The 60,948-nt window shown below is 35.6% G+C and overlaps 2 protein-coding genes across 2 annotated transcripts; both read left to right on the forward strand.

Annotated features, from left to right (window-relative positions):
- Nucleotides 1–444: 444 nt before the first annotated feature.
- Nucleotides 445–24,195, forward strand: LOC124356292 (sialin-like). The gene is made up of 9 exons (XM_046807476.1): nt 445–615; nt 1,291–1,484; nt 2,853–3,083; nt 5,364–5,451; nt 11,567–11,775; nt 12,987–13,148; nt 13,829–13,961; nt 14,500–14,735; nt 23,997–24,195. The coding sequence occupies exons 1-9, from the start codon at nt 594–596 to the stop codon at nt 24,171–24,173; spliced, it is 1,452 nt and encodes a 483-aa protein (XP_046663432.1). The 5' UTR covers nt 445–593; the 3' UTR covers nt 24,174–24,195.
- Nucleotides 24,196–29,965: 5,770 nt separating this feature from the next.
- Nucleotides 29,966–60,263, forward strand: LOC124356293 (probable anion transporter 6). Its single transcript, XM_046807477.1, has 9 exons — nt 29,966–30,100; nt 35,058–35,257; nt 36,613–36,843; nt 41,594–41,681; nt 50,103–50,320; nt 50,741–50,902; nt 52,866–53,001; nt 54,130–54,365; nt 60,078–60,263. The coding sequence occupies exons 1-9, from the start codon at nt 30,079–30,081 to the stop codon at nt 60,261–60,263; spliced, it is 1,479 nt and encodes a 492-aa protein (XP_046663433.1). The 5' UTR covers nt 29,966–30,078.
- The last annotated feature ends 685 nt before the right edge of the window (nt 60,264–60,948 follow it).

The following is a 60,948-nucleotide window of genomic DNA, read 5'->3' on the forward strand; positions in this document are numbered from 1 at the left end:
AATCGGTGATGTAGAAAAACTACAACCGCCAAAATGAACTATACATCAAATGTATTTGTTATATGTAGGTTTGTAGTTTACATACGACACAACTTTAATGATTATCATTAGTAATAATAATCATAATATGTATTATCTAGAGATAATTAACAATTAAATTGCATCAGCCAACAAAGTAAATTATGGACATGAATAATTTAAATGGTTGTTTGTCAACATAAAAACGTACAACTATTGTTCTATGTCCGAACATATTGCTTAATGTTTTCAAACATTTGAGAAATTTTCATCCCAGCGGCTCATTATAAACTCATCAACAGAGTAAAACGCCTTTAATATAGTATTGCTCCATTTAGAGTAAAATAATTTAAGTTTTTCCAAAACAAACAGTTGTTTAACAGATGATAAATTACTCTTTTGTAAAGTTCGTTAACCACCCACGAAATGTTTATTATAAGGTTGCCATTCAGTCATAAACAAATAGTTACGAACCGTTACTTATACAGAGTTCTATTAAAAGTTTAATTTTCTTTATTGTCAACAGTAGGTATGCTGCATCAACTGAAAATAGCTACCGAGAAGAACTTTAGAAAATGACTGAGTTTTTAAAGAAATGTAAGACTTTTTGAGTACTTATTATTAAGTATTATATCATATATTCTGTATAAAATGTTTTTAACATGGAAGTATTAAGCGAATATTTGTATTACATTAATCTTCTCGATTGAAAAGTTTTGTTAGAGTTTTTTATAAAGAAAAAGTCTTGACTTCAGGACATATAGTTGAGGTTATCTGCGTTCTTCAAGGTCAAATGTAATACTAATCTAAATCAGCATCTCTAAACAAACCTGCAATTTCAAATTTAACTGAGTAAATTTGTATTTTGGGGGTACCGTTTAAAACTATTTCTCTGAATGGTTGAAAACAAAAATAGTAACTAATTTATTTCAAAGAGGATTTGTTTTTAAGTGTGTTTAATTGAGCATGTCAATGAAGTACTTAATACGCGTATTTATAGTTATTTAACCAAGATAACTTAAGTTCCTCCTTCAATTCATTTTATGGATTATGGTCGCTTTGAGAAAAACATCAAGAGAAGACAAACAGCTACCAGGAACGAGTATATTGAAAAGGGCTTAAAATTCTGTTGGGCGTAGTAGTGGACTTCATGGGTACAGATAATTTTACATCTCGTAGCGATAATTAAAATAAACCAAATCAGTGACATTTAAAAATGACCCACTATTTTATGTATTTATTGGTAAGGTTGTATGAAATGTTGTGCCATAGGTTGCATCCACATCCCACAACGATTCATCATGTGTGGTCTGATATTTGCCGTATACGCTGTCTGTATCATGGATCGCCAAGCCTACTTCCAGGCTGTTCGTACGATGGTGTACATTGCCACTCCTGCAGAGGAGTCCAAGAGCAAGTGTCCTGCCATGATTGAAAGGAGGCATATAGATGCCGAGGAGACCAAAGTATGGATGGCTATGTTTTAAATAATATTGCCATAATTTATTTTTTTTACAGATTTTTGAATGTAATTTGTAGAATAAGAATGCCATTTCGATGGGCCTAATTCCTTTAAAATGTTAACATTTGTTTTATTGTAAAGTTTGTTGACGTGGGAAGAATTTCAAATGCAACAAATTTTGCATTGTGAGGGATATAAATGGAGACAAACCATTAATCGTGGTCAGTGGCCACACGATATTAAGGGTACGAGGTCGAACTTCGAGTGAGCTAGAGATCAAATCGTGCCCGGAGTAGTATTGACAATGTTGTCCACCTTATACTCCCCGCGAAAGTTAGAAGAGGGTAATAGGATATGGCATAAATTATTGGAAGTTCATTGTCACTACCATTTTAATTCACCCTACCCCATTGGTGAGATGGGTGGACGGATTACATGAGCACGCACACAACCCCCATAGCTCTGGTGGGGCTGTTGTTAATTTGAGAAATCAAATACCTGCTCAGTGCTCAGAGACTCTCGTGATGATTCTACTAAGCAGGTGACACAAGAGACTCTAATTCTCACACCAAAACGCCATACAATCTAGATTACTAAATACCGGGCCAAAAGATCACGGACGACTTTGTTAGTGTCAGGATTGTACTTTTGAGAGTTATATACAACGACTAGTTTGACCACCACGAACTACTACATGCTGGAACACCACTCTTCTGAGTATCAATAACAATTAATGTTTTGTAGACAATACGAGTTTACGTTGAGATTTCGGTGTGTTTGTGTATTTAAGTATGATTTCACTCGTGACTAAAATAAAATAATAAGTAACTTAATGCTTTAACATTTTTCATAGTTTCATAAATTTAATTTTTCATGTTATTGTCATTAAATGAAAACAGTAAAACTCAGTAATCCAGTGGATATACTTGATTTATGAAGTTTTATTATCGATGGTGGATGATTTGAAAACATTACAAGATTACAGATTCCATTCAATTAAATTCCGAAATACGCTGGGGTCTTGAGATCCAAAAACATAAAGGAGTAAAAATAGATTCAAGCTGACTGGTCTCTTCTAATTCATAACTCCCGCAATCTGTCATTACTATCCTGAGCAGTAAGGCAGTTATGTTACTCTAGTCCAGATTTTCTTGGGATCGTGGAGGAAAAAGAGCAGTAACTCGAGCGTTCTATGTCGAATTCTTCGCCGCCATGTGTTAGGAGAACACTACGTTTCGAGGATTGGAAACCGTCCTCTTCTTCAAGTATAAAAATACAACACCTGTTTATACCCGAAGAAGAGGGTGGATTCCAATCACCGAAGCTTAGTCTTATGTGTACTAAACGTCTATAATACATTATTTTACTCTAGTCCAGGTTTTATTGGGATCGTCGAGTAAAACGAGCAGTGACTCAGGCGTTCTACGTCGGATTCCTCGTCTCCAACATTCCTGCTGGGTGTGTTGCAGACCACTACGGCGGCCGAGGATTGATGATCGTAGGAGTGCTGGTAGGGTCTCTAACCACTCTGTCGTTACCTTCTCTTGCTATTAGAGGACCAACGCCGCTGCTCTTAGCCAGACTCGTCCAAGGTGTGGGGCAGGTTTGTGCTATAGATTAATCCGAAGTAACTTCCAAACTGTATACATTTGAGCATCTTTTCATATATGGATACTCAGTGGTGGCGGAAAAAAGAGTTCCAGGAGATGTTCAAACCGTCCAGGGAAATGGTAAACTTCATAAAATGTTATTTTTTCCAATACATTTAATAGTTATAAAACCCTTTTAATGATACGGTCTATATATCGGTCAGCTAGATTTAAAATTTGTTTGCTCTGCTAACCATATATTTGGATTATGCATACTCTTATTTATGTTGAAGTTACTTTAAACAACTCCGTATTAATTATAATAACAAGAAAAATCCTTTCATCAACGTTGCGTTGCAAGTGTTTTGTAACAAAATTACCATTGCAATCTTTACATTTCGCATATATTTTTGCGTTTTGACTGAAATACATAACAATTCCCAATATTTTCTACGCATTTCAAGGTAAAACCTTAACACTTCGCAAATAAAAGTGTTAGAAAACAATAGTCATTCGGAAAGTGCTCATTATTTTTCTTTTCATATATCAAATTTTGAAAAATGAAAAATAACAGTTTTATACGTGTTATAATAAAACTACGATTAGTTTTGTCCTATAGGAATTCATTTTACTACTGCTTACGTTTTGGATTCCTTCAGCATCCAAGCTTTTGTACAGTGAAGTACGATAGTAAGATACCTTTTACATTGAAACAGAATATGTTGAGGCCGTGTTGGGTTCGTCACTGACCTAGTCCATTCGTCACATGTGCTATTTTACATCACTACGGTAAAATAATTTGTTATAACGAATAAAATGAAATATCCAATGAATGAAATATTTTGTCATTAATTACTGCTTTCTTTTATTTTGAAAACGATAAGATGAACTTTAATAAGGTAATCTTTAAATGAAGATGATATAAGAACCTATTTGGTTATATATTTAGTTATTATTGTTATTATTAATGTGTTATACTGCTTAGAACGTTCTCCTACAGGCGTTTAGATAGGGCTTCCATCAAGAAATGAAACGGAAAGTAGGAAGGTTAAAGATCGAGATAAACATGATTGTGTTGCTTAAGGAATAATATAGCTTCAATTGCGTCTCTCCACCCAAAGCTCAGATCATGTCTTCGAAGTAAATTTGGAAATTGTCCGACCAAATTTTCAAATCACGGTTTAAGGAGATGGACATTTATTGACACATAATAATTTATTACTTTACGTTTGCTTTTTAAGCCCTCAGTTTAATATTTGATGGCGTGATAGATTTATCAAACTCTTATTATTAGGTAATATTCTCCTACAGAACGTTATGAAAATATAGAAAAATACCTTTTAGAAATAATTATATCGATTGGATGTATAAGGCTTAAGTAGGTTTATAAGGATAGTGTAAGGATATAGTAGGTATAAGGATTTGTTTAAAGGATTGCTAAGGTTTAGGTATAAGGATGTATAAGGTGTCACTATAAATGTTTCATCTCACTCTGTCAAGTGCTATATATATTCCACATCAAAAGACTGCTTGAGTAATAACATTATAAATATATAAGCTATTTTATCTAATTTGAGAAAATTTAAAGGAAGTATGTAGTTTTCATATCTTATCAGATTTACAAATATGTAGTCATCAATTAATGATATTATTACAATATATAAAAGAGGATAACAGTGTCTGTATAGGACTTTTTTCTCTCTCCTGACGTATTATGTGGCGAAAAACAAACAGGACAGAACTAACATATTTAAATAGTTATAATAGTCTTACGGTTATGCGATCGGTTTCTGAACAAAGTGGTCAGAAAGTGATGTCTTTGTTATCGTTGGTTTTATCTCATGAAGACCTTTAATTTGAGAAGTTACTATACGAGTCAAAAATGATAGGTTGGGGACTTTTAGACACACGATTTATTTTCATTTTCAAGTTTTGACGATTTCACTACATTAAAAGTGTACTCTAATGAAAACATTTTTACACCATCAAAATTAAATAGTTTTGTATTTAACCACCTAGCATGTATTTCACTGGGGTTTCTTGTGTTATATGTTGTTAATTCAAAGTTATCGCTCCATTAAAACTCAATTCTGCTTTCTGTATAAAAAGTCTTCTTAAATAAGATAGATAATGGTTACAGAGTACATACTTAAATAATAATTTGGAACTCCAAATAAACTCACAGAACAGTCTAGCTGTGGTATGCACTGTTAAATAAGTATAATATAATACTTGTATTTAATACTAATATATCTGTAAAACTGTAAATTGAATATAACTTTGGTTTTGTACAGGGTTTGGTGTTTTCTAGTACCCACTCTCTGATTGCTCAATGGGCGCCGACTTCCGAGAGGTCGAGATTTGTCGGAATTAGCCACTCAGGTTTGATGTTAATCTGTATCTGTGCTGTGAGCTGGCTAGATGTAGTGCTTGAATCTATGTAACACAAGTCTAATATTTTGTATCTTGATATTTTTAGAGTTGCTAGGCGTGCTTTTTAACATGTTTGATATTTTAAAATAGATTAAGCATTGAGTATGTAACCTTCTTGTTCCAATCATTATCTATTGTTATACTATAGCACAGAAGCCGAGAGCCAAGTTTTTTATGAAGTCGCCTTCTTTCGTGAGACTCGCAATGTGAGGTTATAGATACAGTAACAGTTTTAGTCAGGTCATATATGTACATTCACACAACCTCGAGAAACGTAATTAATAGTTTATTTTACCTTCAGGCAACCAGATGTAGAGACAGTGTTGCCATTTTCAGGCAAACAATTGTTCTTCATATGGTTGGCTGACCATGGCTTAATCTTTATAATACTTGTCTGACACCTGGTGTTTAAGCGAGGCAAGCCAAAATACGAGCTCCTCACGTGTGAGATTTAATGGGGTGATCAACCGAGGCGGAGAGAAAGAGTGGGGATGGAGGGGCCCCTCCTGCCAACTACAGATAGCCCGTGTGAGGAGCTCGTGTCAGTTTTGGATCCATCAGTATAAACATAAACATAATCTAAATGTGATAGTGACATTTTTTCTAACCACAATTGTTTTAGAGTTTCTTTACTCGTATTCTTTTTACTTACTTCTAAATTGGAATTAATTATATTAATATAGAACTTTCTTTATAACTCCAAAGACACTTTACACGAACATATCTGCAAAACATAGAAATTATATCGAATTAATTATATTAATATTGAACTTTCTTTATAACTCCAAAGACACTTTACAAAATGTGAGATGGTGCACAACGAATAAAATGTCATAATCTTTTTGTGCTATTGGAATATATTCAAATTAATAGGGCAAAAGCAACATATTATAATGTGGAGTCCTTAATTGGTAGTAAATAAATTAATAATTACACTACAAAATCTGTAATAAGAGTTATGTAATAGCTGTAATAAACTAAGGGTATTAAAAAAGATTAAAAAAGAAACTTGCGAGTAAATATTCAACCAAAAACATAATAATAGAAATATGACAAAACCAATGACAACTACCTGACTTAAATACCTAACATAGCACGTGACATCATTAATAAATACAAAATTTTGCTAATTATATTATATTACTGTAACTGACAAATTCAGTTTAAGATCATATATGAGTATATTTTTGGTTTACAATTTTAAACATTTATATTTATGTAAGAAATATTACACTTATATTACAGAAATTTTATGTAATACGGATGATGAAAATAATTTAGTCCTACTGATCTCTAATGCTACGAATATAAAGATTTATGATACAATTACAATTACACAAATTTATTGAAGACTCATTAATTTGGATATAAAACGACTCATTAATTCGTAAGATAATAGAAATCAGAACCGTTCCGAACTGAGATCGCTATTAGCCGCATGTACAGAGTTTGTCAGGAATTTTCGGGATTTATCGGTACTGCTCGGCTCTGTCCCCACTCTTTCTCTCCGCCTCGGTTGATCACCCCATTAAATCTCACACGTGAGGAGCTCGTAGCCAAAATTAATATCAATAAATAAAATGATCGTTTGATATTTTGAATCCTTTTGATATATTTCCATTTTGAATGTGACCCAAACTAGCGTGGGTAATTATCGACGGCTTTCTTAAGGAAAATATTATTCTAATGTCAATTTAAGGAAACACTAGGCTTATGTTCTATACATTGGAAATTGACACTCGGTTCCTAGAGTACAAGGTTATTTTACACTTACACATTATTTAAAAAATATGAAGTATTTACAATAACTGTAACAATACTTATTTCCTTTCATATTGTACATTAGGAAGGTAAATATATACGTTTGTATTCTAATAATTTTGTGTGAAATTAATACAATTATATAATAGAAGTGCACACAGTTTCGAAGGTACGTAATGACAACGGATGATTTTGGACATTTTCAATCGTTATATATCTCAAAAAGTAAAACACATTATAATGCGCATTACCCGATAGTTCAATTTTTACTATTTGATATTATCATTCTACCTTTCAGGAATAATCTAGTTCTACTCGGGATGTTGAGAAAGTATGGAACCACATTAATCTTTTTTTTAAATATATGCAGATTAAACATTGTGATGTAGTGTATACGGTTATAGAACGTTTTCCTCTATCTTTAGGTATAGAATGTAGTTTTTTAAACGAAGGGAAGAATTCATGTAAAGCACTTTCAAACCGCAAGTCCCAACTCAGAAGGATTATAGAAAATAATAACAGAAGTTTTCACGCCATGGCGTTTAAGTGGCAAATAAGCTATCAGCATACGTTTATCATCAACGTAATGTTTTTATTGATTAGATGAAGACTTAAATAAAACAAACATTAAACCTACAATATAAATAAAATAGGTTAATAATGTGTTACACCTAGGGTTGCAATCCGTGTGTAGATAATACTGCTTTGTGTAATGCTTATCCAAGGAATTAGAATTGGTTCTCGTACAATCATTTGTCTACTCCATTACGGGGTTTTGTTTTTTAAACATTATTTTCCAAATGTCATAAATAGAAAAACTCAAGCGGATTTTGGAAGGCATATTACAATTTCCCCTTAGACTAATATAATATAAATATAATGTCGTAATTGTATTATGCCATAGTGAGGAGAAGCACAGCACTACTGTAGTTCTGGTGAGATATATTTTCAATAGGAGTGTTTCATTTGAAGCATATGAAGATAAGTCGTATATACCAAATTGCCATCAATAACAAAATGTCCTGTTTCCTCTATTAATTGCCTTCCGAAAATGCCGACTCACACATTCTCTTTTTTGGGATGTTGATAGTGACACTTCACCATCCAGCGAGGATTTTTCTTAACGTAAAATTTCTGTCGGAGTTTGTGCCCGTTTGTATACAAGTCTGAGATACTATAAGGTGCTTTAAAAGATGACATCTTCATCACACTTGTTCATAATGAGATTTAACACTTTCAGCCCCATATGTATAAATATGATACACGTTGCACTATGAGCTCATGCCCACGTGCATCATTTTGATACACTGTAAAACCCAGCCAAAAAGTGTACAAGTTTATCCCCAAACCCAAGGCTTACTAACGTGTGGAATCATTCCTCTGATTGCCTTCATGCATAAAAAAATCAAAACAACTGAATAATAACATTCTTAGAGCATTTTTTAGACTGTGCACCATTATGAAGCATATGGGTCATAATGTATGTTTTGGTTTTCTTTTTTACCACAATGGCCCACTGTGAGTCAATATGATGCACATTTTCAAATTTCAACATGTGCATCATTTTGGCTCACGGAGCTGAAAAGTATAAATATCCTATTATCTGGCCTATTCTTTTATTTCTAGCTAAATGAAATCAACTTTCTTTGACAGTAAGTGTTTTTGGTAGGTTAGGCCAGATAAAGTTTGTTTGGTAATATATATTAGGTTAGGTTATGTCTCAATAGAAATACATAAAAATGGTTTGTCCATTATACGGCTTCCATCTAAAGTTATGTTAGGATAAGAATAATCCCATAAAGTTCCATATTTACCTAACCTATTTACATAATGTACCCTAACCTAAAGGATGGATTGTATGATATAATATTAGATAAGTTGCTAACAAATTTGTTTGATTGGGCAAACGTTTTGGCAAAAAAACAACATAGATTTACTATGAACATATTTTATTTTACAATCTAGATATTACTATTCAGGTAGGCTACTACATCTTATTTTTTTACATATCGATGTTTTTTGAAAAAGCAGTCCATACACATGTACTTCTGCTCTGGACAACCAGGACATTTTGTTCTAACTTGAGGAGTTTTCTTTGCAGCTTGTAACCGACCCACACGGGATTGGTAACGTTCGTAGCAAGATGTACATCTCCCCTAGGCCTGCCTTCAACGGTTTTCAGTACATGATCAAAACGTAAATTGTCATGTCACACAAACACTCCAAGCCAAGATCTGGGCAAAATCTGTTTTTGTAAACAATGCAGTGTTGCCAACCGCCAACCAATTTATGACCCATCACTGCCCTGTGGTCCCACAGTCCCACACAACACAGTATGCTATGCAGTTTTAATGTAAGTGTGCATAAAAAAGGCTCACAGCTTGATTAAAACAGTAGTTTTGTGTGAAGCAATATGATCCACACGGGGCTCAGTGCAAAACATAGTGTGAATCAAATATATACACATGGGGCTGGGCTCACAGTAATAAAAATATCGTGGGCTGGGAGTAAACTAGTCTACTTTTTGCTTGGGGCTGAAAGTGTTAAAATGTCATTCTTCTTATAAATCAGTAGTTATTATAATAATATTATTTTGTAAGGTTTAAATCTTACAAAATACTATTATACTATTACACCTTATATACTATTATGCTTTAAAATGTTAGTACTCCGTATAAATTTAACTTATGTGCCCATTCCTCCAATAAGGGAGCAGCAGGAGAGTTCAGAAAGAGGTCGACGGCTTGTAAAGTTCTCTAGGGTTTTATACGGGTTAAAACATTACTTACGGGTTAAAAATGTACCTAATATTCTTGAGCTACTCTTTTAGAGATGCATTTGAGTTCTGTACAAAACTTTGAAGAAACATTTTAAAATGAGTGTTAAATGGGATATTGGATTCCTCTCTGGAACATTAAAAGGGAGAACGATGATCAGCGGTCCAAGACATCGGAACTTAGTTATAGATAGCGCAGATTGTAATCCTATATGTGATCGTAACACTTTTCATGAGTACTATCGACCTTAAGACTGTATTGAAAATATCTCGTCTGATAAGATCCTCGCAAAGGCCAGTGGGCCACGACGGCGGACAGAATATAACTTAGGAATAAGGATTAGCATCTCCTGTTTTAGAAAAATGTCTCGCAACGTTTGTTTAATGATATGACCTGACACGTTTACCATATAGACGCATCAATAACGTGTCACTCTTTTATGCTCATCCATTACATTACAGAAAGAAAGAAACAACTATGTAATTCAGATAAATATCTCATAAAATACTAAGAGTTCTGAAGTCTAGCATGGTAGTAATGAAATGGGGTACTCGCTATAAAGAATCTACAATTAATTGAAAAAATAAACATTCCTAAAGAGGTGTTTGTTCTCGTGTTAAGAGATTGAAACTTTAATCTTTAATTTTACCTTTTACTAACAACACTGATAAGAAACTTTAACCACCCGTCCTTTTTACAGAGTGATGCTTTCGAATTTCGGCTTAGGACTTTTTAATTAGAAAGAAAGATAGTTTTAAATTACGTGCCATTCAATAGAGCCACCCATAAGTACTTTGTATGAAATCTTCATGGGCTGTATTGCTAGGTTAAAAACATTAAATTCTACATGAAAAGATAGAGAAAAACACTCTATAACCGTTTATTACACCTCAATTTTGTTAATATATGTATCCGTTTAAAAGAAATAATGGGGGTTCCATGCTTTTACAACACCGGGTGTATACATTTAAACAGACTCATAATAGATCGAGTTAGATTTTAGTGTTCTGGACTATGGTAAACTTTAAAGTCTTTTACAACACCGGGTGTATACATTTAAACAGACTCATAATAGATCGAGTTAGATTTTAGTGTGCTGGACTATGGTAAACTTTAAAGTCTTTTACAACACCGGGTGTATACATTTAAACAGACTCATAATAGATCGAGTTAGATTTTAGTGTGCTGGACTATGGTAAACTTTAAAGTCTTTTACAACACCGGGTGTATACATTTAAACAGACTCATAATAGATCGAGTTAGATTTTAGTGTGCTGGACTATGGTAAACTTTAAAGTCTTTTACAACACCGGGTGTATACATTTAAACAGACTCATAATAGATCGAGTTAGATTTTAGTGTGCTGGACTATGGTAAACTTTAAAGTCTTTTACAACACCAGGTGTATACATTTAAACAGACTCATAATAGATCGAGTTAGATTTTAGTGTGCTGGACTATGGTAAACTTTAACGTCTTTTACGTCCTTAATAATTCTTTATGTAAGTTTTAAATTTAATTTCCAGGTACCGGACTAGGATGGGGTATGGGGCATGTGCTGCATCATGTGTTTAGAGACAGGTGGCAAATGCCTTTCTATCTGATTGGTGTTATGGGTCTACTTTGGGTCCTGGTTTTTTATCTCTTATCTAGCAGCAATCCCATTCAGAGCGTGTACATCCAGGACACTGAATTGCAGTACATCCTGAACAACAGAGAGGGTCTGGTAGTTCAGGTGAGCAGGGGTGTACTCTGAAGCTAGATACGATCAATGTTATTTTGAAGGAAATCTCGTAAGAGCATATCCTTACATTAAATTAACATGTGTGGAAAGCTTCAATCGATTCTGAAACTATTTCTAAGTTTGAAGAAGGATACTTTAATTATTATTATTTAAGACGACAAGTTTTTGTTACTTGTTGAATTTATCGTGGGCTATTCAAGACGGCAATATAAACTTGTTAGCGTAGCTGTTAGTATGAAGTTAGACAGTTTCATATGCTGCATACTTAATCATTTATTACATAATAAAATTAAAAAAAAAACAATGCAAATACAGAAAATTACAAGTTATATAATATATAATCTAATAATCACAGATTAATGGTGATTAAATCGCAAACTTACAGTGTTTGGGATTTAAAAATGTAAGTGACCAAATAAATAATAATAAACTATGACATCAACTACACAATGAAAGTCGACAATTACAAGTAATCTCGAACAAGTTTGCAATTCAAGACATTAAACAGTGAGATTTAAAATTGATTTTTGTATAGTATTGTTTCCATCACCATTTACCGTTTTAAATAGTTTTATACTTCCTTAGAAATCCAACAAATAAATAAAATCTAATATTTACGAGACAGTTAGTATATTTATCATATCATATTTCATATATCATCATAGTATATTTATAGTATAATTATCATGCTTTTACAACACCGGGTGTATACATTTAGACAGACACATAATAGATCGAGTTAAATTCTAGTGTGCTGGACAATGGTAACAGAAGCACAAATATAATCTGCGCATCTGTTAAATGCCTAGAGATATTTGAAATGCTTGGAAATAATTCATGTTATCAGAATTTTAAGATGACTTGGTATGATATGTATGTATAATTACATTAGAATATTATGTGACTGGGATGTGTTTATTTTAACGTGTATTGTCATTATATGTAAAAGTAGAATGAGAAAAGAAAGTCTTCATAGACGGCAAAGTAAATTATAAAATATTAGATCTTAAGTTCACACAGATCATTAATTATGTTTTTCGATTAACTCCACATCTAAATATTGATAAACCTGTTAAAATATTGATATAAAATTATTCCTCTTTGATTCATGTTTAAAACCTTTTTTTTTTGTAGTTACAATGAACATTTATGAAATGTGTGACTAAAATAATATAACGCCCTTTGCTTTACATCGGTCGCAGACGCTGCGGGTCCGTCATCATATTCCATGGAAAGCAGTGTTTAAATCGCTTCCAGTGTGGTCTCTTCTTTTCATCAACTGGGCCTTCAATTGGACTCACTACACGATGAACAATCAGTTTAGGTACTATATCATCAGCGTCCTGAGGATCACCGAGGATCTGGTCAGTCCTGTGTCATCCGTGTCTCAGATAATTATTTTAGACTAGCAAGAAATACCAAACATTATCGATCCTAATCTAAGTAGATGCTTATTAGCGCTGCCTCTTTTTTAAATTGGTTAAATCAATGGTTAAGTTACATCCGTAATTTTTTGGTGTTTAGAAGGACCTAATTTTGGGGTAAAATGTACTACAGGAGATATATCTTTTCTTATTTATAGAAATCAATTGTAGACAATAGGTTATTGTCAATACAAACTTTTAAAGAAAATCCTTTATCTCGTATTTCAATTTGATATATCACAAACTTTGATACACAACTGCATACATTATATAATGCTGTACAAATCAGTTTTTGACTCGTTTACTGAAATGCAGACGATGTAACATATACTCATGAGACAAAATAAAGATAAGAAATATTTCAATTTGTTTCTGTTTTAATCCATTTTTCTAATACACAATTGTGTTAGTATTTGTGGAGAAATAAACAATGGACAACTTGCATAGAAAAACATTATTCAGAGCAGTAAAAGTTATAAATCCTATCCTTCCTGTTTTAAGTTATTTTCACTTTTCCCAAATGAGAAACTGGAATTTTATTTTTAGTGCTTAGTAGTAAATTAAATAAAAACACTTCCAATTCGAACTAACTCCTTTTCTTGCTGTAATTATTGATACAGAGTCAGTCATCTACATTTGGTGAATCGGTAGTTTTGCCCACCTCTATCGTATTCTGGAGCATTGTCAGCGATTACTTGGTGAACCACGAATATATGTCTCGCACATTCCACCGGAAGTTATTTGGATTCACATGTAAGTAGTTGAGTTTAATCTGCTATCATCTACTTAAGTGAAAAGTGTTTAATAACTTGTTCAAATAAGTAAATATATTTCTCTATTCAATGTTTAAAACTAGTTAGTTCTGGAAAAACGATCTCCAGATCAAGTGAAGGATTCTTTCTTTAGCTTGTAGATTCAGAATTTTTTGGAGCATAAGCTGACGAACACGGCACTGTTCAATGTACCAAATTTTATTTTTTACTTTACTGTGAAGTGTAAATTGACTGTGTGTTTGCGGGAATTCTCCAATGACTGTATATTTTAGCTATGTAATAGTATTTCAGATTGAAAATAAATTAATGAAATTAAATTAAATAGATTTACAAAATATGATTAGAATATATTATAGTATCATAAGGTACATTATCTAAAAAAATCAAATAAATTATAGAATATTTTTCTACAGAACAATACTATTTGAAACCTGTGTGTATGACCCCTGTAAGAGGGGTTTATCTCATGTAATCTCGCGTATTCATCATTGTTTTTCAGATGCATTCCTCTGTTTCAGGTAATGCGCTGATGATCATCTGCTTATTGATTATTCCATCGGCAGGCTGCAGTGGTCTAACGGTTTTCTCCACCCATGTCATTCTATGTTATCTCCGAGGCATATATTACTCCGCAATGTACGCCAACCCGATAGACCTTAGTCCCAGACACGCCGGTCTCCTCATGGCCCTTCTCAACTCCACAGGGAGTGTGGCTGGCCTCTTCTCCAGGGAGATCGTCTCTGTTATAGACACGGTAGTTGAAGCAGAATTCGCTAAATAGTAGAAATAAACGTAACAGTAGAGTGAAAACTGTATTCAATATTACGCTCCTCAGACATACATTCCCAAGAATGACAAGCTTTAAAGGATACTTTTCATATGAGAGTTAAAAGAGTACGATTTCCAACTTGGCTGTTAACTGACAGTTCCTAGTTAAATCCTTCGAACTAACCATAAACGAAACTGTGCTACCAAACTTGACAAGCCTGTAGTCTCGGAGAGTAATTTGATATGTGGAGAACTATTATTATTTAAACATTAGTAGTTAGTTTTCTCAGGGTGTCGTCCCGTAATAACCGCCCAAAACTGTAATAACTGATGTATTTTCAATTTTTATAAATGATCTTCTTTTGCAACCATTTTATGGCAAATCATTGCTTTTATTCAGATGACATAGCTTTAATATATTTTTCCCATATCTTACATGATTTAATATTACTTAAACAGTGGCAAAATTTCTATATTCATTAACGCTTCCAAAACAAAGATTATATATTTTGATCTCGTTGGCTTCTCTTTCAAACGGCAATTTACATATCATACTTGTTATTATATACATTCAACAGATATGTAGCAACTGTCATAGTTGTAACTGCGAAGTAATCGAAGAAGTGAACGAAATTAAGTACCATCTATCTTAATATTTAAATTTATTGGAGGATACATATAAACAGGCTACATGGTGAAGTTATAAAATCTATCAGAACCTTTAATTCCTTACAAAATATTTCTGACAATTGGTTTTTGTGATCTTTGTATTTTGCACTGATTGATTCTCGTTTTCAATATGGAATCTAGTTCTGGGACAGTTCTTATGAATATCTACGTAATAAACTTTACATAACCCAAAAATACTTTGTCAGAACAATTCTTTTCTAACATCATAGGGAACACTCCGGTCCACTTTTCAAACATTTAAACATCTTGCCAATAAAAAATGTATTTATTTACAAATTTTTTAAAATGTTTTACCAAATTAGTGGTATTTTAGCGATAGGTGGAAATTTAATATACAAAAACAATAAGTATAACTTTGGCAATAGAATAAAATCTTTTTCCTCTAAATCTGTTGTCTACCTTGGGCCGAAGTGCTTTAATTTAATACCTGCCAACATTAAAACAGCAAATAATATAAAAGCATTTTCCATGAGACTTAAGGATTGGCTCAATGGAATCGAAGATATTAGCTTTTTTACCACTATTACTCCTTCAAATTTTAACATTTACATCTCAAATCATTTATTACACTTTTAAGAACCATTATTAAACATTTTAGATAAAAGTTAGACAATGAACCTTTGTTAGTAATAAGAATCTTATTAAATGTTGTACATTTAATAGCTTAACATACGCACAAGTAGACCGCAATTGATAGGTAGCGTATTGTTGTCATCAAAGGAATACTGAATGTACTGATAATTAAATCTAGTTATTTTAATCCTGAAATAACCATCGAAAACTAGTAGTAGATGGTTATTAATTTTCAAAACAATGTAAATGCTAACATAATAATGTTCAATTTTGGACAAAAATAAATATTCTTATTCTTATTTTATCATGTTATTCAATAAGCCAAAACAAATAATTTTTGTCATACGTCCGCTTCTCTTTCCGCTCGCGTACTTCTTTGAAGTATGGATATATGTTTATCTATGTTGAAATGTCTTTGGCATCTTTCACTGTATCAGCCGAACAGTTGGATCGTTATGACTCAAATTCTGTGATCAATCGACTAAATGTGTTTTGCCGATCTATCGATATCGATATCCTCCTTTTGTAGAAGCTTATTAACGATGACAATGCTGACTAATTGTTTGTACTAAAGATAGGAGAGAAGGACTAATTCAAACGCATAAACATTTTTTTGGAACAGAGTTTACGCCTGTTTTCGTCTCAGGTGTTTGTTTAGTGTACTAGTTTTTAGTTAATTCAGGGTATCTACAATTTTCCTAAGTGCTTATCCACAACTGCACAGCTTCCCTCTTCGTCTCGTCAACCATCTGGCCTTACTCTGTAGTTTGAGAGATAGAGGAAAATATTTCGATAAATCCTCCCATCTATTGTTGGAGGAAGCAAAGATTGTAAAGGCAATTAAGAGTGCCGTAGATCTATGTTTCTACTGACGAGCTAGCAGCGTATGAACTTACCAAGTTTAGCGAGTGTGCTGCACATGGCACAAATGAGGCCAGAGAGGTTTCTGCTAAGATTCGAACTTAACCGCCTTTAAACCTACCGACCATGTTTGATCCGTTATCGTAACATTGGCCTCTACAGTTTTTTTTATATCTAAACCAATATTTTTAATTTTGTCCAATATTTTTTCAGACAGAGCAAATCCACTTTTTTTTACTAACTGTTATGAAACCAACGAAACTTTCCACTTTCTCTGGGCCCTCTTTTTGTAATCTTTACGTAACGAATAACTTGACAATTTGTGCTGAATGACTGATATCTGGTTTAAAGTCAAACATAATCGAATAATATTTTGAAGCTTTCATTTCTAAGCATATATGCTCTCTGATTTTCTCATGAATTATACGAGAATGCCTCGAACTATACCTCGTATCTAAAACGTCGTCTGTATGTGAGGAGAATAGTAGGTTACTTGACCTTTTTCGAGTCAAGTAACCTCTTGACTCGAAACTCAGTACTCAGTACGTTCAGAACTCTCAGAAACTCAGTACTCTCTTAACTGGGGATGATAATGAGACACTAGCTCTATAGTATTTAAGAACCTACCACATCTAGGGTTCTCAAATTTTACAACCTCGTAACGGGCTACGTTGTTTAGGTAAATGAATGAAAAATTTCTTTATTGTTGTCAGTTGTACATTTTACATACAGTAGATCTTAAACTAAAATCAACAATAAAGCCCGAGGTAACAAAATACCTGTTCGGGAATTACACTAGTACACAGAAAGAAACAGCAACTCGAAAAAAAGGACTGCCCTACCAGATCCTCGTAATGATACACTCTAAAACAACTATAACTAGATTAACTTCTAAAAAATGTAACATAAAACGGTATACGTGAAATGTTGATCAGATTTTCAGGTAAATTATAATATAAAGTTACAATTTAAAAGTGTAATTATCATACTATAGTGTTGTAAAACCTGTCTAAATCTTCTTCTAGTAACAAAAAATGCCGAAGCATTTTAACAAACTTATTTTTGATTTTACATTTTCTTAAATATTCTGGTAAACAATTAAAAAACTTTGGTCCTAAAAAAAGATAGAATTTTTTAAACAAGGTTAGATGGGATCTCGGAACTTGAACGTTTATTCTTCTCTGACTATAATGTGAATATGCATTGTAAAAACTGCTGCTTTGATTATAAAACGATTTTATATCATATATATACAGATTTTTTATCGGTAACACATTTAAATCTCTAAACATTGGAGCTGAACTCTCCATTTTATTCTTAAATTTTATTATTCTTATGAAATGTTTTTGCAGAGTAATAATTGATTTGAGGGTTGTAATATAAGTTCCTCCCCAAACTTCTAAACCGTATTCAATTTTAGAATTTATAAAAGCAAAATAAACTTGTTTAAGCAATCCTGTATGGCATACCGTTCTAAGAGAATAAAAAAGTCTAACATACTTCACTAGTTTAAACTTAACTTCAGCTATATGAGATTTCCAATTCAACTTTGAATCTACCAGTAATCCAAGATATTTAATACTATCAACCTGTTCTAAGTTTGAACAATTACACACTATATTATTATTAGAATGACAACTCAAAACATGGTATTTAACAGGTGAAATAAAGGATACTTTTCTACATAAGTTAAATAATAAGTATTTGGTTTTAGGGCTCATTACCATGAAATTATTAGAAAACCACCATCTTAAAGCATTTACATCATGTTGCATACTCAGTTGTACTTGTGCTAGTGAGTCTGCTTTATAAAATAAAGCAGTATCATCCGCAAATGCTACAATCTTGCCCTTGAAATTACCATTGCACAAATTATTAATATAAATTAGAAAAAGAGGGCCAGACAAAACTGATCCTTGGGGTATCCCTATACCTAGTTTACCTACTTCACTAAAAGTGTTATTAGCTCTAGTTATTTGGGTTCTATCTGTCAAATAAGAACAAAACCATTGCAAAGCAATTCCCCTGATGCCTGCGTCATGCATTCTATTTAAAAGTACTCGATGATCCACTGTATCGAACGCCTTCATGACATCGACAAATAGTCCAGCGCATACTTTTCCTTCATTCATGCCTGTGTAGACCTGAGACATGAAGTCCAATAAGGCAGCAATTGTATTTAACTTACTTTGGAACCCATACTGTTTTTTACTATAAAAACTATATTTTGTAAGAAAATTCACTAGCCTCACCTTAACAATTTTTTCGAGTATTTTAGAAAATATTGAAAGTAACGCAATAGGTCGATAGTTGCCAGGACAAATCCTGGAATGACAGATCAAAATCTGTCATTTTTTTGAAGAGTGGAGTGACTACCGCATGTTTTAAAATTTTTGGGAACTCTCCTGTCGACAAGCTAAGATTTATCAAATAAACTAGCACGTCTGTAATTGATTCGGATATTTCTTTAATGATAACAGGAGTAATATTATCAAAACCAGGAGCTTTGTTATTTTTTTAAAGATTTTAATAAATTGCTTATTTCTTTGTTATTAGTCGGATACAAAAACTGTTATTGCCACAGTATGAAAGATATTTTGGTGACAACTATTCATACGAGTGGGATTAGTGTTTTCTGCTTCTATTGTTTGTCTCAGGTCTACTGCAATTGAACAAAAGAAATTATTCAAAATTTTGGACACCTCTTTCGGGTTTGAAGTTATAATATCATTGTGGTTTTTCACCATAATTACACCTGAGTTTTTAACTTTATCCCCTACTAATTCCTTTATAGTTTTCCACTGTTTTTTTTTTGTATTGGTTTTGTTTGACTCTATAACATTTGAATAATACAATTGTTTAGTGCGCTTTATTTGGTTTTTTAAACTGTTAATAATCCTGTACCTATTTCTTAAATTCACATCATTAGGCTGTTTGACAACTTTTTTGTACAAATTATTTTTTTCTTTAACGGCTTTTACAATACTTTCATTGACTCAGGGTTTTAAAAACTTATTACTAACGTTTAAACAATTCGTAGAGACTGAAACATAACTTTGAATTGTAATCAGGAACATTTCAAATGCATCGGATATTGAAGTACAGTTGTATATTTCCAACCAGTTTTCTTGGCTTACAAGTAATTTAAGTGTATTTAAATTTACTGAAACATGTTCAAAACAGTTTTTTGTTTTACGTGATATGCAAGTATTTTAAATATTTAATACCAAAACTGTCATCCAATGATCGGTTATATTTATCTTCAAGACTTCTGCTGTGTACTTAACAGAACTATCAAACTTACTTCTACAAAAAACATGGTCTATACAGGTTTCTGAATGATTATTTACCCTTGTGGGTTCATTGACGAGTGAGTTGAGTCCATGACTTGCCATTAAAATTAAATAGTCCTCTACACTTCTAATAGATGTATCCAACAAATTAATATTTAAATCCCCTTTCACTATAAAATTTGAAGATTTTATACCGCTTAGTGTGTTTTGAAATTGGTCATTAAACATATTGATTGAGAACGCCTGTAATCTGTAAACTGCTAAAAGATCAACAGCTATGCTCCGTTCAAGTTTGAAGTGAAGGTGTACGACATCTGCCGTCACCATTGTTGTTTTAACCTGACGTACACAATTCAATTGGTCGGATACAAACACCGCCACGCCCCCCGCACTTATTATTACATTGAACATTTAACAAGAAAGTAGGCAAATTGTACTGACCCACCTCACTGTCACTTATCCAAATTTCTGTTAGTATAATAATGTCAGGCTTTCTTTTCAAACTTTCAAGAAACACTAAAAAATCGTCAAAATTAGACCTTAAACTGCGGATGTTTTGATGTACTATTATTAAATCTGACCTATCAATAGTAGTAAACAAACTATTTTTGAAACTTGTTTCTTTTAAACTATTCATTTAGGTGAACATGATGAAGTGTTTGTACTGTTGTCTGTGAGGAGTTAGTTACCTGGAGCTTGAGGCGAGCCTGTTGTTGCCGGCAGCTCCCTAGCTTCTCCACGTCGTTCGAGTTGCTCACTGCTGACACCTTGTCACCTTCTAATGGACGAACCAGGATCTTGCCGTTCCGTATCCAGACGAACGTGAATCCTTTTTCTTTCTTGATCGATCGTACTTCGTAGAATATTCGCCGTCTTGTAGGAGTAAGGCTCTCATTTACATAGATGACACTTGCTGGGCTTGGGAAACCAATGTCAGACGTATTCAGATTTCTCTTGACTCTCCTTTTTTGTAGAAACTCTTCCTTGACTGTTCTTCTTGTAAACTTCACTACGATGCCTCCGGGTCTTTCGCCACTTTTTCCTCCAAGTCTGTGGCAGACATCCATCATCTCTTCATTTACTTGTATGTTTAGACTGTTTCCGACTTGTTGAACTAGACTGAAAACATTTTCATTTTCTTTCTCAGGAATCCCATTGATTTCTATTGTATTAAGTCTAGAGTATTGCTTCGTCTTGACGGGTTTCCAGCTCAACAATTTTAATTTGCAGCCTTTTATGTTCGGACAAAAGTTGTTCATACAAGTCTTTATACTTGTTCAAAGCCTCAGACTGTGAATCCAGTTTGATTGCAGAGTTCAATGGATTTTCCAAGTTCAAGTTCAAGGTTTTTAGTTTGATCTTTGTTTTCTTGTCTCATCTCGAGTAGTAGCTTCATGACGTCACTTATGTCTGGTGAACTCTTCTCCAGCTCGGAATCCACTTGCATACTTGTTCTACGAAGCCTACTGCATTGTGTACATCTCCAGATTTGATTTTCCTTCTGAATAAAATCAATATCTTCCTTTGACATCCCTGCACAAGCTCCATGAAATCTGCTTTTGCAATCAACGCATTGTACTTTCAGACTATTTGCCACAACTTTTTTAACGCAAACTCCACATTTATCCGACATGATAACTATTATTCGAAAAACAAAGCACTTACACTTTTTACAACACCACAAAAAACAGTAGTAACTCAGACAACAAGTCACATTAACAAAAGTTAACCAATACACACGCTTGTTAAAACATACCGCTCTGTGTTTCACTAGGTTACTTCAGGTAAGGAACTGATAAGAGGCAGACCGTCCGTTCCCTTCGAGCTCTGACGCATGAATGTCTAATACGCATAAATGTACAATAACACCAATAATAACCTATAGAAATCCTCTCCAGTGCGCTTCCTCAAATGCTATCTTGACTTGTAGTTCTCTATCAATTTCTGTACCTTTATTTAATGATACCTGTAATGATTTCCACGAGCAAAAACACTTTTTGTGATTAAGTGGATTTTCATGCTTAGGAATTCGTTCATTCAATATCTTCCACTGAGTACAACCTTGCTTCTTAGCCAGAGCATAAATATTTTATTCTGAAGTAGAGTGGGGAAAAGTGTGCATGGAATACAATATGCTATGTTCGGTGGATCTTCAGGCCACTGAACAAAGTTTTTGTAAACCGATCTTTGGTTAATTTTCTACAATTTCTTGAGATGTTACTAAAAAGTCAGGCTCTACAGTCCCTTCCTCCTGATGCTATCACCTTGCTCTCTCCATTGTCAGGGTGTAGGAACGTCAGCCTCAGCAGTCTCAGTGCTTGGTTGGAAAACACCATCTGCACCATCTTCGTCGTCTTTATTGGTACCTTGCGATGATGTTGATATACATGGTGGTAGATCTTCTTGTTCACCTATTTCCATCGTACTGGCAACCTGTATCTAGGTTAAACATTCATCTTGAACCGCTTCTGATTGTTCCTTTCAAATATCTCTTGTATTGCAGCTTTCCTCATCTGAAAAAAAATAAATTTAATATTACTATATTTAATAATATACTCGAATATACAAAGTAAATCACGGTATGTAGGCTATATGCGAGTGGTTCATCCCCAAAAGATGCATCATTTTTGTTAACTTCCGACCATTGGGCTCTGGGTTGAAACCAATCAGAATCGATTGTCTTTATTTTCGCCAAATTAATATAACAAACATATCTGCAACACATTTTTAAGTAATTTGTAACTGGGGAAGTTTTCTCGATAGTAACAAATGTCGGCTCACTCGGATAAGAAATTTTACTTAGGTTTTCAGTTGGCCATCATATAACAACTCGATACGATATGAGTTCGACCCAGCGCCCTTTGATAGGATGTTTTGCGTTTTATTTGGCATAAACCGCTCGTCACCTATAATGAATTCAATAACTATCAGATTCCAATAAAAATTAAGTTACTGTTGTATTTAGTTTAGATTCATAGGGCATCATTTAACTGAAACACAATAGTTTTTAATACAATACTATACAACTTAGATACCGTACTCACCTTTCCGCTTCGAGTCGTTAACATTAATACATGACGATAACAGGGCAGAAAACTTTTTGAGCTCCTTTTTTTTCTTTCTTTAGCTCTTTTACGAAACTGAGCCGGATGGGAGACTGGGGCGAGCCTCGAGAGGAGGGTTGACAGTGACGTCATTGTCCTAGACGTGGGCAAACAGTCACGTGCTTGTCAAGTGGCGTTGCTTCTCTCTTTTCTACCCTCGTACTCGCGAAACGCAATATCAACACCCTGCAAACGACCGCTCGAAACTACTTCGTGCCTCGTGCGGCACACGATTCCATCGCCTTTGTTCTTTCTTGTAGGCCTATTATATTCCTTATTTCTATTATTATTCTTTTTAATTAAAAATTTCAAATACAAATTGACTCTAATCCGTTATAATATTTTAGAGAACTCAATAGAATGTCTTTTTTGCCATTTGGCGCCCGGAGTTCGAGCCCCCCCCCCTCCTAGTTACGTCCCTGTGTAACATGGAAGTTTGAGTTTTGTTGTTATTTGTAAAGCCATGCCAAACATTTCTATTATTTTCTTATAAGAAAAGAAAGCGCAGGAGTACTGAAGAGGTACATATTAAAAGGATTTTAAAAAGTCCTTGAAATCGTTCTTCTAACATGAGTAACTAGATTCTTCTTGTCACTTGTCATCATTTCTTGTATGTCATAATCTCCTAAAATATTTTAGTGTATGAGATTCATAAATATATGTAATTGTATCTTTGTGTATTGATTTAAACCCGTAGTTAAAGTATATACACTGTTGTCTATACAGCCCAGTGATATCTCTCAGTGGTGGCTTGTGTATCTTTGGCTGATTGCACTACTGGCAGTCTTCTCTCCGCCCTACCTATGCTTTGGCTCGGCGGAGGTTCAGAGCTGGAACACTCCGGTGAGGCGCACCATGCGGTCTATCATGCCCTCTCCAGCATCACACGGAAGTGACATGTGAATAAACACACATACGAACTGGCCAGTTTATTTATTTATTTAATAGCCGTTAAATGAGATATGACCTTGCTAGATAGCTACACTAAGCTGCACATTGAATATAAGTGCTAATAAACTTACGCTTGCAACTATGGTACTATTGATTACTACATTTTCAACTTTGCTCTGTAAATAGGCTACTGTTTGAGAGAGTTATTCATATTCTCAGAGTATTTTAATTTTGTCCCAGCCACGCCCGCATATCACTTGCTTCATATTTTTACGGATCAGTTTATTTACTCAACTCACGGTAACGTACTGCTACAAAAACTCTATATCAGTCTGTCAATTTGAATCTATACATTACAATAAATGGATTTAAATATGTACCTGTAACTATTTTTTTGTATTTTATTATTACATTCTATTAACCACAAGGCGACAAAAATATTCAACAATATATTAAACTCTTAAATATAAATTATTTTTATATGTGCACAGTATTAGGATTAACTTGAAAGAAAGCAGATATCCTTGAGCAATCAATAAACACAAATCAAATGCGTTTCACTTGAGGAAAGGCTGTACCTTTTAATTCACATTGTTCATAACTGTTCAATTTATGTTTTTATGGAAAGAAAAATAGAAAAATATCTAGAATATTTTCAAATTTACAAAAAAATTAACGCTTTCTATAAGATTATCGTATTTAATGATATAACTCTTGATTAAAACGTAAGACATGCCTGTCACCTTTTTGTTAATAATCGTAAAAAATTACAACGCAAACATTGGGAAAATGTTGTGGGGAATAGGAATAAAACCTGAAATCAAAGAATATCACACGAAACTAATTCTAATAGGATATTTTAATTAAATATGTCAAACACCTGTTATTGTTCATTGTTTACATTATGCGACATTATAATTTTGATAGATTATAAAGGTAGTATTATAAAGTTAGGAACTATGCTACCGAAATGGAAATGACTCGTGTCATTATATCTCGTGCCAAAATATCTTTCCTATAACCAACGACTGATTCCTCAAAATTCTTTTAAATTTAGTTTATTTTGCGATCTTTCTGGTTATAAGGTTATTTAAATTGCCATCATGTTTCATTTTTTTATTATTAAATATATACAATAAAACTGTTTATATCTTATTTGTACAAATACATTCTTAATGAAATATGTCACAGTGCAGGTTCACAACTACTACCGCCGAATCCAGACAATACATACATATCAAATCAAATCAATCAATTAGCGTGGTTTAGTATTACCTCAGTGAAACGTCTGAGTTTGTATTGCCTTTACGCCAAAAAACAACTGAGTCGGAGACATTTAAACAGTGGTGCGAGGAGTTGAGCATTATCGCATCATTAGCGAAATCTGTGGTGGGGTTTAGTATTCACCTCAGTGAAAGGTCTGGGTTTGTGTGCCTTTTTTTGACAAACAATTTATGCCGAGCCATGTCAGTAATGATAAGTTGTTAAACAGCACCAGCAATTTCACCCCTACACCTCAACTGGCTCAGATGAGGGTGGCAAGCTTTCAGTAAGCTTACAGGATTGGGAAGTGCTACACAATCACATACACCATGATATACTTTCAACGCAAATAACACGTTTGCTATGAAATTATATGGTTGCATTATATCATGTACTAACATGTCAAATGAGACATCACTGCACCGATTAGTACATAATAAATGTGCAGTAATAATATAGCATTCTCGCCAGTAATTGAGAGATCTGCGTTTAAGTACGGCAACACAATAAGGTCAAATTTACTACAGTAATAACGCATAAAGCAGGTGTTTCCAGAATTGAAACCCATAGTGTGATAGCCATTTAGTATTTTATGTAAAAGGTTATTTGTAATTTATATCCAAGTAAGTCTGTTTTAAATACAGAGTGAACATTTTAGTGTACCATATACTGTAACGTTTTAATATTAAATATTTATAAGGCAGCATTTTAAGATTTTTCGTATATCATTTAAATATAAATAAACTGCTTTTCCCAAAAAGACCATTTACAGACAATCGGTTTCGTTGCGTTTGTTTGCCAGAAAGTTTATTTTAATTAACAGATGATGAAACTGCTGTTACTTCCTGATTTTATCTCACAGCATATATTTCACCTTGAAATTGTCATCCTGGAAAAGGTAAACAATTTATAAGTTGACGGTCATTTGCATTTGTAATTACTGATATGTTGCAGCAGTTAGTGGCAGTGAGCTGCAAGAAGTTACAAATATGGCTAAACTCTTAAAAGAGTGTAAGAAAATATAACCTATATATTATCTATACCTTTCTGATCATGGTTCCTAATTAACCCGTTGAAATCAAGGACAATTATTTAATTTTTCGGTACTTTGGTATTATCAGGAGGCCACTAATTCGGAAGTCTTACCGGGGCCCTAAAAACCTATATATTGTTGTTGTATTTACCTGATACTACTTATCATTTGTATTTTTATTGTATTCTACTACCTGATACTAATACTTATAGTATTTGCCTGATAAAAAATAGTAGATAGGGTCAGAGTGATCTTCTACTCGCCAACATCGCTTCTTTTTGGAGGTAGAAAACAAATAAGCTCGTCATAATGACATGTAATTTTCACAGTAAGTGAAATGTAGTTTTTTTCTTTCTAGTAACATAGTTTTTAGACATTTTTTCAAAAAAATGTGGCGTCCAGAAAATACCTTGCTATTATGATAAATAAATACGTCAATCAATCAATCAACCAATGTTTATTGCGAAGAAACGATTTACATGTATAGCAAAAGACAATTCGAGTTCAGAGCTAAAATGTTGTACATTCTTACCACATCAGGATCACACTCAAACATGCAATTCAACATTCATGCATCCTTCATTCATTTGCCAATTTCCCACCTAAAGCGCCGAAGTCAACCTCATGATTGGGTGATCTCCTAGTCAAATGCCAAAAACTCGGTAATATTTTAAAATGCTTGTGACGCTAAAAAGCGTCTCAAACGAGTTTTTAGTACACTGGGTATCGCGGCATTCTGTATACAATTTTGGGCAGCTTGTTGATGAAATGAACACCTACCTGCCTGTGAGTATATAGGAGTAAAGAAATCCATAGTACGTCGTCATTAGAACCTGAGTTGGGCAATACTTAGCTAAATACCTCCAGACATGCCTGAACATGAAAATTACATGCCTGAGGATAATTTGGCGCAAACATGGTCAATGTGGTAATTCCATGTCAACCCTCGGTCTAGGTATATTCCAAGGAATTTAGTGCTGTAAAACTTCTTCCAGAAATGAATCTGCTAACATGACGGCAGGGCCACATTCTGAGTTAGCTGTCCGCAGAGCAAAGTTCATGACAATTGATTTTGTTGTGTTTGTTTACTCGCGTATGAGTCTTTATCAACAACTCAAGGCCAAAAGATGTCAGCAAATTGATAAATGTTTGATGGTTTGTTATTTGTTGTTAATCGCGTTAACGTTGAAGTCACCAGTCAGGATGAATTCTTGTCTTTGGTAGGTCAGGTCTGTAAGTAAGGATTCTAATTTTGAAAGAAAGAAAAAACATTACTTCGTTTTCGGTGGAAGACCTATAGATTCCAATGGTAAAACATTTTGAATTGACTGTTTGAAGTTTGATACCAACTCAACTCATAAATAACATATCCTTAAAATCCCCTATGCAAAAAACAATTTGATTTACGCAAGTACTCTCTAGGCTTAGTATTAAATATCAGGTGTGCTAGACAAGTTATCGCAAACTTAGTTAAGTAAAGCAAACCGATGAGAAATTGGCTCTAAAACATTTATTTAAAATTTCATCGGTCTTTTAGAGCGGGATACATGTAATTAAACTTTGATAGCTAATAGCCAAATTAAAAAGCTGCGAGGTAATTAAACAATACTTTTTATCTCGTAAAAGGATAAAGGTGCAATTTGCGATACACATTGATCCTAGAAAAACATTCTATTGCCAGAACAAGGCTATAAACAGAAAAATTGTGAAGGGGAGGTCGGTCATGTATGAAACCTTGGTATTATGAAACCCCTCCATTATGGTTGTTTATTTCGGGTACCGTACCTAACTCCTAACCTCTTCCCCTGGCTGGGGATAATTCTTTTGGTAACCTTATCGTTGGCCAAAAGCGATTCAGAAATAACTACCAATTCACAAAACAAAGTGTCATGCCATGAGTATTATTTTTCAAGAGGTTATGAGAAATACACATATTGTATACAATTCAATAATATGAAATCAAATTACATTCTCTTAAGTAGATCTTTCTAGGTTTAGCCAGACACTATAAAGTAAACTCCGTAGTAACGGATAACATAACTGGATAATTACAATAAAAGGCTAGTGATGAATGTAAATGGTTGACTTGGTGACGTACAGAGTTGCTGCCAATCCGCCTCATGACGAAATGGAGTCTTCGCGCAGCTGTCGCGTCTTACTCCCTTCCTATTGTCACCGAGGTATCTCGCAAAACCGACTTTACAAACCACAAAACACCTGAGTCGGGGACCTTTAAACAGTGGTGTGAAGAGTTAGCCTCGTTGTATAAGTAGCGAGTTCTGTTGACGGGGTTTAGTTTAGTATTAATCCCAGTAAGACATCTGGGTTTGTATTGCCTTTGCACCAAACAAATTATAACGAGCCATGTCAGCAATGATGAGTTCTTTGGCAGCACCGGCAAAGTTAACCCCTACGCCTACACTTCATCCGGCTGTACAATCTCTACGTCGTGTCAGTGCAACTCGACACGACAAATTATGACGAGCCATGTCAGCAATGATGAGTTCTTTGGCAGCACCGGCAAAGTTAACCCCTACGCCTACACTTCATCCGGCTGTACAATCTCTACGTCGCGTCAGTGCAACTCGACACGACAAATTATAACGAGCCACGTCAGCAATGATGGGTTCTTTGGCAGCACCGGCAAAGTTAACCCCTACGCCTACACTTCATCCGGCTGTACAATCTCTACGTCGCGTCAGTGCAACTCGACACGACAAATTATAACGAGCCATGTCAGCAATGATGGGTTCTTTGGCAGCACCGGCAAAGTTAACCCCTACGCCTACACTTCATCCGGCTGTACAATCTCTACGTCGCGTCAGTGCAACTCGACACGACAAATTATAACGAGCCATGTCAGCAATGATGGGTTCTTTGGCAGCACCGGCAAAGTTAACCCCTACGCCTACACTTCATCTGGCTGTACAATCTCTACGTCGTGTCAGTACAACTCGACACAATAAACTCTTATTTTAATACGTTAGACGTAATATGTGTCTTCTAAAATATTGCAAGAGACATCACTGCACCATTTAATGCATGTAATAACAACGTTCTTGTCAGGTAAACGAAAGGATCTGCATTAAAACCGGCAAAGCGAGTACTTTTTAAATATATCTTGAAGTAATTTAAAATTTACTAAGCCATAAAACGTATACCTACTCATAAGTTTTCAAGTTGTGGTACAATGTACGTTTGAGATAACCATGAAACGTTCCCGATAATCTATCTGTAAATAAATATCTGGCTTAAAATGACTAAAACTCTTTAATATAGCATGTATTGTATGCTTTTTTAGATTAATAACGCAGCAATGTAAGATATTTCACAAATAATTTAAATAAATGTAACAGTTTTCCCTATAACACGATTACAATGGCTTTTTCAGTCTTTGTTTTCCGCAAAGCTAAATTTACGCAACAGATGGTAGAACTGCTGTTAACTTTATAATATTTTCTCGCAGCATATGGTTCATATTGCAGTCAAGTATATAATTTATGTGTCATTCTGAAAAATGTAAATAATGTATAATTTTCATTTCAAGTTTAGGATTAGTTTTGTTAGTCATCACTGAAATGTGCAGCAGTTAATTCCAGTGAGCGGCAAGAAGTGACCAATATGGTTAAATTCTTAAAAAAGTGTAAGAAATACTAACGTGTATATTTTTGATAGTGTATGATTATTATCTATTTAAATGTAAGGATAATTAAGTAACCTTTCTGAATGTGGTAGCTAACTTAGGCAAGGTGTAGATTCTGTTCTGGCAAGATCACTTGTACAGAGATTCATCCTTTTATAGGTTTAAGATTCCCTTATTGATATAAGATATTCTGAGTATATGTATAAATAGTACAATCAAAAATATTTTACTCTAATATCCTAAGGAATAAAACACATTTTTTTTCAAATTTAGTAAGAAAATAAATTATTGGTTGATTAAGGAATAACGCTTATTAACCAGAGTCCTTTCTAAAATTCAACCAAATAATTCATAGACGTCATACAGAGGGAAGAACAAGAGTTAAATTTCCTTTTTTGTAAATAAATTTCCTAAATAGTTAGTAAAGGACCTTTCCGAGAGCCAGGACAGTCATCAGCTAGCTCTCATCGAACTCTTCTGTCTAAGATAAACCACGTTAATATAACCGCAGGCCTGGATCAGAATATCCGCATATACAGATATTGAACTGAAATCCATCAGTGAAGCAGAAAAAGGGTAACGAAGTTTTGCGGTTGAACAAACCGTAACAGTGGATATATTTGACACTTTTTTTAAATTGTGCTAAAGCGCTTGCAAGGGAGGTCAATCCCCAGCAAGATAGCAGCTTAGTGCGCTATAGTGACCGCTGATGGTGGATTAGAATTTTCTCCATCACGATAAAATGGTTTTATTACTCCTCGATTGAATTTTATTTCTCCACCTATCCAAAAGGAGCACTCGTAATTTCCTTAAGCAGGATATATGTTGTAAGATATTTGTAATATAGAGAAGCGTATTCTAAATACGCATATTCTGTTCAAAATATTGAAACAAGATATTTATTCATTAAATTACAATGTATAGAATACATAGAATTTTAGTGCGTTAGAGTCCCCGCAGAAGAGAGGTAATGTGGTCATAGCTGTCTAGCCCGGTTAAACTAACCCGTAATAGCAATAATCCTTAGAGAATATAGTAGACACTCTTTTTGCAATTAATTATGCTGGAAGTGATTGCGAGAGAGACAATTGCCCAGGAAGATAGAATTTTAGTGCGTTAGAGTCCCTGCAGAAGGACGGTAGTGTGGTCAAAGGTGTCTAGCCCGGCTAAACCAACCCGTAATAGTAATAATCCTTAGAGAATATAGTAGACACTCTTTTTGAAATTATGCTAAAGTGGTCGCAAGGGAGGTCAGTGATCAGGCAGATAAAATTTTTGTGCCTAAGAGTACATGTATCCATCGTCCTAATGTGAGCACTGATGGTGGATTAGAATTGTTTCCATTGAGAAATACTGGTAGATGACTCTCAAAATCAATTCGTTTCTATAAACAATCAAATTTTGACGTGACAACGTCTTAAATTAGGTTGCGGCTCGGAGTCACTCATGAAAAAGTGTAACGCCCGGTAACGTTACGATGCCCGTCCAGTGGGTCCGCCGCACGGGATCCGCACGGGATAAAGCAGATAACTGTGGGTCCGCCGCACGGGATAAAGCAGATAACTATGTTTATTCGTGAAAATGTGGAGTGCTTAGATTCGTCATTTACAACAACTACAACAATAAAGGTAAATAATTGTACACTGATATTTCATTATCGTAAACTATGATTGATTGATTAATTGTTAGATTGACACAAAAGTTGAGAAACTGAGTTTATAGGTTATGTCATACTATTGACAAATGTTGATAGTGTTAAGTAAATTATTAGTTTAAATCACTCTGCAATCAATCGTAATTCAGTCGATTGAGAAGAAACAGCGCGTATTGCTAGTCAAACATTTAAAATAACAAATTATAACCTCTAACCTGTCATAACAGTGCGACCAAACAAACGAACTAAACCGACCAATCACCACGCGCGGAGTTAGAATTTAACTGTGTTTAGCAAGAATTTCAAATTCCAATTTTAGTAAATGTTTTATTCAACTTTACCATTTACAATAACAAATTTTAATTAATTTCAAATTATTTACAATGTTTTAGTAAACAAAATATATTTCTATAGTTAAAAATTTGTGCAATTCTTATTTTCATTCAATTCCTTGTTCCTATTGTACAATTTAATAATATTCATATCAATAAATATTCTACCGAGAAAAAGACGTTGTCACGTAAAATCTTCGCCCGTAAAACCGACTTTACAGGCAACCATAATTTTTTTTACTTATAATATGGATGTTAATGTTCTCAAATTCACATCTATGTGTGAATCATACACATAATGTGTGACTATCATGTAGTTTTACATGTATAAATTTGCTAAAGAAAACCAATGTTAATGAATCTGCTAAATCTGCATGAGTAAGCTTTGCTTGATCATGCTAATAGTAAGGTTTTCGTGTTTTTTAGCAATGACAAACTTAGACGTAGTGGACTAAAAAATATTGTTTCTATGTTTAATGTTCATTTAATACTATGGATGATGTGAAAGAATATTATTATTCCAAACACTGACCAATCGGTATGTGTAAAAAAGCAAATAAAGTTTCGAGAACTGGAGTCCAGGTGTCATAACCTTTAGGTTAAACTTAATTTGTAAATGTGATCAGGAATCTGATAATGCCTAACTAAGCACCCGAAAATATCATTTCTTTAGCCTTTAAATAAAATATAAAGGCTAAACACCACCTGTTTTAACATGAGGTTGCAGAAACGTTACCAACAAATCAGCAACACATGGTAATGTACTCGTCAAAGTCAATAAGTTTTTTTTTGTATATTTCTGATGGAAATGATGTTGGCAAGGATAAGCATATGGAAGGAATTATAGGAATAGCTAGGTACTCAAAAACCTGCTGAATTCCATTACTCTATCTTCATCGAAGGAGTAAATGTAATTTCCTTAAGCAGGCAAGATTCTGACAGATATTTTTAATATAGAAAAACGTATGCTAAACTAATTAACAATTAATAAATTTGACGATTCTGTTTATACAATTATTGAAGTGATATAGATAAAATTACGGTATATGAAAATGGGAAAACTACTTCGTTACAATCATGTTTTAGAAAATTTAGAGGTTGAAAGTTATAGCAGATCAGTGAGTTTTTCATAGGATGATTGTTTGTGCTGGCAATCAGCAAAGGTTTGGTAGAGGCATATGCAGCAACTGATAGTATGCATGAAAAATCAAAGTCCAATTAATTCTAATAGCGCTGTTAAGATAATTAACTGATAAATAGAAGTAAATTTATAACAAATTTGAAGTTGTGTTTTCGGTTATAAGGGTCAAATTTCTTATATTATCATTGGAATACTTTAGTTCATAATTATTAATGGAGTTAAAAAAAATAGTCTTTAATTAAAAATATACGAGTACATTACTTACGGTTAAATTATATCTAAACTTAATTTAGTTAAATTGTTCTTAAGTGTGCAGTTATTGATAACTATACTGTTCTCAGTTATCTCTTCAGTATCACAGCTTGTAATGTTTAGGATGGAGATGTGTCAAAGGAATCAGTTCGTCTCACCAAATGATGATGTCGACTACAGTTGCTGTCCCGATAATTGTAAACGCAATACAATCATTCATGTAGTTTATGTCCTGTTATTAAAAGCTTCGAGTAGCTCAGAGACCTTCAAGACACTAAAGAAAAATAATTCTGGGTATTACCGAATAAATAAAACAACACTTCATCTACCTCAGATGCTATGCTGAGAGGCTTCTTCAAGGAAGCCAGCACTTAACGATTTGAACTGTACTGTGTTGTGAAAGGGAAAGTAAATCGTTTAGAATTTAATGAAATCCCTTAAATGAAAATGTAATTAATATATATATGTAAAACCTTTACAGGCCTTATCGAGATTAGATTCAGTACGAATATGGGGCACGTTGTTCCAAATTTGTATAAACCAGCTGGGCTGTCACAAGGCCATCGTAATTACTGTGTCGTTCGCTTGTTTGATTGATGAGCTGAACGTTTCAACTCGGGCCTGCGTGAGATATCATCAGGTCGGTAATAAACCACATTGTCTTGATAAACAGCAATATCGTATTATTTATCGCAATGAAAAATACGCAATGTAACGCGTACTTTTGCTACTATGAATAAGTGAGAACATGTGTCTGGTCTTATTACATATAACTTGCGGTCATCACGTTATGTAATGTCCGTCGTACATTTAAGAGATATCTGCTACAGGCATTAAATTCGGAATTATAAAGCAATAAAATCTTTGGGTACGAGATCTATCTCGTCATCTCTGCAGCGTACGTTTCAGGTGACACTCCCTGGCAATAATCACTTCCTAGAAAAGGATCTTATTCGGTCGTACCTAGAACAGATACAATTTCCAAAGATAACCTTTCTGATATCAGTACATAATTTGTAAACATTTCTCAGAAATTTGAGAAGCCAGGATTTCCTTTTTTTAGGAATCCTGGCATACGAGTCAGGCATATGATCAGACTATATTAAATTGGGGATGGTATAAAATTCTAGGAGAGGGTTAGTCCAGTGAAAGAGTATCTTCAAATTCGACAATCCTATTTTTACTTGAAAGAACAGGAAATGTAATCAGGAATCTGTTAATGCCTAAGCCCCGAAAATATCACTTCTTTAGCCTTTAAATAAAATATAAAGGCTAAACACACATATAAAATATAACCTATCACCGTCACAAAATGATGTAAGACTAGCAGGTATAAACAACCTGCAGTTAAGGAACTGGAATTTGTATACAAACATTGTTGGTATAATAGGCTTTGAAAAACTATACCAACAAAATAAGCTTATAATAGGCTTTGAGTTAGAATCTCAAAAAGCTTTGAAATATAAAGTACGTAATTCTTAGTGTAGCCTAAAGAGTCATTTAATAGCTATTTAGTAGTGATCGTTCAATATTCATTATTACTAGTCAAAAGCTTCCACTATCTCTTCTCTGTTCTAGGTTGTGTCCACATCCCACAACGATTCCTTGTGTACGGAATGCTATCTTTTGCATATATGATATGTCTCATGGACCGCCAAGCCTACTTCCAGACCATTTACACAATGGTGTACGTACCAACCCATGAGGTAGACTCCAAAAGTGACTGCCCAGCTATGTACGACAAAGGAAAAACCCGAGGAGCGCTGGCTGATTTCATGGTATTAATAACGTCTTAACTAGTGTTACCGTATTTTTATAACGACATCTTTTTCTTTGCACGATTTACACGAGGAAGAAAATATTGTATTCCTACGGAAGGATTCTTCAAACTGTACAGTATTGGAAAAGTTTGTCTACGGGGGATCTTCAAACTGTACAGTATTGGAAAAGTTTGTCTACGGGGGATCTTCAAACTGTACAGTATTGGAAAAGTTTGTCTACGGGGATCTTCAATCCCATTTATTGCTGTCTATAAAACGATGTGTTTGTGAATGTGGGCGTGCGCTTTATTATTTATCTACTTGTCCTGAAATCGTATCGTTGTCTGTTCGTCTGTACGATAAGAATTATAGTAACGGACTTGAAACCTAGTACATAGACTCAATTTGTTTCCAAAGAACTATCTTAATTCTGGGATCAAGAGATCAGGGCAGGTTTCCGGGACAGGTGCTACAAGTCGGTTTAATAGACTTTCGGTACGATTTGTCAGGTCTATCAATTTTACGTTTGTATTGGTTCATTAATTTTACATCAGTTTTGAATTTTTACGTAACAAATATGAAAATAAAGATATCAACTATTTTTTCACAATGTTTAATGGGCATAGGTTGAGAATTACTCTGGTGCTTTGTGTCATATTACAAACAAAGTAGAAACACACTACACCACGTGCCACGTAACAGGCCTTGCTGGTGTAAAATTTCATATATATATATACATATATCATAAAAACATCATACATACATACATCATATATCATACAGAAAAGAAATTGACTCAAAAATTACGCTCAGCGAAATACTATGGTTGGACATAGAATACTTTCCCCACGAAATCTCATGCAAAATTTAACCTCTTCAGGGAGTATGGCCAATTTGGGTACATTGGCTTTAACATTTACCTAAGCCAATATATACGTTGGTCCACATATAAAATAAAAGCCCAGATGGGACCAATAACATCTTAAACACTGTTTATTATTATTACTAGACTATTTTTCAGTCAGCTGTAACAGCTGATTTTCTGAGTCTCCACGTTGTGCCTCGAGTGTGTGATTCTTCATTTTGAACATCCCTTAGATGTATTTTTATGAAGGAAAGCCACGGAGACTGAGTTTTTCCTGATGCTTTATACTTTATTTTGTTGAGCCATTTGAATGGCTTACATAAGAAGTAATTATAAATAGATTTAAATTGAATTCATAATGCCTAAATAGGCAAATATCCTATAAGCCAAAATGTGGTCACAGTTTTAACGTACCACATATTTTAAAGAAAGGATTTTTGTGTATTAAATATTAGATATATTTGTTAATGTAATGATCTTAATTTCATGTTAACATATTCTATTGCAGTTCACGTTCTTCGGAGACCACAAACAGATGAGAGCATTGACACACGCTTTTTACGCAGGATTTATCGTCTCCACCATTCCGGCGGGCTGTGTGGCAGACCATTACGGTGGTCGTTGGGTGATTACTTTCGGGATTCTTATGAGTTCCCTCACCACTATGATGTACCCTAAAGTGGCTCTGCACGGCTCTGTCAGGCTGCTTGTGGCCAGACTCATCCAAGGTTTTGGGCAGGTCTGTGAAATCTCAGAACTTACTGGCATTTATGGTTTTGTGCTTCCCTGGCACAGAAATACTCAGTATAGTTATATCCAACCTGTCTGATATTGATAAGGTGAACTCCGATGAATATGATTAAATATAAATGAATATGATTTGATTTGAATGTTTGGTTAATCTCTAAACAAGTACAGTTTATGCTGCGAAAAATTCAATTCAGATTTGCCTTTTTAATAACATACAATATAAATTTAGAGCGGCTTGGTTAACTGAGATATGGAGCCCATTTCAAGGTTACTTTATTCTTCTGAGAGGCCACAAAAAAAAAGATCTTTGTTCTTTGTTGTAGGCATTTGTTTTGCTGCAACAAATTTGTATACGTGACGAGCAGAAATCTATATTAGATCGGGTTAACTGAGATGTGTAGACCATTTAAAGGTTCCTTTATTCCTCTGAGAGGCTCTAGTTGCAACAAATGTTTATACGTGACGAGCAGAAATCTATATTAGATCGGGTTAACTGAGATGTGTAGACCATTTAAAGGTTCCTTTATTCCTCTGAGAGGCTCTAGTTGCAACAAATGTTTATACGTGACGAGTAGAAATCTATATTAGATCGGGTTAACTGAGATATATTGACCATTTCAAGGTTCCTTTATTCTTCTGAGAGGCTCTAGTTGCAACAAATGTTTATACGTGACGAATAGAAATCTATATTAGATCGGGTTAACTGAGATATGTTGACCATTTCAAGGTTCCTTTATTCTTCTGAGAGGCTCTAGTTGCAACAAATGTTTATACATGACGAGTAGAAATCTGTATTAGATCGGGTTAACTGAGATATGTTGACCATTTCAAGGTTACTTTATTCTTCTGAGAGGCTCTAGTTGCAACAAATGTTTATACGTGACGAGTAGAAATCTATATTAGATCGGGTTAACTGAGATATGTTGACCATTTCAGGGTTCCTTTATTCTTCTGAGAGGCTCTAGTTGCAACAAATGTGTAAACGTGACGAGCAGAAATCTATATTAGATCGGGTTAACTGAGATGTGTAGACCATTTAAAGGTTCCTTTATTCCTCTGAGAGGCTCTAGTTGCAACAAATGTTTATACGTGACGAGTAAAAATCTATATTAGATCGGGTTAACTGAGATATGTTGACCATTTCAAGGTTCCTTTATTCTCCTGAGAGGCTCTAGTTGCAACAAATGTTTAAACGTGACGAGTAGAAATCTATATTAGATCGGGTTAATTGAGATGTGTAGACCATTTCAAGGTTCCTTTATTATTCTGAGAGGCTCTAGTTGCAACACTCTGATGCTTCTATGTGAGCAGCTCTGTTAACTGAGATATTTAGACCATATGGTTAGGATTGGGAAATGTTAGGAAATTAAGAAATCAAAATCTTGCAATGATGTTTGACAGCTGAAACAATTCAAACTTAAACCTTTTCCAAAAGCTCAAACTCAAGTTTTCATATATTTTTAAGCCTTACTTTAATATAAGCGAATTTATGAATGACATGGTTAAAATGAAGCTTACACGTCAAGTCTTTTTATATTTATAAAACAGCTAGGTTTACTAACCTCGTCTGGCTGACAGTTAATCTTAAATAATTCTTTACTCATGAAATATTAGAAAATGAACGTTCTGCTGCACAGTTGCTGTCCGGTGTACACAAAAACATCTTAAGCGCTACACTTATATTTGGATATTTGGTCCAGGAGATCTTTTGACAAAATATAACTGTTCAACTGTGACAGCGACATTTCTTCTGTACTGGTATTTTCTTTGCACAACAGACCTTTCAAATGAAGACATTCAACAATAAAAGAAGGAACTTCAGTGTCCTTTACAATGTAATTGCGGACATTCCTAAAATTGTCATCAACAGAGAAACTTCTGACCACTATGGCCAAGTGATTATAATTAGTGGGACTCAGATACAGAGGGAGCACAAAATTACCAAACCCATAAGAGACACAAGGCCAGAAAACATTGCTCTCTTTAACCTATCTCTTTCAAAAGAAAGGTGGAATTTTCTGAATTTATTTGTGACTGGTACACATATAGTAAATGCTTAACTCTTTCAATTTAATTTATTCACCAGGGTGAAATCATACCCTATTTCTTTATTATCATAGGAAAATAAAAAAATATCAGAAAAAGCTGAAGCTTCAAAAACAAGCGAGTTATAATTAAATTTTCATGAATGTAATGAAGGAAACGTTAAGACACCATCCGATCGGAATCGCTACCCGCACCTCTCCCACATTCCCAGGCTCCAGACAATCCTAAGAGGCCTTCTCTACAGAATAAAGACTCAGTAAAGCTGGCAGCATAAACCCCAGAACATTATACCGTAAATCATTCTTGAATCCAAGAAATTTCCAGTATATGCGGTTTTCAGAACCTTTTCAGGGACAAAATCAGACTGACATCGCAGAGCAAATATTGTAGAGTTTAATCTATTCTATAATGAATTGTTGTAATATTTCCACCCCAAATCCTGATCTAAAAGTACGCCTACACGTGTCAGTTTGATTTATTTATAATCCAGAAAATTGAGTAGGTGGTCTTAATTTCATCAACAATGAGACATTCTGTTTTGGACGAGTTAACAAATAATGTATTCATATGAAACCATTATTGCAATTTGTCATAAATAAATAAAATATATCTATTGAGAGTTGTTGGATTTATATGTTGGATTATTATACTTGTATCATGAGCGTAACGGGTGTCGAAATAATCTATATTCTCCGGGTTAGATTTAAGAAAAACAGGTAAATCAACTATGAAAATGAAAAATTAGAGAGGACCTAATATTGAGCCTTGGGAAACGCTTGTTTTAACAATAGAAAAATGGGACCGATAAATCTTACCCTCATGAGTGAACAAACTAAACTCGCACCACCAGAAAGGATTGAGATGAGTTTAAAATAATACCGTGGATACAAAAAAATTAGGTTTACTTGAGAGAATGTGATGGTCACAACATCGAATACTCGATTAAGTACACAAAATCACCCTAAAGCATACTGTGATAAAATATGTTTGATAATTGAAGGTTTTGCATCATTGGTACTTAGGAATGGCCTGAAGCCAAAATGTATTGATAGAGGGTCGTATTTCGATATAAAATAACACAATCTCCTGAATACAATATTTTGGATATCACTGATGTAATTAATTTGGGTTTGTAAGAATTTGAGTTGGATTCAGAGATACATTTAAGGATTGGGAATTGTTTAGATATTTTAGGTTAGTTGGAAAAATCGCTTGAGTTATCGAATTATTAAAAAGAAAACTAAACTAGGATAAAGTTTTTGCACATATTATTTAATAGAATTTAAGATAAATCAAAGATATCTGTTAACTTTATGTTTCTTCATAAATTAATTGCTTCAAATATCTCAGGCATTATTATTTCTAAAAATAAAAAGGAATTTTAATTAACTGGGATATGATTGTATTAAAGTGGGCAGGCATTCATGTTAGTAGGCGTTGTTTTTTTTCAGAGTATCAGCCACATTTATAAACATATTGTTAAAAAACGAGGTTATTTCTGATGAGCTAAAAATTGTTTGGCCATCCACTTCCAGCCCACATAATCCAGGGTCTCAACGAACAACAAGGCCAGATCTACTAGAGTTTTAACTGGATTTCTATTAGTCAACATAGCATTTTCAACAACTCTTGACTTTGAGCCATTAATAAATTCCCTATGCTGTTTCTTAAGTAGCTTGTATTGAATCTTGAGTTCTGCGAGTACGTCAACCTGAAGAAAATAAGCATCCCTTAACCTATCTTTACTGCGAAAAATGTCTTGGGTTAGCCATTTTGTACATAGACTTGTTTTAGAACGGACTTTAATAAGAGGAAATGCAGAGTTGAAATGGGTAACAAAGATCTCCATGCAATGAGAGAACATCGTCGCATCAGCTGCTGTTTGCAGAAAAACATGTTTACATAATTCAGTGAGCAATAGGTTTTAAAAATAAGTTTCTCCTTGCGACTAAATATTGGGACAAATTTAGTGCTCTCTTTACTAAAGGAGACATTTAATGATGGAAACTCCTGATCTTTGTGATAAGGCAAGCAGAAATTATAGACATGAGCCTTTACTAGATGCCCAGAAATGTTTGCGAAAACATTTTCTTCTCGGAACTTCCTCGTCTGGACACACGAGTTTTTCCCGCAATCATTGGTTTTAATGAAAAAACACACAACAACAAATCGACGAAATCTTCAGAAACCAACGAAAACTTCAGGAGGGCGATATTTAAGTTGATATTATTGTTTTATTATTTTCCTTCACCTATCGTGTGAAACCTCATTAAGAGCCAATTGGGTAATGATCATTTATTAAATGCATACCTTTCTCACTGTATACATAAGACTTTCAATAGTCTGTATTACGGGTATTTGGTTTTTATATATAATTAGACTAGCAAACAACAAATAGAGCAAATATAATAATTAATTTAGTAAAAAATAATATAACTGAGAAGCAAACCGTTACTTCAAAATGAATTCAACTTAAAGTACAAGTGTGTGTTTTACTCATGGTATGAAAGTCTTCTTAGAGTCGCGGTATTACCGTTAAGAGCTACCGGAATCAATCCAATTAAATAAAGTTTGTTAGTAGTGTAATAAAATAATTTGAACTATTTAATTTCTACAATATGGTTCCTCTTTAGGAAAATATTCCTTTTTGTGATGGTATCTAGAGGAGAATAAAACAAAGCTTATGTGTTCAGGGTTTGGTGTTCTCCAGCACGTACTCACTACTGGCACAGTGGACACCAAAGTCCGAGAGAGCCAGATGTATCGGAATAGCCTTATCAGGTAGGAAAGCAGTCGTGTTTACTTCCTTTAACAATTAGAAAACATCTTGTTGACATCAAAGTCCGAGAGAGCCAGATGTATAGGAATAGCCTTATCAGGTAGGAAAGCAGTCGTGTTTACTTCCTTTAACAATTAGAAAACATCTTGTTGACATCAAAGTCCGAGAGAGCCAGCTGTACAGGAATAGCCTTATCAGGTAGGAAAGCAGTCGTGTTTACTTCCTTTAACAATTAGAAAACATCTTGTTGACATCAAAGTCCGAGAGAGCCAGATGTATAGGAATAGCCTTATCAGGTAGGAAAGCAGTCGTGTTTACTTCCTTTAACAATTAGAAAACATCTTGTTGACATCAAAGTCCGAGAGAGCCAGCTGTACAGGAATAGCCTTATCAGGTAGGAAAGCAGTCGTGTTTACTTCCTTTAACAATAAGAAAACATCTTTTTGACATCAAAGTCCGAGAGAGCCAGATGTACCGGAATAGCCTTATCAGGTAGGAAAGCAGTCGTGTTTACTTCCTTTAACAATAAGAAAACATCTTTTTGACATCAAAGTCCGAGAGAGCCAGATGTACCGGAATAGCCTTATCAGGTAGGAAAGCAGTCGTGTTTACTTCCTTTAACAATAAGAAAACATCTTTTTGACATCAAAGTCCGAGAGAGCCAGATGTACCGGAATAGCCTTATCAGGTAGGAAAGCAGTCGTGTTTACTTCCTTTAACAATAAGAAAACATCTTTTTGACATCAAAGTCCGAGAGAGCCAGATGTACCGGAATAGCCTTATCAGGTAGGAAAGCAGTCGTGTTTACTTCCTTTAACAATTAGAAAACATCTTGTTGACATCAAAGTCCGAGAGAGCCAGATGTACCGGAATAGCCTTATCAGGTAGGAAAGCAGTCGTGTTTACTTCCTTTAACAATAAGAAAACATCTTATTGACATCAAAGTCCGAGAGAGCCAGATGTATCGGAATAGCCTTATCAGGTAGGAAAGCAGTCGTGTTTACTTCCTTTAACAATTATAAAACATCTTGTTGACATCAAAGTCCGAGAGAGCCAGATGTACCGGAATAGCCTTATCAGGTAGGAAAGCAGTCGTGTTTACTTCCTTTAACAATTAGAAAACATCTTGTTGACATCAAAGTCCGGGAGAGCCAGATGTACCGGAATAGCCTTATCAGGTAGGAAAGCAGTCGTGTTTACTTCCTTTAACAATTAGAAAACATCTTGTTGACATCAAAGTCCGAGAGAGCCAGATGTACCGGAATAGCCTTATCAGGTAGGAAAGCAGTCGTGTTTACTTCCTTTAACAATTATAAAACATCTTGTTGACATCAAAGTCCGAGAGAGCCAGATGTACCGGAATAGCCTTATCAGGTAGGAAAGCAGTCGTGTTTACTTCCTTTAACAATTAGAAAACATCTTGTTGACATCAAAGTCCGGGAGAGCCAGATGTACCGGAATAGCCTTATCAGGTAGGAAAGCAGTCGTGTTTACTTCCTTTAACAATAAGAAAACATCTTATTGACATCAAAGTCCGAGAGAGCCAGATGTATCGGAATAGCCTTATCAGGTAGGAAAGCAGTCGTGTTTACTTCCTTTAACAATTATAAAACATCTTGTTGACATCAAAGTCCGAGAGAGCCACATGTACCGGAATAGCCTTATCAGGTAGGAAAGCAGTCGTGTTTACTTCCTTTAACAATAAGAAAACATCTTGTTGACATCAAAGTCCGAGATAGCCAGATGTACCGGAATAGCCTTATCAGGTAGGAAAGCAGTCGTGTTTACTTCCTTTAACAATAAGAAAACATCTTATTGACATCAAAGTCCGAGAGAGCCAGATGTACCGGAATAGCCTTATCAGGTAGGAAAGCAGTCGTGTTTACTTCCTTTAACAATTAGAAAACATCTTGTTGACATCAAAGTCCGGGAGAGCCAGATGTACCGGAATAGCCTTATCAGGTAGGAAAGCAGTCGTGTTTACTTCCTTTAACAATTAGAAAACATCTTGTTGACATCAAAGTCCGAGAGAGCCAGATGTACCGGAATAGCCTTATCAGGTAGGAAAGCAGTCGTGTTTACTTCCTTTAACAATTAGAAAACATCTTGTTGACATCAAAGTCCGAGAGAGCCAGATGTACCGGAATAGCCTTATCAGGTAGGAAAGCAGTCGTGTTTACTTCCTTTAACAATTAGAAAACATCTTGTTGACATCAAAGTCCGGGAGAGCCAGATGTACCGGAATAGCCTTATCAGGTAGGAAAGCAGTCGTGTTTACTTCCTTTAACAATAAGAAAACATCTTATTGACATCAAAGTCCGAGAGAGCCAGATGTATCGGAATAGCCTTATCAGGTAGGAAAGCAGTCGTGTTTACTTCCTTTAACAATTAGAAAACATCTTGTTGACATCAAAGTCCGAGAGAGCCAGATGTACCGGAATAGCCTTATCAGGTAGGAAAGCAGTCGTGTTTACTTCCTTTAACAATAAGAAAACATCTTGTTGACATCAAAGTCCGAGATAGCCAGATGTACCGGAATAGCCTTATCAGGTAGGAAAGCAGTCGTGTTTACTTCCTTTAACAATAAGAAAACATCTTATTGACATCAAAGTCCGAGAGAGCCAGATGTATCGTAATAGCCTTATCAGGTAGGAAAGCAGTCGTGTTTACTTCCTTTAACAATTAGAAAACATCTTGTTGACATCAAAGTCCGAGACAACCAGATTATTGGAATAACTATAGCAGGTAAGGAAAGCAGTTTTGTTTACTTCCTTGATCAATAAGAAAACATCTTTTTGACAACAAAGTCCGAGACAGCCAGATGTATTGGGATAACTGTAGCAGGTAGGAAAGCAGTTTTCTTTACTCCCTTTAACAATAAGAAAACATCTTGTTGACAACACAGTCCGAGAGAGCCAGATGTATTGGGATAACTGTAGCAGGTAGGAAAGCAGTTTTCTTTACTCCCTTTAACAATAAGAAAACATCTTGTTGACAACACAGTCCGAGAGAGCGATATTTTTGAACAATCACATTGGCTATGAGTTCAGTTTTATCTGCTATTTTTTGTTTAGTTCTGAGCATAGGCGTAATTTGGGGGTGGCAAGGGGTGGCAGTTGCCACCCCAGAATTGTGGAGCCCGGTATTTTGCCACCCCAGAATTTTGAAGTAAATGTCTAAATAATTTACATATAACTTACTTAAAACTGGAAAATACAAGTCTACCAATAGGGAACCTTTTAACTTTATCAATTCTCCATTAATTTTGCTTAGTTTAGCACAGAAAGATAGCACGTCTTTTAAAAACTTGTAAATCATAAACTTAAAATGAAATATTGGTGTAGTAGAATTTACGAAATGAAATAAGGAACATTAAATGCGTGAAGAGCGAGAATGAGCAATGTAGGCTGCTTCTCGTCTGCCGTCTGGAAACGGCAACTCTGTAATACACAGTTGGCGAGGGAGATTTGGCAACAGGGCACCTGTTGTAGTATATTGTCTTTACAGCTAGAAGCAGACAACGTCTGTCGTGTCGCCTGCCTACTTTAACCTTACTCCTCAGTAGATGTATTCGATTAGTGCAGTTGCAGTACGATGTGAATTACATTTCAAGTGAACCGTCGTATGATTGCATGGACTAAGAGATGGTAAGTTTAGTTCAGTTATTTCTTATTTCGTAGGTTAAACTTAGGTGTTGGTCAGTTTCTGGAGTTTCCCCATCTTTGTTTACATCCAACTAGGCCTAATGCTGAAAAATAGAAAATCTTTTTACTGACTAGATTTCAATAAATGGCCCCCAAAAAACATAACCTCAACTTCTAACTTTATTAGTTCTGCCAGTTAGTTCTGCATTGTTACGGTTATGGTTTTAGTTGTTTAAACATTTTATAGGTGTAATTGGTTGGTATAGGAGAAGTTTTTGCATATATAAGGGAAGTAGCTTGTTTTATAGTACGGTATGGAATACTAGGTTTATTTTTGTTTGTTTGGCCACCTAAATGCTTTTACCGATGTCATATAACCTCACATTTAACGCAACACTACTTTAACCTATATATGTAAAAATAACAACGATACCATCCAATCACCTGAAATTAAGTAATTTCAGCTTATACCTCTAATTAGGTTATGTTACTGTCATTTTAATAACTCCCGCCTTCCTGTGTTTGACAGCTGTTTTTGCAATGCCGTGGCTGTCAGGCTGCAGACGTTTGTGTCGAAGAGCCAATGACTAAAAAGGTCATACAAAATAATTAGTAAACATCCAGATCTTTTATGGTCTTGCAATTATTTAAAATACATGTTTTACAATCAACTCGTAGAGTAAGGCACTAAATGAACTTTATCTTTAGGCAAAAAAAGATTATGTGTAATAAAAATACCAGATTAATAGCAAATTTTAAACTATTTCGAAACCTGGTAATGTAGGCAGACTTGGGTTTTCGTGTACGCCTACAGCTTCTTAAGTACAGTTTACAGTATGCAAATAAAAAGTATGACTGTTTTACTCATTGGCTGTTAGGCTGTGTTTATTCCGATACAAATTTTACACAAAATTTCCCAAAATTACAAAACAAAACTTTGGTAGATAAATCAAAATAAAGTAAAAATGAAGAATAATGGTTTTCTTAAAAACACCGTTTTTGAGATATCTACCATTTTGTTTTATTAAATTTTTATTTATATCTCGAGAATGTTTTGACCGATTTAACTCAAACTTGGCATGGTTTTTATCTAATACAATATCCATATTCAGAAGAATTACCAATTTAATTCAATCATTAGTTTCAAAATGATTGCCATTTAAAATTTCTTAACCTAAATTGTATGAAAACCATAAACTTGAAGTCAAATGTCAGGGCATCTTTTTTGTTGCCCTTTCAATCCCCTATCAAATGGTACGATGTCAAAACAAAGAGATGAGAAATAGTGTCACACACAATAGCGCCCAAAATCAAAAAAATTGTGCAAAGCCTATGCATGTTATATTAGACTTGTATTAATTTTAGGTTTAGGACTCTGTGTTCTAGTAGCATTTTGCCATTATTTAAATGTTCTTTTGCTATTCTTAATGGGGTTTTTTCAGGCTCAGAAGAACAAAAAAGGGCAGAGTTCGTTGCTGTCCTACTTTAGCTCAGGCCCAGCAAACAAAAAGAAACGGTTAGAAGATGAACTACCAGAAGGAGTTGTTTTGGAACATGAACCAGAACCGGCTGTAGTAGACGTTTTAGATTCGTCATCGGCTCAGTTAACAACCACAACTACAAATGAAGATACCACAACTACTCCTACAGATGAAGTGCAGAGTCCTAGCTGTTCCTCTAGTTCATCTGACCAATTGACAATCACTGTAATTAATAAACGTGATCCTGCTCATGGCCCAGGTTTGGCTAAGGCGTTTTTTAGGGAAGGCTCATTCCAACCACGAGAATTAAATTTCCCTAAAACGGATGGTAGGAAATTTAGGCCAGAGTGGTATAAACTGTATCCTTGGCTGGAATACAGTCCTCTAACTGACAAAGCGTTCTGTTTTGCCTGCCGTTCGTTTTACAGCCCAGAAGAAAAAAATGCAGAAAATGTATTTACACTCAGTGGGTTTTCCAAATGGAAGAAAGCTGTAAAAGTATTTGAGAATCATGAAAAGAGTAACTCGCATCGAAGTAGTAACACTAAACTCAGTTCTTTAAGAGAAGCCGACAAAAGTGGCACTGTTATTGAAAAAGTAAATCAAAAGTATTCAGAAGAAGTACAAGAAAACAGATTGTACTTAGAGGCTTTGTGTGAATCCCTGATATTTTGTGGGAGACAATCTATTGCTCTAAGAGGTCATGACGAATCTACAGATTCAAAAAACAGAGGAAACTTTTTGGAGCTGATGAGGCTTCGTTCCAAAGATAATAGTTTAGTAAACAAATTCTTTGTAGAGCATCGCAAAAATTTTCAATATACTTCAGCGACTTTCCAGAATGAGCTTCTGTCCATAATTGGGGAACAAATTAAGTTGCACATTGCCAAAGAAGTTAAAGATGCAAATGTTTTTGCCATTATAGCTGATGAGACCCAAGACATAGCAAAGCACGAGCAAGTAGCTATTGTCTTGAGACATGTTAATGATAAACTAGAAGTTCATGAGTCGTTTGTGGGGTTTTACCGTGCTAGAAGAACTGATGGCGATACACTGGCAAATGTACTTAAGGACGTTTTGATTTCACTGGACTTGAATATTAAACATCTGCGTGCTCAGTGCTATGATGGGGCTTCGAACATGAGGGGTCCCTACAAAGGAGTGGCAGCTAGAATTATACAAGAAGCCCCCATGGCAATGTACATTCACTGCAATGCACATATATTGAACTTGTGCATTGTAAGCTGTTGCACAAGCGTGAATTCAATAAGAAACACCTTCTTTGTGCTTCAAAGTCTTTACAACTTCATTGAGAAATCAACTAAAAGACATGCTGTTTTTGAAAACATTCAAAAAAGTGCAAAAAGCTTTAGTGGTGGAACAGCAACATTGAAGTCTTTGAGTGATACCAGATGGGCTTGCCGTGTCGAAGCAGTGCGTTCTTTGTTAGATAATTTTGATGCCACTCTTACGACACTACGAGAGATTTCTGAAACAGACCCTGACAGTGGTGGACAAGCCAATGCTTTGTTGAAAAATATGGAGGACTTCAACTTTGTATTTGACCTTCTATTACTCAGGAGAGTTCTAACACAATGTGACATACTGTCAAAGACCCTTCAGTCAAGCAGTGTGACCTATGAAGTTGTGAAATCTGTAAAAAACAGCACACTTGAAGTTTTGCAATCCTTCAGAACAGATGAGTTTTTCACCAAGTTGTTCAATCACTGCACAGAAATTGCTGACACGTGCGGGTTTAGAGCTGCCGAGTTGCCAAGAAAGGGCAAAATTCCCTCAAAAATCGGGGGTGGGAGTAAAGCTCCATTTGAATCTGTACAACAGTACTACAAAGTTTCAATCCTCTGGCCAGTTATTGATATCCTAAGCGAGGAGATAGAGGCCAGGCTTCAAGAAAACAACCTAGATGTACTTAACCACTTAAGCAAAGTTCTAGGTGGAAGTGATATAGACACAGCCAGTGTACAGTATGTGTGTAAATACTATAGTTTAGACTATGACATTCTTCTGTCTGAACTAAACTGTTTTAACAGAACGGAGGAATCAAGAAGCAAAAGTATCCAAGAAAGAGCTGACGTTTTTGTACAAACATCTTTGAAAAGTGTGTTCCCTATGCTTTTTGAACTTTTTCGTTTGTACTATACAATTCCAATGAACTCGGCATCGTGTGAGAGATCCTTTTCATGCTTACGGCGGTTAAAGACATATACTAGAAACTCTATTGGCCAGGAGAGGTTGTCTTCGTTAGCCCTTTTGGCTATTGAAAGGAGTGTAGAAATAGACATTTCAAAAGTAATTGATGACTTCAATTCAAGCCAGAAGAGAAGGCTTCATTTTGTTTAAAACTAACTTGTGGATGCAGTCTGGTTACATAGAATAAAGTGAAATTTGTTTGATCATGTTTACTTGATTTTTCCTTTTATAAAAAACAAACGGGCTGGGCACACATAAATTAAAATTGGGCACACTTTTGAGTTGTGTGTGAACAATAATTACCTCACTTGTGGACCTTGTGGTTTAGTTAATAACTCAATTCATTAAAAATTATTGTTTTAGGCTAAGTTGTTAGCAGTAAAATTTTTGTAAAAATAGCTTGAAAAAGCTTAAAATACTAACAAATTTAAAGCCAGTTTCTTACAATTTTCCGGGGGAGGGCCCCGGACCCCCCCTCCACCTGGGGGGTATTCCATACCCCCCAGTAGATCTTGCCACCCCAGTTAAAAAGCTGAAATGACGCCCATGGTTCTGAGATAATATCGTATTTAAGATCACATAAACGTGTTTTCAGGACTACTTGTCACATAGTGGTAGGGAAGCCGAGTGTGAAGGAAAATGCTTGTAAGTCGTTAATAAAGATGTCTCTAACAATATCATAAGCTAATTAATTGTATTTGGAGAGTGAGAGAGAGAGAGAGAGAGAGAGAGAGCGCTGAATTGTTAACAGGTAAATTGTTAACAATATATGTGTATAAAAGTTCAATAACGAATAACAATTCTTCACTAATGATTGTACTTTAAAAAGGTCATAAAAAGCTACATTCGTTGCAAAAATCTCTAGTAACCTACTCGTTCACTTTGGGAGAAAAACGATACATCTCATTTGAATATTTAGCCAATGTTATAGACCAATCGAGTGGCAGGTCTCCCTCTAAGTGGAGTAGAATATGTCTTATACTGATGATTCGTAACTATATGCAAAGTGTCAAATACTCCTAAAATATCAAATTTATACTTTTAAGGTCTGCATCAATATTATAATACTGTAATGGTTGCATTTCAGGAAGCTTTGTAGGATGGGGTGTAGGATTTGGACTACCTAAGTTATTTCAAAAGTTCATGGACGTTTGGGAGATTCCGTTGTATCTGACTGGAACCGTGTGTCTGTTCTGGGTCCTGGTTTGGCTTCATTTCTGCAGTAGCAAACCCAGCCAAAGTGTCTACATCACAGACACTGAACTACAGTATATCCTGAACAACAGAGAAGGTATAGAGGACGAGGTGGGTGTTAGTGTTCAACAATAATCTGATAGTGGGCAAGTGATATGATTGTGGAAATAAATTATATGAAACGAAAATTCGAGAGACATAGACATCTCAATTGCAAACCCAAGACAAACCGATGTTTAAAAGAATTGATAAAACAATCCAACTATATTATTGATAAGGTATGTTTAGATGTACAAGGCAACAACCCTAGTCTACTAGGAAAAAACAAATATAACTTTTTTCGAATACGTATTCATCAACATAGAGCAGAGGTTAATAAAGCAGATTTGTTAATAAGTAAATAAACGTCCCACTCCTTTTTGATCGACTACTTGGATTAAGAAACATATACGACTCTCAAAATATAATACCTCTAAAAATTCTCCCTTAATAGACTCTTTCTATCATATTCACAATAACTATTGGTTACAGATTCTATCGAAACGTCTCAATGTACCATGGAAAGCTGTGTTAACATCGCCCTCTGTGTGGTCTCTCGTGCTCATTGACTGGGCTTTTAGCTGGGTACAATACCCTATGATGCACCAGCTTAAGTACTACGCTGTCAATGTACTCAGAATCACCAATGACCTGGTCAGTTGAAGTAGCACAAGCATACTATTCTGCTAAGTTATGGACTTATGTAGATTTAAATGTGTAAACTCAAAGGCTTGGTTAATCTCAGATAATTAAAAACTTTTTTACCATAAATTCATTACAAACTATACTTACCTGTATACTTAGTGTGCCCTCTATGCCGTTGACTCTCTTTTTACACGTGTTGGAATCACGTGATCATCGAGGAGTAAGTTGAAGGACAGTAAGTTAAGAAATCAGAGTAAGGGCAGGTTGTAGTAAAATGACCTTAAGTGTTCTCCATAAAACAATGTTAAGCCTCAAGCAGTTTTACGCTCTTTTTAGTAGTGGAAACATGGCAGAGTGTTTTCGATATATGTAAGGTATCGGTCAAATACTTAAAATAACTTTATATGTCCAAAACAATCTAAACGTTTTATCTGTCTCGTCGCTGTATAGCAGGTAATTTATACTCTTTTTGCCAGAGGCCATACTTCAAGTGGGTACACCTATTTTAGGGATACCTTAGGGTTTCTAAACTCCAATTAGTCTTTAAATAATATCTTGTATAGATTATAAAAAAAACCTTTTTTATCTGTTGAAACAATTAAATTTGGGTTCTTTAAGGCTGTTTTGACCTTCAACAGTGGAAAATCGGTAAAAGTAAAATTACGGGAACACTTAGGTCTACAAGTGGGAGCAATTTACTTCAAACTGCAAAAGCTCACGATTTCGACCGAGTACTTAAAGCTGATAAGCAATTTCCAATATGAAAAAGGATTAGGCAAGCAAATTATAGGAATTTTATGAAGCAAAATATTATCCAATTAATACAAGTTGGACTGGGCGCTAGTGAAAGCAAAGAAATTTATTTTTTTACATAATTTATATAGTTGTTTGCTATTTTCTGAAAGTTGTATCTTTTACCTTTAATGTCACACTACTAGCCGTTTGTGATATCTGAATGAAATCTTTGTCATTCCATCCTCGGCTAAAATACTAGTACCCTATAAGAGGGTTTTTTAAATTGATTGTCTAAGTGAAATGTTTGTACGTACACTGTTTTAGCCACTAAACACATTTTAAATAATAATAATTATTTATATTCAAAAAGAAAAACATTCCTAGTGAACTGAAGAAAATGCAATATTTAAATGAAACAAAAATTAGTTATCGCAAATAGTTTTAGAAATGTGCATCATACAATTAATATTTTGTGCTTATGGGACGCGGACTCTACTTATAGTAGTATTTAGAATTATCATTATTAAGTCCAACGTAAACAGTTGAAGATAGGCTTTGATTTTATACAGTACGTATATGAAAGGTGACATGTTTTATAATATACAAAATAATTACCCATAGTAGCATTGGATTTAAAAACATGTCACATTGTTAAAAAATATTTTATTAAATTTCATTTCCTGAAGTAGTCATTAGAATCATTAAAACATTTACTTCCTGAAACTACTGATTTGCATACTGTCGAAGGCACAGATTTTTATTTCACACGTTTTATATGACCTTGGTTACAAAATTACCCAAATTCAGTTTTCTACTTTAATTACCTATTATTTTTCCGGATGAAAAGATATTTCTTCTCCAGAAAAATTAAGTCAAGGGGCTGCAACTACGAAATTGAAAAATAAAACTAGTCCGACTAAGAAGCGATTGCACATTATTAACCCGCATAGATCCAACAACCGAAGGACTTTCCTTTGTTGTGACTCCTTGCTAGGAAATTACGACTGTTGGCTACAACGATTATTGTGAAGACATGAGTTAAGCACAACGATTGTGGCTGCTGCTGCTGGATGGGTGGCCGCTGACAGTCTATGTCGATGCCAAAAACATTCTGCATACTCGACTATCAGTAGTTGGTTCAGAAATTACCATTAAGCATTTCGTCCTCAGGATAGATACTGGAAAAGGCTTTTCGACGTAAAATAAGAAATCATATATCTTCTTTCAATTTTAACAGAGCCGATCAGCGGCGATCTTTGCGGAAACGGTGACGCCTTTCTTATCTACAATATTCTGGAGCTGTGTCAGCGACTACCTGGTGAACAACAATTACATGTCCCGCACAGTCATCCGGAAGCTATTTGGGGTAACATGTAAGTTGACCATTATTTCATACGGGAATATTTAGTACTTTAATATCTCAGAATTTAAAACAACGCGTCATCGCCATGCTGCACGTAAAAGCAGGTAGCTGGGATTTTAACTTGAATTGTACTACGGACCAATTTCCATAATAAATATTAATCAACTGGACTTTTAGTCGAGGAGTCGAGAGCCAATCTGTGCACATTGTATAAGCACAGAAACTAATAGTTCGTGAAATCAATTGATGAATTTCCCCTAGAAATCGAATATCAACCTGCGTGGTTTCGGTGGGGGTCGAAATGTAAGTCTGTCGAGGATAGGTTAAAACTATCTAACAGAAATACTTTCTCAGATCACGTTATGTAAAATTGAATCACTTAAAATCTATCATCAGACACATAAAAACGTTATAACAGCATCAAACTATGAGGCAAAGTCAGTATTTTCAGTAAAGAAACTAGAGGAGTCGAGACCTGTCCAATGACGAGGCAAATAATACCTCCAACTCTAGTTTGGTGGCAGAAGGGATTAGCGCGTCTGATACCATTCATTTCCTCTAACAACAAACATTGTAGCGATTGCTGCCACAACAATGGAAATAGAATCTGCTTGTGGACTGTTCAGTTCTGATACAAGATGAAACTCAAATAGATATCTTTATTTATTCTTGTTCATGAACTCCAATGGAATTTATTAGTTCTCTTAAAAGTGTAGTACAAGTCTTGTTACTTGTCTTGGCCTTGTGTAGTGCACTTGTGTATCTTGAATTTTAAGAGACATAAATAAAAGCTCATTTTACATAACTGATTTATTTAAAATTACTAGAAAAACAATAGATGACTTGGAATAATCGTGTAAGAAGTTAACAGCAATGTTTTTAGAAACATGAGTTTTTTTACATTGAGCCAACATAAAAGAATAATTGTACAATATTTTTAACATCTGGTTAAGACACTATATCAATATACAAGGTCAAACTCTTAGAATGGGTAAAAATTGAAGAAAATTCTTACATGTTGACTTCACTGGGGAGATTTCACTAATATAGTTTTCCTTTAAGATGAGCTTCTTAAAGATAATAGTTTGCAATAATCCATCCTTCCCTGAGGTAACTTTTCCTGGCTTTCTTGTTACAGGCAACATGCTAGTAGCACCTTGCCTTCTAGCCATTCCCTTGGCAGGCTGCAGTAGCCTCACGGTATTTTCTATCTATGAGGTTATAACCTTCAACTCCGGATTGCACGTTTCGGCGATAGGGCCCAATCCACTAGACCTGAGCCCCAGACATGCTGGAATGATATCCGGCCTTCTAAGAACGTCGGGGATTGTCGCCGCTATCTTCGCTTGGGAATTTGTACTCACAATGGGAATGGTGAGGTTCTGTTGGAAGGAATTTTGTATGTTTCATGGATGTTTATTGCTGAGTCTTTAATTGCGCATAAACAAAATCAGAAAATGTGTCAAAGTCTGTATTTATTTGTTACATGTGCACATTTTTACGCTTAATTGTATTCTAGTTAATGAATGATAAACAAGGTAACATCCGAGAGAGACCTTTTATACTTGTCAGAGTGATTTAAAGTTTTTGGTTACATTTGGGTCATTTACAGTGACATATTGTAGATATGCGATGCATATGACGCAAAGTTCGTTGATTTGCGTCACAGGCCTCAGTGAAATGTAATAGTATTATACATATGTCAGTAACTACTTGCGTTAAGCGTCCGTCGTTGCTAACATGATTGAATGACAGACGATATCTATTCTACGATATTACAGAAACATTTAATGGTGCCTGTGTGTGTGTGTGTGTGTGTGTGTGTGTGTGTGTGTGTGTGTGTGTGTGTGTGTGTGTGTGTGTGTGTGTGTTTTACTCATAACGTAAAACTACTGGAAAGAATTAATTGAAATTTTACACATGGGAATTCTAAGATCCCTGGTTAACATAAAGGTCTAATTAGGTCTTATTTCGAAAACCCCTCCGATCTATGCCCCACTGGTCTCTAAAACTAGAGAAAATCCCTTCGTGGTCTCTAAAGCTGCATTATTATTTTACATTACAGAAAACAAATACTATTAATTGAAAGAATTGAATAATTATATTTAATAAACTGCATTGTGAAAACATTGGGTTATGACAGTACAACAATATGTTTAAATAATTTAATATATTTATGGCTCAATATATAATTTCACCACGAAAAGTTTTTGCTCCGCCGGGACTTGAACCTGGATCTCTTGTTTGTCGGGTGAGTGCACTACTGGAAGTGGCCGTGTCCAGTGATCAAGGCAATCACTTGCTTAACCTGATCCCTGCCCAGCCCCATCAGCCACCTGGTGAAGCCGGAGCTAGAATCAGCAAGCAGTCTTTTGCCGAGTGCTTGTCCTTGGTGACTCTGCCACCGCAAGCGGTGTGTCTTCCTGGACCATTTGTTAATACTTTGGTAAGCACCTGACTTGCTTATACCACAACTCGGTTCTGGACCGGTGTATGGCATGCTTGCTCCGCTTTTGGCAAGCCTGTCGGCGCATTCGTTGCCACCTATGCCTGTATGGCCCGGTACCCAACCAAGACGTACAAAGTTGCGTGATCCAAGCTTGCAGAGAGTGTTGAAGCACTCCCACACAAGCTTGGATGAAATGCTGTTGGAGTCAAGAGCTTTAAGAGCTGCCTGACTGTCTGACATTATGCAGATGTTCTTTCCTTGGTACCCTCTGGTGAGGCCTAGGTTGGCACAGGCCAGGATACCATAGATTTCGGCTTGAAATATGGAGCAGTTCCGTCCCAAACTGCCGCAAAGGGCAGTTTTAGGGGATTTACTAAACACTCCATATCCGGTTCTGCCCTTAATAAGCGAGCCATCCGTGTACCAGACAAAGCTCTTTCTTATTGTTGGGATGTTATCTTGCGATTTCCACTCATCTCTAGAGTAGAAGTCAACAGAGAATGGCTTATTGAATACGAACTCCGTTCTCATTATGTCTGAGACCATTTCGAGAATAGCGTTTGGGTTTACAGCTTCGGTGATGGTGCCGTGGCCCGTTTTAGACGTGCCATTCCTCCACAAGTCAGCAACCATCAGCCGATAAGCTGACTTACGCGCTTCAGCTTTTATATAGACATCAAGAGGTAGAAGTCCTAAAGCCACCTCGAGGGTCGCTGAGGGACTGCTCCTAGATGCTCCGGTTGGAAAGATTGTGCCAAGCCTTTGTAAGCTTTCGAGCTTGGCTTTAGCAGTTACCTGATTCACCTTTTTCCACCAAACTAATGAACCATAAGTGATTTGAGGCCTTACAACTGCTTTGTAAAGCCATAGTGCTATATGGGGTTTTATGCCCCATGAGATTCCTGCAAGTCTCCTGGACGTCATGAGCGCCCACTTTGCTCTGTGCAGGATATTGTTAAGATGATTATTCCACGTAAGCTTATGGTCTACAGTCAGTCCTAAATATTTGACTGTCTTTGACCACTGAAGCTGTGTGGATGCGAGTTTCAGCCTGGAAAGAGACTCTAGGTTCTTTTTCCTAGTGAACAACTACTGTCTTAGTGGGATTTACTTTCAGTCCCTCTCCATGACACCAGTTGTGTACATGTTGAAGGTTGGTATTCATGATATCAACAACAACATTTGTATGTTTTCCCTGTACCATAAGGACTATGTCGTCTGCATATCCTTGGACATAAATTCCATTGTTAGTAAGGTCCTCAAGTAGACCATCTACTACTAGATTCCACAGTAGAGGTGACAGGATGCCTCCTTGAGGGCATCCCCTTGTGGGTGCGATCACAAGCGATTCTTCATTGAGATCGGCCCTGATCCGTCTGGAGCACAGCATGGTCCTAAGCCACCGGCACAGAGCTGGCTCGAGGCCACGTCGCTGTGCTCCACTTACCATCGCAGTGAATTTAGCATTGTCAAAAGCTCCTTCAATGTCTATGAAGGTGCACAATGCCAATTCCTTGGTGAACAGGCTATCCTCAATCGTACTGACTAGTTGGTGCAGTGCTGATTCACAGGATTTGCCTTGCTGGTATGCATGTTGGTTGCGATGAAGTGGAGTGTCTGAGAGAACTCCCTTTCTCAGGTGCCTCACTACCAGTCTTTCTAATGTTTTCAGTAGAAACGAAGATAAACTGATGGGACGAAAAGATTTAGGGACAGAATAGTCCGCTCTCCTTTTTTAGGGATAAAGACCACCCTGTTGAGACGCCAGACTTGTGGTATGTACCCATAAGCTAGGCTCGCCCTGAATAGTTCACATAGAAGGGTGAGGAGATTCTCCGGCCCTTGTTGAAGCAGGGCCGGAAAGATTCCATCCCCTCCTGCAGATTTGAAAGGGGCAAATTTAGAAATTTCCCATTTGGCTTTAGAGAGAGTGACAATCCTTCTGGCAATGGCCCAGCTACCACGATAAGCTCTTGGCCATGAGCCTGACTCATGGTTACCAGACGTTCCAGTGTCTTCATTCTCAAAGATGCAATCAGGGAAGTGAGTCTCAAGGAGAAGTTTGAGGCTATCACTAGACCCGGAAGTGTATTGACCTCCCTGGGACCTTAAAGATCCCAAGTGACCGGTTGGACCTGAGGCTAGTAAACGTTGCAGTCTAGCTGCCGCGCTTAATTCATTTACCTTCTGTGTAAACTGCCTCCAGGAACTTTGTTTTGCCTTTTTGATTGCTAGGCTGTATTCTGTTAGAGCTCTATGATAGGACTCCCAGATACGGCTCCTTTTGCATTGATTGTGCAGCTTCCTAACATTAGCCCTTTTGCGAGCGAGGTCCGCAGTCCACCACTTAGTATTGGTTCGACTCTTCCCCCGTCGCAATGAACAATTGTCGTGGAAGATATTGATTATAGCATTCTGCAGGTCAGAAGCTATCTGATCTATGTCTGTGAAGCATCGCACCCTTCCGCCTACCGATCCCAACTGTGACTGAAGGTCTGACTTATATCCCAACCAGTCAGTCCTCCTGGGATTGCGATAGAGGACCTCTGCAGCTTCATCTTGCAAGTTGAAGCGGATATACCTGTGATCTGATAATGAGGCCTCTTCGCTTACGTGCCAATTATCAACCATTCCAAGTATACCTTGTGTGCAGATTGTTATATCAATAACGTCCTGTTTAATTCGTGTTACGAACGTAGGGCGGTTACCATTATTACATATAAATAGATCCCTGTAAAAGTGCCTCACCTCTGGGGTTAGTGTTGGTGCTGCCCCATCCAGCAGAGTGATGGGCGTTGGCGTCACAACCTAGAAGTAGTTGTTGATGTCTGGCTTGTGCTTCTTCCACCAGGAGCTCTAGGTCTCTTGATGGAGGGAGTTCCCTGGCATCATATGGCAAGTATACGGAGCCTACAATTGTGCTCTGTACTATGCCTCCATTCTTCCAGGTCAGTGTTCCCACAGTGAGATCTCTGGAGCAGAATTCGTTGAGGGTTGGAAAATCCAAGCCTCTCTTCAACGGGATGCTGGTCCTGACATTCCTTAGAGAGGTACAGTAAATTAACTTACCTTTGGTTTCATTTAGGCCCGCCACTCTCCCTTGGTGAAGCCATGGTTCTTGAATTAATGCCAGATCAAATCCCTCCTGGAGGAAGAACTGGCAGAAGGCTGCCGAAGCAGCCCTACTGTGCTGTAGGTTGATTTGTAGGACTCGTGGCATTGTCCTTGACTGTCGAGGAGACAATTGAGACCTGCCAGAGTCCTAGGTTGGCTCTACAGTTGGAAGCCTTCACAGCCTTGTAGCAGACCTCGTCCAGGAAACAAACGAATCCGTAACCTTTCGGATCTGGCTTGGATAGAAGGATTTTCCACTCGTTTACATTTAGGTTGGGATTCTGCTTTTTAAACATTTCAAGTACCTTTTCAGGTGTCTTCTTCAGAAGCTTTGGGTGAGCTCTGAAAAACACCCTAGTGGACCTCAAGATGTCCTTACGCAGACCCACTCTCAGAGAGATGTCGTCTCCCAGAGGTTTTATTCTTTGAATTACTTCTTCCAGCCAACGTTTGGTGTGCTCGTTGATGCAGGAAGCAATTAAAACACCTTTCTCTAGGTAGGTGCCCGCAAACGATGGAACGGAACCATCCTCCAGGGGTTGGATTTTTTCCATAATTGCGTCCTCGATGGCTTCTCCTTGCTCTGCACTAAGCTTCGCCTCCGGGTAGCCTTCGAGGGCTATGGTCATTTTGATCGCCGCGACCTCTCTGTAGGTAGCCTTGTGTGTGCTACCAGAGGCCTCGGGATCGTGGGCGTCCGGCTTTTGGGTTTCCCTCCTAGCCTTCTTTGCGGGCCCCTATATATTCTTCACCGGAGAGAAACAAAGAAAAATCAAAATTGACCATGACCGGAGTAAATTGCAACCGTCATAAACATATTTTCTTTACAAGGCAACAAGACACTCAACGCGGCATTGGATATATCATTCACCCGATCCAAAAGTGCTCATAAACGTGAAACGCTTGCTAAAACTAAACTGCTAGTAGCTTATGAATGTTGGCTATAGAGCTACAATCGTGAAAATAAAATGCTAGCAGCAGTCAGTGGCTTACCTATGACTTTGGGAGGCCAGACTTTTAAATTTATATTTACAGTGAATAGATACCAAATCCAAACGGGAGCTTTAATTGTTTTAAATTGTTCTTTATTTGTGTTGCTGTAAATCTAACATATGACAACATGGATGGAATCTTTAAAATTATAATCGGATAACGTAGTGTCTATTTTACAATGTGATTTCAAATCGTTAAAATGTTGCCAATCTAACAACAGAACCATTAAATTTTACATGACTCAAAATCGTTTGGGATTTCTGAACAAGTAAATTATTGAAACATTTAATTTCCAAAAAAGTATATTATGGCTTTAACAAAACATTACACGAAATTTCTTTGGAATATGTGGTATCCTAGCATAGCTATTCAATGTCCTCTTAGTCCCATGGGGTCTAGTGGCACAGCCTCACAACTACTCTCATATAAATGAGTGAATGCTTTAAATTTTAAGTGTTCAAGATTTCTTTTCCCTTCAATTTTTAAGAATTTATTTCTACTATAATAGTCTGTTCTGATCTGCCTTCCAGCCCAGTGATATCGATCGGTGGTGGATACTGTATCTATGGATCATCGCGCTGTTGGTAATCCTGTCTCTGCCCTACATCTGTTTCGGCTCGGGAAAGATTCAGCCCTGGAATTTTTCTACTAGGGGCTCCATGCATACCTTAACTTCTCGCACAGTAGCATCCATACCTTCGCGTGTTCTTCAATAAAAACACAGATAAAATTATGAGTTTTCTTATAGTACATTACCTATTGGCATTTTTCTCCATTAGACCTTAGAAATATAAAATATTAAAACATGAAAAGTATGTAACCAGCACATTTTTCAACACGGTTTGAAAAATAAAAGCAAAAAACGTACTTAACATTAGTTCCAAACGAGAAACCATTAAGGAGACGAAAATGACAAGTGAGTTTAACTTAATAGGAATGCCCTCGGTTAGCGATGAATTTCAATACCACACAAATTAAATTTTATTTTGACAAGGATGCTGTGAACTGTCTCAGACTCTGTATTATAAATGAACTGTCTGGGTTTTAGTGAACTTCTAGTTAACTAAATGACATTTTGTAATTATTTATAAGTATATAAGTTTCAATAGACGATTTTAAAATATAACATTTGCCATCGTTTCATGGTACCAAATGAGGACACTGTTTTGAGGATTTAAATCATCCTTACTTCAAAGTGTAGATAATTTTAAGCATGCATAAATTAAAAATTACTATATGGGTCACCAAAGTCAAAGTTAACAAAAAGAAAAAGTTACATGTAAAATCAACAAGCATATACCTGGGTTAGAATACGCACCAACCATGTCACTGTATGAAAACGTGCTGTTCGGACCGTATACTCCAGAGAAGTGAGTCAATATAAGGCCGTTGCCGTTCGCA

This window comes from Homalodisca vitripennis, chromosome 2 (genome assembly GCF_021130785.1).
Source record: "Homalodisca vitripennis isolate AUS2020 chromosome 2, UT_GWSS_2.1, whole genome shotgun sequence".
NCBI classification, from domain to species: domain Eukaryota; kingdom Metazoa; phylum Arthropoda; class Insecta; order Hemiptera; family Cicadellidae; genus Homalodisca; species Homalodisca vitripennis.

Bases quoted from the DNA above. Each gene is read 5' to 3' on its own strand.
- LOC124356293 (XM_046807477.1), top strand. From the start codon at position 30,079: ATGGTTAAATTCTTAAAAAAGT. The intron at 36,844-41,593 runs GTCTGTGAAATC...TTATGTGTTCAG, and splicing joins TCATCCAAGGTTTTGGGCAG to GGTTTGGTGTTCTCCAGCAC. The intron at 54,366-60,077 runs GTGAGGTTCTGT...TCTGCCTTCCAG, and splicing joins TTGTACTCACAATGGGAATG to CCCAGTGATATCGATCGGTG.
- LOC124356292 (XM_046807476.1), top strand. From the start codon at position 594: ATGACTGAGTTTTTAAAGAAAT. The intron at 3,084-5,363 runs GTTTGTGCTATA...GGTTTTGTACAG, and splicing joins TCGTCCAAGGTGTGGGGCAG to GGTTTGGTGTTTTCTAGTAC. The intron at 11,776-12,986 runs GTGAGCAGGGGT...CATCGGTCGCAG, and splicing joins GAGAGGGTCTGGTAGTTCAG to ACGCTGCGGGTCCGTCATCA.